Genomic DNA, 72089 nt, shown 5'->3' with positions numbered 1-72089 from the left:
GTAACCTCTGGTGTCTTGTCAACTAGAGCACCTCCACTCGCGGCATCAATCATGCTTCTATCAGTCGGAAAAAGTCCTTCATAAAAGTATTGAATGAGTAATTGATCACTGATTTGATGATGTGGGCAACTTGCACAAAGCTTTTTGAAACGTTCCCAATATTCATACAAGGACTCTCCATTGTTTTGCCTTATACCACAGATTTCCTTTCTAATGTTGGCCGCCCTTGAAGCTAGGAAATATTTTTCAAGGAACACTGTCTTCAAGTTATTCCATGTGGTGATGCTCCCGGAGGGTAAATAGTATAGTCAATCCTTCCCTGAATCTTTCAAAGAAAATGTGAAGGCTCTCAACTTGATTTGTTCCTCAGTAACCCCTGTGGGTTTCATACTTGAACATACCACATGAAACTCCTTTAAATGCTTGTGAGGATCTTCACCTGTAAGTCCATGAAACTAAGGCAAAAGATGAATTAATCCAGATTTTAATTCGAATTGTACATTAGCATCTAGAGTAGGAAAAGTGATGCAGAAAGGTTGTTGATGTAAATTTGGAGCTCCAAGCTCCTTTAAAGTTCGATTTTGAGCCATGGGTTCTTCTTCTAAATCAGAACTAGTGGAATCGGTAGCCAGATCACTAAACTCATATTTCCTCAAAGCTTGTTTCCTCCACCTACGTAGAGTTTTTTTTCAATTTTTCGATTGTATGACAATATTTCTCGATTAGCATATCGAGTTATAGGCGTAAACCAAATGTGGCAATTATGTAACGTAATGAATTTTTATTTTTTATTTTGGACAAATAAATAAATAAACACAAAATAAGCTAGAAAAGCCCTCCGGCAACGGCGCCAAAATTTGGCGAGCTGTCGTAGGCTCCCAAAATTAGAACCTTACAAATATAGTAGCGGGAGTAAGGTTCGATCCCACGAGGAGTAACTAGTTTAATTTTTGTGCTTAAGGAAATTATGGGGATTTGGAATATAACGAGAATAAAGATTTAAATAAAAGAAGAAATTAAATAAACGAGAAATCGATAAAGAACAAGATATTAAAAGTACTTAGAATAGAAAACCTTGGTTAGTCAATATCCACCACCGGAATTTAGCACTGATCATTGATTCAAAAGGTAATTAATATGCAATTGAATATTTGTCGTGAAATTATTTCATTTCCGTTTTCCCTTAGTTGTAGGTAACTAAAGCACACACGGTCTAATTACCCATAACTACTAAATAATCTAAGACAAGCACTATATATTTAATTTAATAGCAGCAATAGGAACTAGGAAAACCGATAAACTAAATAACACAAGCACAAGCGATCGATTGCATTTAATTTAGGAAAATATTCTACCTGAGACCAATTATCACTAAAGCCGTCAATAATTAACCTCAGTTGCTACTGAATATTAGAATAATTGTAGCACAACATTAACTAATATAGCAAATAATTATATCAAATAAATAACTAGTAGGCCTCCTAGCAATTAAATGATACAACTATTCAAATAATTTAGACGAATATTTAATACTCAAATATATAAAAATTATATAATAAAAATAAATAAATAATCTCACAACATAATCAATTATGGGGCTTCAATTTACTAAACCAAGCTAGAAAAATTAGTCACTCAGAAACATTGATAACAACTTAAAAAAAGAAGAATTTAGATGCAGGAAGAAGGATGATTGGCTCTTTACCAGAAGAATTTAGCACTATTGACGAAGTCCTTACAAGAAGAATTTAGCACTATTAACTGGCCTGTACAATAGTCTTCCGTAGTTTCTGTAATAATGTCGTCAGAATAGTGTTGTAATTGACGAAGTCCTTCCAATATTTTCGCTGCTGCGCCACATGGTCTGTAGGAAAGAAATAAGCAAACATTTGCTTTTAAATGTTTCAATTTGTGTTATCTTTTTCGTAGGAACTAGTATTTTCATCTGTGCAATGCACGGAATAGATTTGTTATAATATTTTATGAATATTTAGATCGATATATAATTATATAAATTATAACATCGAATGTTATATAATACAATTGAAGAATTGAGTTGTATCGATTGTATTTTCTGATGTTATCATTGCTTAAATTCGAGCAAATAATTGTCCAATTAATAGCCAATGTGTAGATGTACGCATTCGGTGCTGAAACTTTAGAGATTTTATATATCAGTGTTTATGATTTGTATTAAGTGGCAAATTTGCTCGTTGTCTAGCAACCCAGTTATATAAATCATTTGCTATTCTAATTTATTTGTATGGAAGATATATTTTTGTGTAGATATATACCAATTTTGTCATCTTCGCATAAAAAGAAAACATAATATCACTAGATAGAATTACACATTATTGACAATCTCTTTGTAGACGACATTGGTAGTAGCAACAGAATCTTGTCCACCCTCGTCTAGAGCTAACACCTTCAGGCCACCAACGTAGTAACAATCTTCTCTGTGCAAAGTATTCTCAAAATAGTTTGCTCATTGCATGACAATTTTCTCTGGGAATCAATGAGTTCAGATCCATATGTATCTCATATAATACCTATATTATAGTTAATCCGTTTTCTGTTCGAAATAGTTAATCAGGGATCATTTTTAATTTTCAACCAATTATTAATATTCATTTCTTTTTTCAATTGGCATAATTTTCGTGCCATTTTTCTATCTTAGTCAATTATTATTTTGTTACTACATATCAATTAATTAATTATTATTATTAATTTTTTTTATATTTCCAGTCAATTATTAATAATAAATTCATTTTCCAATTTATCTATACTATTATTTGGGCAGTCTGACCATTTCCTTTTTTCAATTGAATCAATTTGTGATCATTTTTAATTTTAATCAAGTATTAATATTCATTTCCTTTTCCAATTTGCCTAATTTCCATGTCATTTTTATTATCAGTCAATGATTATTGTTTAATACATATTAATTAGTTAATTATTAATAACAGATTTATTTTTAATATTTTCAGTCAATTATTAATAACATATACTTTTTTCAGTTTACCTATACTATAACTAATCCATTTCCTTTTCGAAATAGTTAATATGTGGATCTTTTTTAATTTTCAGATAATGATTAATATTCATTTCCTTTTTCAATTGGCCGAATTTTTGTGTCATTTATATTCTCAGTTAATTATTTTTTTAATACATATCAATTAGTTAATTATTAATAACAGATTTTTTTAATATTTTCAAAGTAAAATATTAATAATAGATTCATTTTCCAATTTATATATACTATTGTTTGGGCGGTCTGACCATTTCCTTTTTTATTTTGGTTAATTTGGAATCATTTTTAATTTTCAATCAATAATTAATATTCACTTCATCTTTCAATTGACCTAATTTCTGTGCAATTTTTATTCTCAGTCAATTATTCTTTTTAAATGCATATCAAGTAGTCAATTCGTTAATTATTAATAACAGATTCTTTTTAAAATATTTCTAGTAAATTATTAATAAAAAATATTTTACCAATTTACATATACTATTGTTTGGGTGTTTTTTTTTTTTTTTTTTTTTTTTTTTTTTTTTTTTTTTTGTGCATTTGAGTAAGTTTTGGCTTCATTATTAATTTTCAGTTAATTATTAATATTCATTTCCTATTCCAATTGACCTAAATTTTGTGTCGTTTTTATTCTCATGTAATAATTATTTTTTGTAATATTATTTTTTAAAACTATAATTTCACATCTGAACATGGTGTGAATAAACAAATAAAACAAATGCATATTCAAAGTAATGTAAAACCATGCAATCTTGCAATTTAAACAAAATACACAAATTTAAAATTATAAATATAAAATATAACAAAAATATTAAAATGACCAGAGACAAATGTCTCTAAAATGTCAACCATCAATCATAAGAACAATGTTTAATGCCCAAACACCAGCGGCAGTGTGGGAGATACCTCTCAAAGTGAGGGGGGTTCCTTGTACGCAGTGAGCAAAGGTCTAGCCTCTGTGGTTCATGCTCAGTTGAGTTACCATGATTTACATCCTCCCAAATGCTCTGTCGGGTCGGAGTGTGGGGGGCCCTTAGGGTTGGGGTTCAACCTTTTGGAAGAATGTTTAATGCCCAAAGGCATAAATGGCCAGGCTCCCAACAGAAAAACATTTTATTAATAATTTCAATCCAACTTCTCAACATTCACAGCTCTTAACAGATCCACCATCCTTTGCATCACATTGCTTGTTTCGCTCCAAAGTTCCAATAGGACTTTCAACCACCTCTCCATCCAGAAAGTCCTAAAAGGTAGGAAAAGTCAAATAACTAATAAAGTTACACAAAAAGGAAAAACTATTAGTGACAAATAAGTAATCACAAATGTAAACAATACTGCACCTCATTGAAGAAATCATCATCTTCTTTGTCACAAATATGCCTAGGAAAAATTGCGTTCTTGAATTCTCTCACAACTTTGTTAAAATAGAACTTCAAAAAATTAGCAATCACTAAAAAAATCTTTATACAAAAAACTCAGCCTTCTTTAAATCTCTTCAAATACTTTTGAACATAATCTTTAGGAATATGTGCATGAAGAAAAGTTCCCTGAAATTAAAGTATTACAAAAAATATAGTAAAAAACCATATGCATAAACAAAATGTTGGTTTTAGGGTTTTTGAGCCTATGGAGGTCCAACACAACCTTGGTTGGTGGATTCACCTTTCAACAAAGCTTTAACGAAATAGAAAGGAATGAATAAAAGTGGAAAAGTGTTTCTCTATTCTCTGGGCCTGGACTCGCCTCCCCTTCACATTCTCGGAGGGGCCTATATATAGGTGCCCCCCTCCCCCTTAATCTGACTTCAAGTACATTTAAGGGGTCTTAAGTGCTATTTACGCTACAGGACCGTTGGGCTGCAGTTACTGGGCTTCCCAACGGCTCCTTTGACCGAGCTCTTCAATGCCATCATAAATGCCGTGCAACGGCTCTTTACCAATCCGGCCTAGTCCCAGTCCTATCCTTAAGCTTGGGCCAACTCCTGGGCTCGGCCTTAGTCTCTTCCGGGCCTTGTTACTTATTCGGGTTCCCCACCTTGGGCCGTATTGTGACACCCCAAAAATCCACATTCAATCCATGGATTAATTGAGTAATTAATCCTATTTTATTTGAAGAATTAATTCCTAAAATCCTGATTTTTAATACTCAAGGGCTAGTATTTGACTAGTCAACCTTAAAGTTGTGTTGTACCTTGAGCTTTGAGGGGAGTTCCCTTGTTCCTTACACTTTCTAAGGGTTAGTAAGGGTATTCTTGACTTTTCACCAAGAGTTAGTATTGTAACCTAACCTAGAAGACTTCTTCATTTCATTCCTTACAATTCTTAGAAATTAGCTCTACCTTCTCTCTAGAAAAGAAGTGTAGCTTATTCTGCAAGCCAAGTTGAGACCCTTGTCAAGATTCCAAGATTTGCTACCAAGATTCAATCTTTCACCTATTTGGGCATCTAGGAGGGTAAGATCTAAGTTCATCTTGTGTTTTTGGATCCATCTTAGTTGTCTTTTTCTTAAAGGTAGGATCTTTATGATCTTTTGGTTTAATCTTGAAGTGGGTTTGGAAAGTAAGCCTTGTGGGGAGCTTGTTGTGGTGTAAAGTGAAGTCTTTTGGTCTACAAGAGGTAGCCCATGCTCTACAAAACCTATTTTGCTTACCTATATGTGATTTCTTGGATTCTACTTGTGTTTTGCTATGAAATGTGAGGGTTTATGCATTTGTCTTGTGATATTGCATATCTAGAGCTTGTGTTTAGGGTTCCTTTGTGCCATTGCTTGGCATTTTCCATGATTCAAGTCATTTTGTTGTGTTGGGTGAGATTTGACATGTTTTGGACTTGAATTTGTGTTTGGAGAAGAAAATCCCCGAAGGGATTTGTTGTGGAACAGGAGTGTTTCCCGGGCGGAACGGGGGGCGGGACACCACCCGCCGGCCTACCCGCAGGTACAAAGCCCTGTGGGAATATGTTCCCGCGGGCGGAACCACGGGTGGGGCACTACCCGTGGGTCCACCCGCGGGGAACATGGTGGAGTTTGTTCGGGATTTGTTCCCCGTGATCCGTTTGACTCGGTATTTGGTCTTTTGACTTCTCGATGTTCTTTTGTGGAACTATTTGAGCGTTTTCTTGATGTTTCGTATGTCTAGAACTATATGGTAGGTATCCATGTAGGACTTTGGTGTCTTGAATCGTGCTAAGTATTCAACATTGTGTTTCGTTGGACCGTGAGGTGTCTTGTGTGTTCCTCGGAACTATCTTGAGTTTCCCCGTTGATAAGCATGCTAGTTTGTTGTCTAAATGCTAGCGTGTGTGTTGTTTGTACCTTCCGTTTGGTTGATGATAACTTGTGTTATTCATCTTTGATGTTGTTGGGCTGTGACCCGTTCCTTGATTGAGTATGTTTCATACCTTCGTTGTGATCCGTTGTTCGAATCTTGTTGAGTTGTGGTGCGTGTGTGGATTTACCTGGATTGCACGATTAGTGGTATGGGACACAAGTCACCAAGGTATTGCAGTGGTCCTCGTGGTGGCCGTGACGTGATTATGGAGTTGTGGCCTTTGTGTAAGGTTCACGTTTTTGGGGGATAACATGTGTTATCTGGGCATGTGTTGCCGTGTACGGTACCTTGTGTACTATGAATTGGTGGTTTCGTTGGTGGGGGACGACGGTCCCGGGGGAATAAGGTTGGACTAAGAAGTACAGGGGTCCTGGAGGTAATGGTTGGAAGAAGATATAAGGTTGGGGGTAGCCATAAGGTTGGAACAGGGCATAAGGAAGGCATAACAACTCGTGATGGGTGATGTTGCGAGGGCTTGTGTAGCCGGTGTTGTGTGTTCTTCTTTCGTGACGTGTGTAGTCACGAAGGCCTGTGTTGCTTTGGCATGTGTTGCCATCGGTCTTGTCTTTATCCTTTGCGTTGTGGTTAACCTTTGTGGTTTGGGTTGTGTTCCCGTGTTATCCTTGTGAGTGATGAGTCTTGTGTTGACTGTTGATCTTGGTTTTTGACTTATATACTTGTGTATTCCGTTTCGAAAATGGCTTTACAACTTATATCTATCTATGTATGATATTTCACATGTATTGGTGGGTTACCAGCAATTATCGCTGACCGGGCGTCGTCCCAATGTTTATCTTTGTATCTTTCAGGTGAAGTTTGGACGAACGCGATGTCTAGTGCCTGGTAGCTTAGTACCTTGATCCTTGTTTTGTGGCCTGTGCGCCAATGTAGTTTTAGACTAATGTCTTTGGGATAGATGTATACACTTGCAGATTGACCGCCGTAGCGTTTACCGTGTTTGGTAGACGTGACGTAACACCCCGTTTGGATTTCTTTTATCCAGTTCTCGTTTTATCTTCCGCTGTGCTAGTTTTGTTGTTTGATCTGCATGTGTTAAGGCCTTTTATATAGGTCGTGTTTGGGGGGTGTTACAGTTGGTATCAGAGCCTTGGTTTTGAGCCTAGGAAGGGTTAAGTCTAGACTTTCTAAGTGGTTAAGTGTGTTTTGAGACCTCTAAGCGACCTTAAGAAGCTAAGTGTTAGGCTTAGGACTCTAGGTTGCGCAGTGAGCTGTGTGTTGCTTTCTGTCTTGCTTGGTTGCTCTCTTTTGGTAACCTCGCTGTTGTTGTAGAAGTTTGCGATGCCTCCTCGTCCCCGCGCTCGCACCCCAGAGACCCCGATGAACGTGCAGCTCGCTCAGAATCTCCATCAGCTGACGTAGACGATGCAGACGCTCAGTGAAGCCTTGCTGAACACCAATCAAGCTGTGCCGCCTTCTTCCCCTAACGAGTGATCGTGTCGGCCGGGTCTTGTCAGTAGCGCCGAGTGAAGTCTTCAAGGGAGAGCCGTAAAAGGAGCATATAAATAAAAGTTGATGTAATAAGTTCCTTTCTGGATGTACCGCCCCTTTGAATAATAATAATCTTCAAAACTTTCGCCTTTTGGAATCTTCCTTTTCACTCGACTGGGTTCACTAGTCGGCCAATTTCCGAGTCGACCTGGCGCCTTATCCTAATGTCTGACAACAGTGATCCCCTAATATCCTAGAAGATCTCACTTTTCCAGATAAAATGCGAATCTTTGTTCTTCCCAAGCGGATTTGACGGAACTATTCTCTGACAGAGATTCCTGAACGTTGTCCAATCTCGGCAGGGGATAGTCAGTTAAGATTCCCTTTCGTGATTTTCGCCTGGATATTCGCTCCCGTTTTAGGCTATATAAAGGGGCTTACTTTCGCTCATGCTCCTTACCCCTTTTGACTCAACAACTCCGATCATGAGTTATCGAACCGGTGATCGTCGTTTCTCCATCCGCCAGAAGGAACATGATCGACTGGAGAAGCTAAGGCAACAGAGGTTGGCTAATGGTGGTCGCTTGGTGGGCGACTCCTCCTCAGATCCCATTGTTGTGCCACCGGACATGTTGGACTTGGTTCCTGTGGACTCGACTGAGCGTCGAGTGGAGCCAGTGGTGGAGGAGCCGGCACCAGACGAGGAAGAGGTGTGGGAGGTTCCTCCTCTCTTCGGGGTGGCCATGTCTCCCAGCGCTCTCGAGAAGCCCCTCCAAATGATCGATGACGGGAAGCCTGCCGTCTACTTGGACGACGCGCCGAAACCAGACCCGTGTCCACTTCCTTTCCGCCCTCAGCTGTTCCTAGAGGGTCCACCTCCAGTCCACCCGGCGGAAGAGAATGATAGTTCTTGACTTATCACTTCCATTTCCTCTTTTATCTTGTAACATGGCCGAGTCGAAGGCTTTTATCTATCCTTAATCAATAAAATTGCCGGGCTTCGCTCCTTGTTTTTCTTAAACTGTTCGCCAAACTAGGCTTTTGTTATAACGTGAAGTTGGCGTCGACTCCTATGTCGACCGATGGACTTGGCCTTCTTATTCACTCGCCCAAAGTCGTTTTATGTCGACTGACGAGCTCAGCCCAACGGTTATTCTTCAGATGACCTGGCCTTTACCCGGGTAGCCCAGGAGCCAGGGCCAAGGATGGGCCTTATGTCAGTAGACCGGGTCATCTCGACCCGTCTTAGGCCTAGGGTTTGCAGATGCGCCGTCTTAGGCTAACCCTAGGTCCAACCGTCGTTCCGCTTCCCCAGGGCATTTATTGCATCCGTCCCATCACATTTCATCGACCCTTTCTATCCTCCAACAGGCGATCGACACGTGGCAACCCCTTGGGATTCCCCCAAGTTTAAATACACCTTCTTCCATCTTTTACCATTCCACCCCAAAATTCTGCAAAAGACCTCTGAATCAAATTCAGCATCCTTCTCCTTCTCCTTTCGCCGGAGCCTTTCCAGGTTGGTGCTCATGTCTTCCCCTTCTTCTTCCTCTTCTTCTCGTCGTTTGGCGGATCCTTGTTGTTGTTCTTCTTCTTCTTCCTCCTCGACTTCGTCTTCTTCCTCTTCACCTCGCCGTATGGAGTTCCCGTCTGGTCCTCCATCGGCGTCTTCGTCTCAGCCGGCTCCCTCTTCTTCGAGGGCGGTTACTCCTCTGAGCCCGGCCCCTCTCACGACGGTGGCGGCTCTTCCCGACAGTTCCCAACGGCCGAGGGGTAAGTTTGACCCCATTTACCGGCCGGCGGGGTCTCCGTCGCTAGTCACTGAGGCGGACCTTGAGATGGCCCGCTTCCTTCTTGGCACTTCGGCCACCGTCTTTCCGCCGGAAGGCCGGTCGATTTTTGACCCGCTGGAAAATTGCGTCGGCATTCACTTACACTCGGTGGCCTTTGGTTTCCGAGTGCCACCTTCTCCCTTTTACTCCCTCTTCTTCCGCCACTACAATTTGGTCCCGGGTCAACTCGTACCCAACTTGCACCGCCTTCTCGTTTACTTCATCACCTTGTGCCACTGGTGGTATTGCGAACCTGACCTAGATCTCTTTAGGTGCCTGTTCACGGTGAACAAGGTCGGGTTGCACTCTCCCGGATTCGTCCAAGTCTCTGCCCGACCCGGGCGTCAACTTTTCGAGGGTCTTCCAGATTCCATAAAAGACTGGAAGCCCTATTTCTTCTTCGTTCGTCCTTCCTTTTCTACCTTCACCTTTCCCACCATGTGGCCGGCTTCTCTCTTCAAACCCTGCTCCTGGCACGCCGTCTTCACTCAGGACGCGATCTAGGGCACCGAGTTCTTGAAGGGCATGGGGCCCTATTCTGTCAAACGTTGGTCCCGGGTACGGGCCATGGCGAAATGGGGTCTTCTACCGACTGGGGCGGCCACCCTAGGTAGCCTTTCATAACTCCTTCTTTTTCTCTGCTTTCATTCTTTGCTTTTTGCTAACCCTTCGAATCTGTGCAGGTCCTTACGATTCCGACTCCACCAGCTCGGACGAAGCCGAAGCTTCAACGCCCGCCATGGCCGTCTGTGCCGAAAAGATGAGACGCCGACTGTCGCAACGGTCGTCTGGTGCACAAGCAGCTTCCTCCTCACTCCCTTCTCCAGCTCCCCGGGCGACTCCAACTCCACCAAGAAATGTGGTGGACCTGACGCCGTCTCCTGTTGCCTCTCCTTCCAGGCTTCCGCCTCCGGCACCAACAGAGAGCTCAAGCTCCAAGCGCCCGCTGGAGCAGTCGGACGCACCTCCTCCTCCCAAGAAAATCCGGCTGGGCTTGGAGCTCGAAGAAGACGCCCAAATCTGGTAGGGCAACTACTCGGTTCAGAAATGGGTCGAACACGTTCTCCTTCACAAGGACCTGGAGGCGGCCATTAAGATGCAGGACGAGTACATCCTAGAGGCTTTTCTGCGCCAATCCTACTGGGTGAGTCCTTGTCGAGTCCTTTTACCTTTTTACTTTCTTCTTGCTATCTCGATTTTCCACTGACATGCCTCTTTTTCAGAACCTCACCTTCCAGTTGGAGCTAAGGAAGCGGATACGGGCCCTCAAGTCAACCATGCAAGCCCTTGGCCACCATCTGCAACAGTCGGAGGAGGCCCGTCGAGAGGAGCAAGCTGTCTTCGCCAAGGCCAGGGAGGTCCATACGACCGAGCTTTTGGGGGTCACTCATCAGTGGGAGACAGAGCGAGACAAGGCCGCCGCCACCGCTGCCACTACCGTTGCCGCCGTTGCTGAGTACAAGATGTCAGCCGCCTTTGAGGCAGACGTGAAGTCAGCAGTTGAGGGTCGTCGAGAGGCGCTGGCAAAGGAGTGGCTGGCGACCCCAGAAGGAGACGACTAGGCGCAGCTGGAGATACATGGCCTTCTTCAGGCCCGGGATCTGACTTTCACTCCTGAAAGTTGGGGCTTGAAGCCCGTGCTGGACCTTCTGCCGGCCCCTGAGGCAGTCGTGGCGATTACTGATCCTTTAGCTGCGGCCCTGCCTGTGGTGGATCCAGTTGTGCCGGCTGAGTCACTACCTTCAACGGAAGACCCTTCGCGTATTCCTCCAGCTAGAACATCGGCAGAGGAGCGGGTCGAGGAAGTCAACGTTGACGTGCCTTCCCCTGTAGCTTAGGTTTCATTTTTTGAATTTTCCCCTTTGTAAGGGTTAGTCCTCCCTTAGGACTTTTAGGAATGAAACATTGGTTTTTTGGAACTTTGCATCTTTTCTTGCTTATGCGATTTTTATTGGCGTACCCAAATTCTCTCGGCCGAGCCCCTTATGTCGAGGCGACTCTTAGTGTGCTATGCTCTTTAAAAGATCGGAGGCTCGACACCCTGACCTTCTTTCTACTGTCTAATCCCGCCGAGTCCCTCAGTCGAGGTGACTCTTCAGGTTTTTTCTATCTCAGAAACGTCTTGGCGTCGAAACCCTAGTTTCTTTCTCTTTTCTTGCCGAATCCCTCAAGAGAGGCGACTCCTGTAGGCTTTTTCTCGGAAATGTCTAAGGATTTGAGCCCTTTATTTCCTTCTCTCTTCTCGCCGAGTCCCTCAGTTGAGGCGACCCTTTTAGGCTTTTTTTATCTCAGAAACGTCTTGGGGTCGGAACCCTAGTTTCTTTCTTTTTTCTTGCCGAGTCTCTCAAGAGAGGCGACTCTTGTAGGCTTTTTCTCGGAAATGTCTAAAGATCTGAGCCCTTTATTTCCTTCTCTCTTCTCGCTGAGTCCCTCAGTCGAGGCGACCCTTTTAGGCTTTTTCTATCTCAGAAACGTCTTGGGGTCAGAACCCTAGTTTCTTTCTCTTTTCTTGCCGAGTCTCTCAAGAGAGGCGACTCCTGTAGGCTTTTTCTCGGAAATGTCTAAGGATCTGAGCCCTTTATTTCTTTCTCTCTTCTCGCCGAGTCCCTCAGTCGAGGCAACCCTTTTAGGCTTTTTCTATCTCAGAAACGTCTTGGGGCCGGAACCCTAGTTTCTTTCTCTTTTCTTGCCGAGTCTCTCAAGAGAGGCGACTCATGTAGGATTTTTCTCTCAAATGTCTAAGGATCTGAGCCCTTTATTTCCTTCTCTCTTCTCACCGAGTCCCTCAGTCGAGGTGACCCTTTTAGGGATTTCCTATCTCATAAATGTCTTGGGGTCGGAACCCTAGTTTCTTTCTCTTTTCTTGCCGAGTCTCTCAAGAGATGCGACTCATGTAGGCTTTTTCTCGGAAATGTCTAAGGATCTGAGCCCTTTATTTCCTTCTCTCTTCTTGCCGAGCCCCTCAGTCGAGGCGACCCTTTTAGGTTTTTTCTATCTCAGAAATGTCTTGGGGTCGGAACCCTAGTTTCTTTCTCTTTTCTTGCCGAGTCTCTCAAGAGATGCGACTCATGTAGGCTTTTTCTCGGAAATGTCTAAGGATCTGAGCCCTTTATTTCCTTCTCTCTTCTTACCGAGTCCCTCAGTCAAGGCGACCCTTTTAGGCTTTTTCTATCTCAGAAACGTCTTGGGGTTGGAACCCTAGTTTCTTTCTCTTTTCTTGCCGAGTCTCTCAAGAGAGGCGACACATGTAGGCTTTTTCTCGAAAATGTCTAAGGATCTGAGCCCTTTATTTCCTTCTCTCTTCTCGCCGAGTCCCTCGGTCGAGGCGACCCTTTTAGGATTTTCCTATCTCAGAAACATCTTGGGGTCAGAACCCTAGTTTCTTTCTCTTTTCTTGCCGAGTCTCTCAAGAGAGGCGACTCCTGTTGGCTTTTTCTCGGAAACGATTGCCATTATACAAAAAGCTATAGGCCTTTTATTTAAAGTCAAACTTTAAATGAATACACGTGACTGACCTCTCACTGATAATACTTCTTCAAGTGGATTACATTCCAAATCCGGTCGATGGGCCTGCCTTCTAGGGTTTATAACTTGTATGTGCCGGCCTGGACCACATCGGCAATGCGGTAGGGCCCTTCCTACTTGACAGCGAACTTCCCCCCCCCCCCCCCCCTCCCCCATCCGTGGGTTGGCTAGCCTGTCGATCTCGCAGCACGAGGTCGCCCACTTGGAAGGTTCGTGGACGAATTCGTCGATCTCGGTACCTCTGCAGGGTCTGCTGATACTCCACTATGCGGGCATGGGCGGCCTCCCTTCGTTCTTCTAAGAAGTTCTTTTCGATCCTAACGTTTTTCTCGTCCGAATAATTGCGGACTCTGTGAGTGGGCTCGACGACTTCTATTGGTACCTTTGCTTCAAAGCCATATGCTAAAGAGAACGGGCTTTCGCCAGTCACCCGTCTTTGAGTGGTCCGATACGCCCATAGGACCCGATCAAGCTCGTCCGCCCAGTTTCCTCCAACGTCTTCCAACTTCTTTTGGATACCGTCCACGATCGTGCTGTTCGCATTCTCAACCTGCCCATTGGCCTAGGGGTAGGCGACCGATACTTTAGTGTGTCGTATGTTGTGCCGCTGGCAAAAGTCGGCAAAGGGACGGCAGTCAAACTGTCGACCATTGTCACTGACTATGTGCTCGGGTAGCCCGAAACGACAAATCACCTTCTTCCACAAAAAGCATCGGCATTGATATTCCGTGATGATGGCCAGCGGCTCTGATTTAATCCACTTAGTGAAGTAATCGATAGCCACCACGCATAACTTTAGACGTCCTGGGGCGACCGGTAGAGGACCTAGCAGGTCAATACCCCATTTGGCGAACAGGATGGCCGTGGTGACTGGTGTGTAAAAGGTAGCAGGTCGAGTATGTGACACCCCGTAATCCATTAAGTAATTAATCCTAAACCAATTGGTAATTTACTTCCTTAATTTCCTGAAAATTCAATAGTCAGGGACTAGTAATTGACTAGTCAACCCCAAAGTCAAAGTTGTACCTTGAGCTTTGAGAGGAGTTCCCTTGTTCCCTTACACCTCTTTATGTTAGTAAGGTTATTCATGACTTGTCACCTTGTGTTAGTAATGCAAGCTAACCTAGTAGACAATCCTCATTTCTCTCCTTACACTTCCCAAACTTTAGCTCTACCTTCTCTTTAAAAAGGTAGATAGCTTTTCTTCCAAGCCAAGTTGAAGCTTTGTCAAATCTTCAAGAGTTGTCTCCAAGATTCTACCTTTCATACATTTGGGCATCTAGGAGGGTAAGATCTATGTTCATCTTGTGTTTTTAGTGTTTTCTTAGGTGTCTTTTCTTAAAGATAGATCTTTGTGATCTTTTGGTGTGTTCTTGAAGTGGGTTTGGAAGGTGAGCCATATTAGAAGCTTAGTGAAGTGTTAAGTGAAGGTTTTTGTCTACAAGAGGTAACCCATGCTCTACAAAATCTATTTTGCTTACCTATATGATGATTTCTTGGATTCTACATGTGTTTTGCTATGAAATGTGAGTGTTTATGCATTGTCTTGTGAAAATGCATATCTAGAGCCTGTGTTTAGGGTTCATGTATGCCATTGCTTGGCTATTCCTTTGATTCAAGTTATTTTGTTGTATTTGGTGAGATTTGGCATGTTTTGGACTTGAATTTGAGCTTCGAGTTGAAAACCCCCGAAGGGATTATTTTGGACACAGGTACGTACCCGCGGGCGGAACGACGGGTAGGTGTCCACCCGCCGCCCACTCGCGGGGAACATATGGCCGGTGGGTATGTACCCGCGGGGAGAACCACGGGTGGGAGCCTACCCGTGGGTCCACCCGCGGGGAACATCATGGTGGATGTTCGGGATTTGTTCCCCGTGATTCTTTTGACTCGGTATTTGGTCTTTTGACTTCCCGTTGTTCTTTTGTGGAACTATTTGAGTGTCTTCTTGATGTTTCGTATGTCTAGAACAATATGGTAGGAATCCATGTAGGTTTTGGTGTCTTGAATCGTGCTAAGTGTTCAACATTGTGTTTCGTTGAACCGTGATGAGTCTTGTGTGTTCTTCGGAACTACGTTTGGTTTATCCGTTTGATAAGCATGCTAGTTTGATGTTTAAATGCTAGCGTGTGTGTTGTTCGTACCTTCTTATTGGTTGATGATAACTTGTGTTATTCATCGTTGTTGTTGTTGGATTGTGATCCATTCCTTGATTGAGTATGGTTTCATATCTTCGTTGTGATCCGTTGATTGATTCCTGTTGAGGTGTGATGTGTGTGTGGTTTTACCTGGATTGCACGATTAGTGGTATGGGACACTAGTCACCAAGGTATTGCAGTGGTCCTCGTGGTGGCCATGACGTGATTATGGAGCTGTGGCCTTTGTGTAAGGTTCATGTATTTCTTGGGACGCATGTGTTGCCGTGTGTGTGATCGGTACCCTCGTGTACTATGAAATCGGTGGTTCTGTTGGAGGGACTATTGGAGGGGGAACGACGGTTCCCGGGGGAATAAGGTTGGACTTGGTGTACAGGGGTCCTGGAGGTAAAGGTTGGAACTAGATATAAGGTTGGGGGTAGCCATAAGGTTGGAACCGGGCATAAGGAAGGCATATCAACTCGTAATGGGTGATGTCACGAGGGCTTGTGTAGCCGTTGTTGTGAGTTCTCTTCTTGTGACGTGTGTAGTCACAAAGGCATGTGTTGCCGTTGGGTGTGTCCTTATTCTCTTGAGTTGTGCATGTCGGGTGTTAATCTATTGTGTGATGATAGATTATACCTCGAGCCGTCCTGGTGAGTTGTTGTTGTCCTTCGTGGTCTTGGGATGTGTTCCCTTATCTTGTTGTGAGTGCTTGAGTCTTATGTTGACCTTTGCTCTTGGTTTTGAACTTATATATATGTATTCCGTTTCACAAATGACTTTACAAACGTATATCTTATCTATGTATGATATTTCACATGTATTGGTGGGTTACCATCATTATTCGCTGATCGGGCATCGTCCCATCTTTTTATGTGTTTCTTTCAGGTGATGTTTAGACGAGAGCGCGGTTTAGTGCCAGCTAGTGTAGCTCCTTCCCTATGTTTTGTGGCCTGTGAGCCAGTTTAGACTTAGAACTTTGAACATGTATGGTTTTAGACTTTGATTTATGCAGATGATAGCCTGTGCGTTCATCCCTAGATGAATGTGGCATATCACCCCTCTTCTTCTAGTTTATATATATTTCTCTTTCAGTCTTCCGCTGTGTTTGATGTTTTGTTAGATATCTGCATATTTGAGGCTTTAAATAGCTTGGTTTATAGGGGGTGTTACAGAGTATCTCTCCGGGCGAATGCCTGGCAGACGACGCATTTGGATATCCATTCTATGCAGTCTCTCATCATAGTAGGCCAGTAATAGCCTTGGAAGACTAGCTTCCGGGCGAGTGTGTGTGCGCCTTGGTGGGCTGCGCATATCCCACGATGAGCTTCTTTCATTATCTTTTCCGCCTCCGTTCTGACCAGGCACTTGAGGAGAGGACCCCCGAATGATCGCTTATACAATTGTCCGTCTATGATCTCGAATGATGGAGCCTTGCGGTGGACTCGGCCAGCGGCCGCGGGATCGTCGGGCAGTTCTCCCTTTTCTTTGTAACGGCGAATGTCGTCCACCCAAAACATTTCCAGATTCTTGTCGCGATCCTACTCCTGGGTCGTCACTTGTTGAATCTCGGCAATTGTCTCTTCTATGCTAGGTCAGAGTAATTCCTCCTTCTGGCAAATTCTCACGTGACGATCTGGCACGCCTTCCAAGGCTATCTTTGACAATATATCAGCTTCCGTATTGTCGGCTCGCGCGATGTGCTCTATCTCATAAGCCACAAATTCTTTCAATATTTCCGTTGTCTTTTCTTTGTATCGTGCCATCCGGGCATTCTTGGTTTCGCAGGTTCCCGACACCTGTCCTACTATTAGACGCGAGTCAGTCTTGACCCGCAGGCGGTCTGCACCTAACGTCTTGGCTAGTCGGAGCCCTCCCAATACTGCCTCATATTCAGCTTCATTGTTGGATGCCTGAAATAAGAAACTCAAAGCGTAGTAGAGTTTAAATCCTTCAGGTGTGATCAACATGACTCCGCCGCCACAGTGTTGGCGACTCGCGGCTTCGTCCGCATACATCTCCCACCATTCGCCGGGGCCTTCCTCTGAGGCTGAGGCTTGGCCATTTTCTCCCGCGGTGCATTCGACCAAGAAGTCGGCCAAGGCCTGCCCTTTAATAGAAAGTCGAGGCTAGTACTCGATCCCATATTGGGTCAGTTCTACTGCCCATTTCACGAGTCGACCAGACGAGGTGGGGTTCCGCAACACACTTCCCAGAGGCTGGTCGGTCAGGACTCGGACGGTGTGAGCCTGGAAATAGGGAGCCAATTTTCGTACTGTGATCACCAGAGCATAAACTATTTTCTCCAGAGGCGTGTACTGGGTCTCAGCCGACTTTAGGGAGTGACTAACGTAATACACCGGATGCTGGATTCGTTCCTCTTCTCGAGCAAGTACCGAGCTCACAGCCTTGGCAGAAGTCGCTAGGTATAAGAACAAAGGTTCGCCAACCTGGGGGGTAGACAGAACTGGAGGTGTGGAAAGATACCTTTTCAGCTCTTCAAAGGATTGTTGACACTTAGCCGTCCATACGAATCCTTCCTTCCTCTTCATGGCTTCGAAAAAGGGCACAGTCTTGTCCGCTAACTTGCTTAGGAAGTGGCTCAGGGCGGCGAGTCGCCCGGTCAACCGTTGCAGATCCTTAACAGTGCCAGGAGGCTGCATGTCCATTATAGCCTACACCTTCTCGGGATTAGGCTCGATGCCCTTTTTGGTTACCATGTATCCCAAGAACTTCCCCCCTTGTACGGCAAAGTCACATTTCTTGGGGTTAAGCCACAGATTATACTTAAGCATTACCCGGAAGCAGTCAGCTAAGTCCCCGGCATGACTGGCTTCTTCCCGACTTTTCACCAGCATATCATCTACGTACGCTGCCATGGATTTTCCCAACAGATCCTGAAACAGCCGAGCGACCATTCGCGTATATGTGGTTCTTGCGTTCTTGAGTCCAAAGGGCATGACTTGATAATAGTATACGCCATCCGGGGTTAGGAAGGCTGTTTTCTCCTCTTCGGCCTTGTGCATGTGGATTTGGTGATACCCTCGGAAGGCATCCATGAAACTCAGCAACGCCAACCCTGCCATTTCATCGACCAACTGGTCAATTCTGGGCAAAGGAAAAGGGTCATTTGGGCAGGCTTTGTTAAGGTCGGTATAATCTACACACATCCTCCAGGCTGGTGGTTTCGGCACGAGCACCACATTGGCTAACCATTCCGGATACTTGACTTCCCGGATATGGCCAGCGGCTAATAGTGTACTTACCTCTCTCTTGACGAATTCTCGGCGATCATTAGCCAGGTATCGCTTCTTCTGTATCACGGGTCGGTGGCCAGGGTCGACAGCGAGCCGGTGAGAGATGACAGACCTGTCCACTCCAGGCATGTCTTCGGGCCCCCATGCGAAAACTAGGCGGTTTTCCCGGAGCACCTTGATAACTTCCTCTCGCACTTCTTCGCGAATGCCGACTCCAATCTTCACTCGCCTTTCTGGTTGAGACGGGTCAGGGCGAGGCGGCATCGTCTTCTTCAGAGGTCGTTCCGTGATCTCATGGACCTGTATCTCTCATTTGCTCATACCCCGGCAGGCTTGTAGGTAGCAGTAGCGGGCGGCTCTTCTGTCGCAACGCACCGTACCTACTCCACTTGGTGCGCGGAACTTTAAGCAAAGATGCTCAACGGAGATCAGAGCTCCTAAATCTTCTAAACCAGGTCGGCCGAGGATTGCATTGTGAAAGCATGCCAAATCGAACACGATGAATTTCATGTCGAGCTTCTGTACATCGGGATATGTACCCACCTCGACGGGCAGAACAATAGATCCCTCAGTTTCCACGGAGTCGCCCGTGAAGCTGGCCAGTGGCGTCTTGACTGAGGCTAGCTGTTCCCGTGATAATCCCATTTTGACGAAGGTTTCGAGATATAAGACATTAACGCTGCTTCCGGTGTCCACCAGGATTCGCCGGACAACTACTCCATTTACATCCATTGCGATGACTAGAGCGTCGCGATGTGGTGTTTCGCCGGTGGGTAGATCTTTGTCTGTGAAGGCAATAGGCTCTCGACATGCTTTCTTCGAGCCACCTTCTCGCCCGTAAACCGTCCGCACGTACAATTGCCGAGCCCAGGCCTTTCTAGTGTTGGCAGAGTCGCCTCCTTCTGGTCCGTCGACTATCATATTGATAACCGGCTTCTGTCTCCACTGGATTTCTTCTTCGTCGGTTGCCGACTGCTTGCAGCGATTGCCTTCGACCGTCTCTGAGGGGTCGCCATCTTCCCTAGCCACAAATCTCCCTCGCCATTGGTTGGGAGGCGGTGTCCCTTGTTGAATAATCCCCTCCATGATTTTCTTCAGATAGTAGCACTCCTCCATGCTGTGGGTGTAGGATTTGTGATATCGACAATACTTACATGACTTACCCGGAGCCTCATTCACCGCGCGCTCTCCAGTAGGAGGCGGCGCGACAGCCTGTACTTCATGTACTGGATGCTGGGAGGTCGGCCGATATGGTTGGATGCTGGGTCTGTCGAATGCACGTCGAGCTTCGGGTCGCCGGGCCGAATCTGGGCGTCTCTCTCGTACCTCTGTCCGGGTTCGTTTTCCCCCAGAGGATCCTCCGACTTCTCGTTGTCGTTTATGTTTTACGGCTTGTTCCGTATCGGCCCGCTTATTGGCCATGTGAATAGCCTCTGCGTATGTGGCGGGCCGGGTTGTCCCGAAGGTCGCGATACAGTTGGCCGGATCGCAGCGATTCGATGAAGAAGGTGAGAGCAGTCTGGTCCTCTACTTCCTCAATGGACTGAATTTCTTTTTGCCACCGGGCCAAGTAAGTTTTGAGAGAGTCGCCCTCCTCTTGATGGATATCCCCGAGATGTGTTAGATCCTTTTGCGGTTTAATGTTAGCCGCATAATGACTCATGAAGCGATTAGTCAACTCTTCGAAGCTATGAATTGAGCCCGGGGGCAGGGCCACGAGCCATCTTTGCGCCGATCCCTTCAGTGTCGGCAGGAAAGCGCAGCACATGACGGGATCTCGAACCCCCAGCACTTGCATTTTAGCTTGGTAACTCAAAAGATGCTCGCGTGGGTCGCCGGATCTGTCAAAGGTGGCCTGTTCAGGGAACTTAAAGTCGCCAGGTATCTTATACGCCATAATCTTGGCCGAGAAGGGCAAGGCAGTGAGTAACGTCTTACATGGGGACTTGGTTCGACCTTCCATTTGCTCCTTCAAATTCCGTAGCTCTTGGGCCAAGTGGGCCACATCCTCGGCGTTTCGGGTGTGATTTCCTGTGGACTCGGTGCTTTCACCGGCCTGTGACTCGACCTGTCGCTCATCATTACGAGTAAGTCGCTCGGTTTGTCGTGCCCGAATTCGAGTCTTCTTGGTGCGGGTTTTCTCTCGAGTGACTTCTCGATTTCGTTGGTTTGCTAGTGCGCGGCTGGGCTCTCTCTCCCCTAGCCGTTTTCTCGCCGATTGTCGCGTCACATTCGGGCCTAATCTCGAATGGACTGACCGTGCCGGTGGATCCTCCACTCGCTGATCCTCTCTTCTATCCCCGTTCGACCTTTGGGGCGGTTGCTGGTTGCGCGGCGATGGTCGCGAAACCGACGGTTCTCCTCTCTCCCGATTCTCGGCAGCAATAGCTCGTACGATGGCCCTAAGCTGCTCCGGGGTGAGAGGTATCATCTGCGGGGGTCGGTTTCGGGGCGCCAAATCATTTTCCTGACTTTGCGCGTTTCGCTGGTTCAGCTGGTCTCTTAAGTCGGCTTCCGGCTCGCGGTTGCCGTCGGGAACGCGACTTCGTTCTTTAGACATTCTCTCGCTCGTTTGTCTCTCTTCCTTTGCGAATTCTGTTGCTCAAGAGCAAACGTGGCTCTTCGTTTCGATCCCCATAGACGGCGCCAGTGTTGGTTTTAGGGTTTTTGAGCCCAGGGAGGTCCAACACAACCTTGGTTGGTGGATTCACCTTTCAACAAAGCTTTAACGAAATGGAAAGGAATGAATAAAAGTGGAAAACTGTTTCTCTATTCTCTGGGCCTGGACTCGCCTCCCCTTCACACTCTCGGAGGGGCCTATATATAGGTGCCCCCCCCCCCCCCCCCCCCTCTAATCTGACTTCAAGTACATTTAAGGGGTCTTAAGTGCTATTTACGCTACAGGGCCATTGGGCTGCCGTTATTGGGCTTCCCAACGGCTCCTTTGACCGAGCTCTTCAATGCCATCATAAATGTCGTGCAACGGCTCTTTACCAATCCGGTCGAGTCCCAGTCCTATCCTTAAGCTCGGGCCGACTCCTGGGCTCGACCTTAGTCTCTTCCAGGCCTTATTACTTATTCGGGTTCCCCACCTTGGGTCGTATGTTATTCTTCTTGGGCTTCTTCGTCCTTCTTGGACTTCCCCTTCCCTCTTGGGCTTCTCCTTTTGTACTTCTTCTTGGGCCGAGGTTCACACCCCATCACAAAACATTTTGAATTAAAAAATATACAAACGATAGTACAAAAATACAATTCCCCATCATCATGGAATACACACTCTATAGACTTCACTGTTTCAGTACCTCTTCTCTCTAAATCTTATAGGCACACACCACTCTAACACACCACTCTAACCTTTATTTGACAGATCCGCCATTTTAACATTTTGACCGGAGACAAAATGCCAAAAAAGTCATTTGGTCCTTCAACAGTTTGAAACAATGTTCCTATTATATAGATGAGCTCTTTTGAGCTCCTATTCATTCAGTAACGATGTGAGAGCAAAGTTGATTCCACATCAGTTACGTTTTGTTTTGGTTTTTTTTTTTTTTTTTTTTTTTTTTTTTTTTTTTGCTTTGTATTATTATTATTATTATTATTATTATTATTATTATTATTATTATTATTATTATTATTATTATTATTATTATTATTATTGTTATTGTTATTGTTATTATTATTATTATTATTATTATTATTCATTTTTTATTGTTATTATTATTAGTATTATTATAAATTATTATAAATTTTATTTTATTATTGCATAATAATAATAATATTATTATTAACATTTTCCCAAAACGCTCTTGTATTATATTTTTTAAATAAAAAAAACTTATAACTGAAGCTATTAAAGACTCCTTAAATGAAGATTGAAAAAATTATTAATTTGTTTCCATTTTTAACCTAGCATAGCAAAAAAAAAAAAAAAAAAAAAAAAAAAAAAAAAAAAAACACTATTTCCCCAAGAAAAAAAAATAGTGAAAATCTGTAAGTTATCTTCATAAAATTCCACCTATTTCATAATTATATTCTTAGTTAAACAAATCATTTTCTAATTTGAATTTAATTTGTGTCTACATAATTTTTCTATGTTTTTTTTTTCTTCTTCTTTTGGCAGTATATATACTGTTAGGAGTATAAACGAATCGAATCGAGTCAAATATCTCACTATTCGATTCGAATTCGACTAAATATTCGAATATTCGTATTCATATTCGTTTAATATTCGAATCTCAAATTTGTTTCGTATTCGATTCGACGAGTTTATTCGAATATATTCGATTCGACTCAAATATTCGAATTCGAAATATCTAAGTTCATTTTTTTACAAAATTCGCCAATAAATTAAGATAAAATATAATAAAAATTTATATTTAAATAGCAGAAAATATTCGAATACTATTCGAATCGAATACACTCTAATTCGTATTCGTATTCGAAATATATTTGAATCGAAAAAAGTATTCAAATTCGGATTCGTATTCGAATCACGAATCGATTTTTTTTTATTTGATTTGTTTACACCCCTATATACTGTGATGCAAATGCCTGCAAGAGAGCAACAATATTACAATCACTTGGAGTTGAGAAGTAACTCAATGCATAAAACTGAAAGAAAAGAGACGTCAAACTCATTGTTATACCCAATCAGCTAATAAGTATTTACCAAACACGCCAAAATAGAATTGAAAATTAGAGAAACAAAATATTAGTAAAATAAAATCAAAATTATCAACGTTTACTACAAATCATAGAACTATAATTAATAACATTCACCTGGGAGTCATGGAGTAAGCACCTCCACTGTCTGTTGGTTGACTGTGGAACGTGGATATTCCCATGACAAATAACAACGCATGAGCTGGAGGCTTATACAACTTTTTCTCGTCTTGGGAGATAGGTCGAAAGCAGAGACGACAAAAATAGACTCCATTAGTTAAAAAAAACAATATTGTTGGAATGCATAGATTATAAAATTTCAAATCGCCAAAACTACAATATTGTTAGATTTTTCGTTTCTTGTATTTGTAGTGCGAGATTTTTTTGTGCGTTCAAAGAGTTACACATGGAGTATTTGTAGTGCCAGATAGAATATATTTACGAATGGAGTATTTGTAGTGCCAGATATAATATATTGTCTTATTGTATTACGAATAGAAATTTTAATGCCCGCATGCGCAGCTCAACTGGTCATAGGGGTGAAGTTTGGGAAGAATAGGAATTTTAATGTAGAATTATAGTACGAATAGGAAAGTAGGAAACAATATATTCTCTTAGGAATTGTATTTCACTATTTATAATATTAGAATACGAATTTTAACCTAGAATTATAGTACGAATAGTAAAGTAGAAAACAATATATTTTAGTAGAAAGTGAGATTTTTTAGGAATTGAGCAGGAAGTTAAAGTTCATGATTTTATTTTTATATATAGTATAAATAGATTGGGACAAACAAAAATAATAGTAAATATTATACCATAGAATTGGACTATAAACTAAATGGAGTCTAAACTTAAATTATTAATTAAACATTATTATAAAACACTTATTTAACTAAATAATTATAATTATTAAACTCTAAAATGAAATAATTATAAATAACTAATGCAAAAATATTATAAAGATGTATATAAAATAAGAGTGTAAAATATGTCTATCAATAATCTTCAAGATTTCAAGGGTTTTCAGGACTATCCACTCAAGTGCACCTGCATCAGTTGCCTCATTTATACCTTAGCTTAAGAAAACCCTGCGGGAAAAATAGTACACCATATGCTTTAGGAGCATAATCTTCATGATTTCAAAAGTCTTCTATATTGTCCATTCTAGTGCAGCTAGGGGTTGTCGCTCACCCTGAATATAACAATCTTTCAAGTCTATTCGTCCCCTGAAGACAACAATCTTCTAAGCCTACGCTTCCCAATTTTATAAACATATTACTCAAAAGTGGATGTAGGCAGAGACTTAGTGAACGTATCTGCCAGATTGTTCACTGGGGCGAACTTTCTCAACAAGAATTTTACCACTCTTCTAGAGTTCATGTGGGTCGAAGGACTTAGGTGCAATATGTTTTGTGAGGTTCCCCTTAACAAACCTATTACTTGCTTGTGCAACACAATCTTTATTTGTCCTCATATGGGACATTGGGAGTAAAAGCATAGCATAACCAGTTTGGGACTTGGCATCATAGGGATCAAATAAAAGAGACAATACCCAAGTAGTCCATCAAAACCACATATTGGTTTCTCACATAAACGTCACAATCTTTGTACCTCGAAAATGTTGGAGGATATGTTAAACACCATTATAATATAATATTTCATTGTAGGGGGAGCAATAAACGTTGCTAGCAATTTCATCGCAAATTCAATATCAGGCCTAATGCGATTATGGAACTTCTAATTCTATAATAGTGCTCCAATAGCAATGAAGTATTGAACTTCCAATCTCAAAATATCCTCATTATCATCTTCGAGTCTAAATGGTCCCTTATCTACTTGAAGCGATTATTGGACAACCGTTTATTGTGATAAGTAAATGATACTTATCCATATAAAACATCTTTAAGACATTTTTCAAGTAGGCTAATTGGTGTATAAAACTCCTTCAAGGAGAAGCTCAATCTTTAGGTCGAGACAATACTTAGGTTTCCCAAGTCTTTTATTTCAAAATTTCGTCTTTTGGCATGAGCTAATATCACCAAGCTCTCTATGTGTTTCAACTTTCAATAACAACCATTAATCTCGACTGAGATAATAAATAAAATAACTCCATTAATAATTCTTTAACGAATACATAATGGTACATATTATTTGCATATTTCTTCTTCGGGGGGAAAAAAACACTCAGTCAATTCAATCATTCAATATGCATTCTTTCTTCAAAAGGAAAAATACTCAGTCAATAATATTGAAGTCATACAAACACTTTTGTAATTTAATGATACACATTGCGATTTTCACTTTTTTTCATTTCAAAAAGTATTGAATCCATCGAAGATTTACAAATAAATATTAGCATCTAATGACCTAGCTATAAGTTTGCGGTCACGACGTTCCTGAACTGCATATCTAAATTTACATTTCACTGCCAATGATGTTAATTAGTGGAACATAATGATGTTAAGTTTGTCAATCTCGCTTTATATCATACCACTAGATTGTTTGTATTTCTCTTTTGTACAAACACTCATTTGTAACCTACAGGGTTAACATTAAATGGTGTACATGTTATAAAGAGAATACAATTTTAGCGAGATGAGCTATATATGCCTTAATTTCTCCTTTTCTACATTTAAAAAAAATAAAAAAAAAATCAGGGCACTACTAGTGCCTAACTTTGGATTCAGATTCTCATATAACGAGAGCAATTTATAACAGCAATTGTGTTGTCGACAACTATAACATTTTTCATAAATTTCTCCCATATATATAAAATTCATGGCAATTTCTAATTCAACCACACTCTAGCCATTTCTCAAAGATATTTTTAACTGGTTGTTCCGCATCCCCAACATTATGATTTTGGGTGCACCTATAAATTTACTGGGGTTTTTCGCCTTCTAGACAAATGTTTTCAGGACATATTTCTTTAAGCGATTTCAAAATTGATGAAATTTTCTACTAGGTTTAGTGATGTTATCACATCTGCGCTTGTTTTTATGGTTATTTTGAATCATCACAGTAATTAAGCTCTTTAATTTTGCTTATTTAATACATGTTTTCCTTGCTATTATCATTTAATTATGAGTCGCACTTGTTTTGAATATTTTACGGTGTTTGTTAGTGTTTTTGAACCATTTTAGGTCAAAGATATGACCAAGGGGAGTTCAAGGATGAGTTTGGAGCAATTTTGGATGAGTTCGGGGCCCAGTGGACTCGACACGTCGAAATTTTCCAGTAGCTAATTAATTCGCGCACAGGAAGTCTCGTCGCGTCGAGAAAATTCTCGACGCGTCGAATATGCGTCTGTTTCTGGGATAAAAACAGACGCTTAAAGTGGCGCAGCTGGGCAAAATTCAATACAAGCGCGAGATCTCTTTTCCTAATATCAATTGCGCGGATTTCAAGGCTCATATCTCCATATTAAAAGTTAGCAATTCAAGGAATCTTCCAAATTCTAAATATCATTAAAGACGACAATTTCTTTGTTTAAATATAGGAATTAGAATTTGAGTCCAATTTGGTACAAGATTCCTATTTCATCTCAACTTTGTACCCACTATAAAATCCCTCCTTCCTCAACCCTAAAGATACCGAGAGATTTTTAGAGTTCTTTGTAGACAAGAAAGAGAGAAATCAAGAGGCTCAAGTCGTCTTTGGAAGCAAGGAGGAAGCCAGGGAGATTTGGGAGAATCGCTTGGTTAATTCTTGTACTCTTCTGATGATTTGTAATCCTTTATTCATATTTGCTATGTATAATTTAGCCATGCTCGGCTAAATTCCTTAGGGATTTTTGGGTGAATTTGTTTATGAACCTATGTGCCTAGTTCGTTAATTTCTTAATATATTTATGTTTGGTTTTATGATTTGTGTTGCAATCTTGTTTTAATCTGTTGTTGTTGGTAGTTAAAGGCCTAAATTACTAGCTTCACAGTCATGTTTGTGTCACCAATGGGAGTTGGGGCATAAATTAGGGCACACACGATTGCACCTAATGGTTGGTCCTTGGGAAAGGGGAACTTATTAGGGGAAGTTTATTCTAGATTATTGCTCATCGGGAGATGGTAGTAATTAGGAATAATTGAATGCTGATCTTTGATCTTATTGGGTGTTTAAGCCATGGGAGTGGAAATTCACTAGGAATAGAGATTACGGGAGTAATTCGATTCCACTTTGCATTCCCATACAAATCTTAATTCCAAACCAAATATTACAAACGTTAATTGGCACTAGGTGATTAAACATTGTGATCCCAAGAATCCTATTTTGCTCTATTGTCTACAAAATCTTGCTACTTATTTTATTCTGCTTGTTATTTTATGCAATCAATCAACCTTCAAGTTTTGTTCGGACTAGTTTCATATGAGTAACCTAGTAGCTAGTGATTAGTACACCACCTCTCTGTGGTTCGACAACCCGAATACTCCGGGTATTATTTGTTTGCCCCAAATTACAGTAATCAAATTGGCGCCGTTGCCGGGGAGGTGTCGTTACGTACTGACATTAGTGAAAGTCTTACTTTAGGAGTCTAGTTCATTTATTTATTTATTTATTTATTTATTTATTTTATTTATTTGCTAATCCATAACAAGTTCCTTGTTCTTGAGTGTGATTTTGCTTTGAATCTAAGAACTTGGCTTTTTATGCGTACACGATCTCGTGGGAAAGAAGGATTATTACCTTTGAATCTTGAGATTGAGAAAAGAGTCAAGTTTCTTAGGAAACAAACTAGGATGGCACAGGTACAAGAAAACCAAGCTGGAGGGAGATCAATGTCTGACTACCTTGCTCCGGATGTTGAGGAGCATGGTAGCATCAATATTCCAAATGTGGAGGCCAATAACTTTGCGATCAATCCGGCCATACTTAGCATGGCTGCGGCAGATCGATTTGGAGGGATGCCCACGGAAGATCCCAATGCTCACGCCACCAAGTTCCTACGACTTTGTGGCACTTTCAAGATAAATGGAGTCACTCAAGATGTCGTCAAACTTAGGCTTTTTCCCTTTACACTGAAGGACAGGGCTGAAGATTGGTTATCCTCACATCCAGATAACCATTTTGACACTTGGGACAAATTACATGGAGAATTTTTGAAGAAGTTCTATCCTATATCCAAAACTCAAAGGATGAGAAGGGCAATTCAAAACTTTAAGCAACTGGCAATTGAGTCCCTCACTGAGTCTTGGGAGAGATTTAAGGAATTGAAGAGGCAATGTCCACACCATGGATTTCAAAGTTGGGATTTGATGATGTCTTTCTATGAAGGATTGCTTGATAATTCTAGGATTTTGGTGGATGCTTCTTCGGTTGGTTCGTTCATGATTCTAGAGCCAACACAAGCCGAGGAACTATTGGAGAAAATTGCTATGAATGGATCTACTTGGTACACGGAGAGGTCTCCACAAAAGCTTGTAGGAGGAATTCATGATGCGGGGCAATTAGCCGATTTGTCAACAAAGTTGGATAATGTGGTCTCCTTGGTTCAAAAACTTGCCCAAATCACCAGCCAAAATCACAATTCAGGAGATTGTATCGACGAGTTAAACTCCCAAACCTCTATGGAGCAAGTTAATATGTTGGGATATAATAGGCCTCATCAACAGTCTTACCAACCTCAAGGGACCTACCATCCTAATAATTCAAGGAACCATCCCGGCTTTTCATGGAGCAACCCAGTGGGAGCTGCCAACCCTCAACACTTTGTTAATAGAGGTCCTCTGGGTTATCAAGGTACTCAAGTTCAATCTAAATTTCCCGTTTCAGAGGCCCCACCACAATCGAATACGGAAGTTTTGTTGGAAAAATTGATTAAAGGTCAGTTAGAGATTACAGAAAGGATGGATAAAATGGAAGCTCGCCAAAATATGGTTGAAAGGCAATTAGCAAATCAACCTTCTATATCAAGTACTAAAGTCACAGGGAAGTTGCCAGCTATGCCTGAAAATCCAAGGGAGCATGTAAATGCAATTGTTACAAGGAGTGGCAAAGTACTTGAAGAGCAACCTCTTCCAATCAAAGCATCAACTCCTAAAAAGACAGTTGAGGAGAAGATTGAAGAGATACTTGATGGTATAGAAGATGAGACAATTGCTGTGCAAAATAATCCACAAGTTCAAAAGGAAGTAGAGAAACCTGTGAGAAGGTATGTACCCCCATTGCCTTTTCCTCAAAATCTTGAAACAACAAAAGAAAGTAGGTGGAAAAAGTTTTTGGAGATTGTTGAGAGTTTGAAAGTTTCAGTTCCTTTACTTGATTTGCTTTCACAAGTTCCCTCTTATGGAAAATTTTTGAAAGAGATTCTAGCTAAGAAAAAGAAATATGGGGAACGAGAGATGGTAGCTGTGGCACAAGAGTATCAAGCGTTGACCCCGGGAATTGGGAGGAATATACCTAAGCATAGAGATCCGGGGAAGTTCACAATTCCTTGTGTGATTGGAGGCCGGCCGTTAAAGGGATCCCTTTGTGATTTAGGAGCCAGTGTGAGTGTTATGCCTCTTACTCTTTGTCAAGGGTTAGGGTTGGGAGAGCCAAAACCAATCCAATTCACCCTAGAAATGGCAGATAGATCCATCGTAAAGCCTATTGGAATCCTTGAAGATGTCCCAGTTCGTGTGGACAAGTATTTTGTGCCTTGTGATTTTATTGTGATAGATGTCCAAAGGAACTTAGACGTTCCACTCATTTTGGGGAGACCCTTCCTAGCCACTATTGGAGCAATGATTGATGCAAGGAAAGGGTCCATGATTTTTGACTTTGGGGAGGAAAAGGTGGAATTTAATGTTCTTGATGAGCCAAAAATCATTGAGTGCAAGTCAATTTTGCACATCGACCCTACTCTCAAGGTGACCCATGATGAGTATTTGCATTTGAAGAGTCTATGGGGTGATGAGATCAAACTCGCGGATCAACCAGGATGAGCACTCCATAACCAGGTTAGGTCGAGCTAGCGACGTTAAACTTAGCGCTTCATGGGAGGCACCCCATGTTATCTTTTATTTCTTTCATATTTATTGCTTTCTAGTTTAATTTTATTGCTTTCTAGATTCGTTTTATTTAGTTTTATTGCTTTCTAGTTCGTGATTATTTTTGTTTTATAGTTTTTCTCTTTTCTCTTGCACCAGGGACGATGCAAAGTTTTAAGTGTGGGGGGAGGAATCATTAATTTGGGGATATTTCTGGGGCTATTTCTAAAATTTAAAAAAATTTTGCTTTTGCTTGGATGACTCATATGCTATTTTTGGTGAATAAGTTACTTGTCTTAGCATGCAGTTACAATTACTCTCTCTTGTTGGTTTGTGGTTTGTTTTAGTGGTGCTTGTTGCATCTCAATTTGTGATGGATGATTTGAGGTGTAACACATATTTGATCTATTCCCTTGCCAATAGCTTTGTTAACCACTTAATAATTGGATTAATCCTTGATCTTGTGTTTTGCATTGCTAGTGAAGGCTTATGTGAGATTCCGGTCATGGGTGTTTTTGCTAGAACTTGCCTCATTACTCCCTAAGTGATGTCTAAGTTTTGCATGTTTTGAAGTGATTTAGGCCATTATTGTTTAGCCATAGCCTTTAAACCTGTCCCTATATATATATTTTTATCCTTCGTTTCCCCATTGTGCCTTTTGTTTGTTCAAATAAGTGCTAAGCACTTATCCCCTCTTTGTGATTGTTTTTCTTTGATTTACCCCATTATTATAACCCTTAGCCCTTGGCCAAATATTTCCCATCCACCCTTGAGAGAATGAAACTTTTATCTTTATCTTTTCTGTAAGAAGAGTTTTTATGGAGTTGTGCTACAAAAAAAGAAGCAGCTAGTGTTACAAATGTTCAAGTGTGGAGGTCATGAAAGTTTGGATTAAAATTATCTTGCTATATCCAAAAGAAGTCCAAAGACAAAGAAAAGAATGAAAAGAAAAAAAAAAAAAAAAAAAAAGAGATTGAAAGTTTTTGAGTTTGGATCCCCACTTTACCAAAGAGTTGCTAAGTTCTTAAAAGAAATTTGTTCCTTGGAATTATGATTATCTCATCTCTTCCAAATTTTGAAAAGTTTAGATAAATTGTGACATTCTCTCTTTTTGATTAATTTTTCCATACCACTTCTTTGTTAGCCATCACCCGTAGCCCCATTACAAGCTAAATAAAGTCCTATTTGATCTTAGCATGCATTCTTAGATTTGATCTAGGGGAGTATGAAAGGCAAGCCTAAGAGATCTCATTCATGAACCGTATCGTGCATAATCTCAACTGAGTATTTGTGCACATTTGATCCTCACATGCTTTAAATTCTTGGTGCTTGGTTATTGGCTTGGAAATGGGTCTCTTATGTGCCAAACTAATTTGATTCTTGAAGCTTGTTGTTTTGTAGCAAGTGGGTTGGTGGTTTGAAAGGTTGTGCAAGAGAGAGCATGAGTAATTTGTACGTTTTGACTTGTGATTTTATTCCTTAGTTTTGCTTGAGGACAAGCAAAAGCTTAAGTGTGAGGGGGTGATGTTATCACATCTGTGCTTGTTTTTATGGTTATTTTGAATCATCACAGTAATTAAGCTCTTTAATTTTGCTTATTTAATACATGTTTTCCTTGCTATTATCATTTAATTATGGTTCGCACTTGTTTTGAATATTTTACGGTGTTTGTTAGTGTTTTTGAACCATTTTAGGTCAAAGATATGACCAAGGGGAGTTCAAGGATGAGTTTGGAGCAATTTTGGATGAGTTCGGGGCCTAGTGGACTCGACGCGTTGAGCCAAGGGCTCGACACGTCGAAATTTTCCAGTAGCTAATTAATTCGCGCACAGGAAGTCTCGACGCGTCGAGAAAATTCTCGACGCGTCGAATATGCGTCTGTTTCTGGGATAAAAACAGACGCTTAAAGTGGCGCAGCTGGGCAAAATTCAATACAAGCGCGAGATCTCTTTTCCTAATATCAATTGCGCGGATTTCAAGGCTCATATCTCCATATTAAAAGTTAGCAATTCAAGGAATCTTCCAAATTCTAAATATCATTAAAGACGACAATTTCTTTGTTTAAATATAGGAATTAGAATTTGAGTCCAATTTGGTACAAGATTCCTATTTCATCTCAACTTTGTACCCACTATAAAATCCCTCCTTCCTCAACCCTAAAGATACCGAGAGATTTTTAGAGTTCTTTGTAGACAAGAAAGAGAGAAATCAAGAGGCTCAAGTCGTCTTTGGAAGCAAGGAGGAAGCCAGGGAGATTTGGGAGAATCGCTTGGTTAATTCTTGTATTCTTCTGATGATTTGTAATCCTTTATTCATATTTGCTATGTATAATTTAGCCATGCTCGGCTAAATTCCTTAGGGATTTTTGGGTGAATTTGTTTATGAACCTATGTGCCTAGTTCGTTAATTTCTTAATATATTTATGTTTGGTTTTATGATTTGTGTTGCAATCTTGTTTTAATCTGTTGTTGTTGGTAGTTAAAGGCCTAAATTACTAGCTTCACAGTCATGTTTGTGTCACCAATGGGAGTTGGGGCATAAATTAGGGCACACACGATTGCACCTAATGGTTGGTCCTTGGGAAAGGGGAACTTATTAGGGGAAGTTTATTCTAGATTATTGCTCATCGGGAGATGGTAGTAATTAGGAATAATTGAATGCTGATCTTTGATCTTATTGGGTGTTTAAGCCATGGGAGTGGAAATTCACTAGGAATAGAGATTACGGGAGTAATTCGATTCCACTTTGCATTCCCATACAAATCTTAATTCCAAACCAAATATTACAAACGTTAATTGGCACTAGGTGATTAAACATTGTGATCCCAAGAATCCTATTTTGCTCTATTGTCTACAAAATCTTGCTACTTATTTTATTCTGCTTGTTATTTTATGCAATCAATCAACCTTCAAGTTTTGTTCGGACTAGTTTCATATGAGTAACCTAGTAGCTAGTGATTAGTACACCACCTCTCTGTGGTTCGACAACCCGAATACTCCGGGTATTATTTGTTTGCCCCAAATTACAGTAATCATTTAGCTTTCCGCGGATTCTAGTCTTTTATACCGACATGTGTTTCCCATGCTTCTGGCATCATCAAAGAGCATCGGTAGATACATACGGTCCAAGTTGGAGAAGATATATAGGACCCTAGTCACTCCTTTTATGATTAGAATATATATTTGCAGATTAATTATTTTCTGAACTTCCAGTTCAGTTCACCTCTTCTAAACTTCTAGTTCAGTCTACCTAGTACGTGGATTTAGATATTGAAAATCTTTTTCATCAATCATCCATAGAATTTCTCGGCATTCTATTAAATTCGAGCTCTTATTTTCCCTTAATGTCGTGAGATGATCTTCATAAAGTGTGCAGTCAACGTACCTAATTATATATTGATCCCTTATCATGGTCTCTAAGAATTTAAATAACAGATGGAGGTTTATAATCAACATATACATCCAGTTTTCCTTGAGAGCCCACAAAGGTACGCTATGTTGGTGATATAGGAAAAAGACTACACATTGTGAATAAAACATAGATGGGAAATGTTTAATTTTATACCATGTACTAGGTGTTAGGGGAATAATTATGATATGCAGTAGGTCAGATTTTGGACAAAAACAAAATTATACAAAATTGATGTCCCTAATGAGAAAACATCTTTCATACATGCCTCACAAAATATGCATTTGAATAAAGGAGGCTACATTGTGATGTATATAAATCTAACTCACTAAAAACAAATTCCCAGGGCGACCCACTAGCTCATGCCATACTATAAGATAATTTAGGTCTTTAAAATTTTTAAAAATGTATCGCAACATATGACGTACCCAAAAAACATATGCATATATAATCATATATGAAAACATATATATCAGACGACATTATAAGGGTACACAACAATCATAATGAAGCTGGGAAGTTGACAAATAATAATAGACCTTCAAGATTTTCCAAAAATCTGTATCCTCATCTTTTCAAAGAGTAACATCATTAGCTTCATACAAATTGATATGATATAATTCACTCCCTCGTTTGCTTTGAGCAAATTGATATGATATAATTCGCTTATATCTTTCAAATAGCATTCAAACCAATTATATCATGTATGACATAAATCAAAGATCATTCTTATAAAGGAGCATACTACTCCTTAAATAACATAGAATTGCATTAAGTCATATTCCGAGAGAGATTCGTCATTTTGACATCTTAAAATTTAGTCAAAAAAGGATTATCATAATTTTTTGATAATAGCAATCCTTTCGGGGTTGATATAGGATTTATGGAACAAATAATAATTTCACTTTGAATTAGCAACCAGTCAATTGCATACGAGGGTCATGATTTCCTGCATGAGAAAAATTTCTGTAAATAAGCATGCCAACTAAGAGAAGTAGTAAACTTCCTCGGAAAATAAAGTCCAGGAAGTAAACATCATCTGAAAAGTAAATTTATGGAAAGTAATGTTGGATATCTCGTTGGTATAACCCAATAATAATCCTAAAATATAAGAATTATTATTTTCTGTAGAAAAAGGGAAGGAAAGATGAAGGGATTGGCTTCGTGTTTGGTGTAGGGTTTTTAGCAAGAGTCAAGCGATCACTCTTTCCTTAAAACCTTATTTGCTACCTCCCACAAGTGCTAGGAGCGTTGTAGCCTAGGCTTCCCAGGATAAAACTTGCTACGATTCAGTGTTTGAGCACCCAAACAAAGAATCCGGCGAACTAGAGCAAGATTAACCAGTATGGTTAAGAAAGGAGTAGAGACAAAGAGTTTTTGAGGCTAGCAAATTATCTTTCTTATGTGTAAATTTTCTGGTGCCTCTACCCAAACTGACATTAAACTAGCCTTGCAACAGCTATAACAGCAGGCCACTACCTTAAAATTAAATTCATAATTCACGCTCCACGCATATCTTATGCCCGCAAGGCCTCACGAGATTAGGCTTAAGCCAAGCCTTTTCAATCTCATTTTGGGATTTGGTTTGCACCCCCCTTGTGCGCGAGAGAGAGCCTCTATGCTATACAATTCAATAAGTTTAAAAGAGCTTTTGTATAAATAGTGGGGCAAATCCTCTTCCCAAACCAATGTGGGACAAAAGCTCACTTTTTTCCTTCATTTTCCAACTCAAATGGGTCTACTTGGTGGGGCTCATCTACTCATAAGTAGTTAACAGACAAGAAGTATTATCACTAATTTCACAGAAACAATAATTGAAGGTTCCAAACCAAACTCATAGTCATATATACACATAATATTTATACATAAACAATGGCATAGATTCCCATAATATAAAATGCACAGGAAAACAACCAATAGTACCGTTCACTGGAGATTACAATGACGAGTCGTGCAGATGACGTGTTGTAATTTGATGTTCGATTAGCCCAAGTCTACCGGTATAGTTGTACGGAAATGCATGTAGTTTGTATTCAAGGGAATATATATACAATCTAATAACCTTTCATATCTTCAACATATAACATTAATAGGGAAGATGAAGGAATTGGAGAAACAATGACCATCAAAATAGAATATTTATAACAAAAATTTATTTTACACTTGTCCTAACATTCTGTTTAGTTAAAAATAACAATTTTGTTTTTGTTTTTTTGTTTTTTGTTTTTTGGTTCTATTTGGTTCATTTTTCAAAAAAATAACATAAATTATTACACAATTATCTCCTATAAAATATTAATTATCCATCTATACAAATGAAAAAAAAAAAAGTAAACAAAATTATTATCCGATTAATTTTTACCTGTGTGAAGGTAGCAACTAAAAAATTGGTTTATGCCTTCTAAAAGGCAAAAACATTTTTAAAAAATTGGACAAAACAAAAAATTGAAGGTAAAAAATCTAACATATAGGTTTTAAAAAATAACTTAAATTTGAAGATAAAAATAAAAAGAAGAAAGAGGATGAATACATGTACATAGACTTGGTTAATTCTCGTAAAAAGTGAGACAAGTGATGGAGCCGATATGAGAGTTCAAAAGAGAGAGCAGAAGGAGATTTGAAAAATGATATTTTAGTAAAAGTTTATGAGGATATTTTTTCATTGAAATGAATTTTTGTTTCTTTAATTAGAATGAATATTTTTTATTGACTTTGGAGGTGTTTGGTAAATAGGCCAGGGCAAATAGTTGTCAGCTGATTGAGTTAATGAGTTTGGCTAGTTGATAGTATATATTAGATGATTGTAGAAAGATGTTTGGTAAATTAACTGTTATTTGATAGTTGATAACATACCAAATGACTTTTTCAAAAAGCTAATCCAAAAAGCTGATTTGAGCATCTTTTTGAATTTTAGTGTTTTGGAGAAATAAGCTATTATAAAAATCTAATTAATCAAACACTCATATTTGTTGTTTAACCAAGTCAAACGGTTAATAGTGGTCAAACAAGCTAGAATTGCATTGGCTGATAGACTAACTATTTTACCGAACATGACCTTTATTTTCTTTGAATAGCCAAATACCAAAAATAAAATCTAGAAAATAACTTTCAAAAGTCACATTCCAAGTTTTCAAATAAACTCTTGCTTTAAAAAAAGAGTAAATACCCAAAATGGTCCCTAGACTATAGCTAAATTCACAAATTGATCCTCGACTTTCAATTTTAACCAATTAAGTCATTAACTTTGCAATTTTAACACGATTTGGTCCTCTGTCTATTTGACCGTTTGTTGACTGTGATTTTTTAGGATATATATGTAATTTCATGGTCTATCGTCAGTTTTTTAAGGTTCCAGTTGCATTTCCATACCGCACTGTTACATTTGAATCCACTGCCGAAAGCAATCTCCCAAATCCTGTCGCCTTTCTTCATTCTCCCTTTGGATTCAATGTAGTTGAGTTCGTACAAGAGCGAAGAAGTAGACGACGTGTTTCCGAATCGGTGCAGCGTCATCCTGGAGGCCTCCACATGCTCCGACGAGAATTGCAGGTTCTTCTAGAGATCGTCGATGACGGCGTAGCCGCCAGCAATGATGCAGAAGTGTTCAAAGGCCTGTTTGAAGTCGGGAATGTAGGGTTTCCATTTGGGATTGAAGATTTTCCGGTTGATTAGGGTGAAGAGGAAGATAAGCTGCTCCGATGGCGGGAGAACGAGCGGGCCGATTGTGGTTATGTTGGATTTGAGGGCTTCACCGATGATCACCATTAGGTCTTTTGAGAGGTTGATTCTGACTTTTCCTTGCGGATCTTCCTGCTCGTAAACGCAACGGTAGGCTTTATGGTCTGCGCCCTTGTGCGTGCGGACCACGTGCATGAGCCGGTACTTGGCCCGACCCGAATCGCGCTTCTTGTTGGACACGAGAATCGCCCAGCGCCGCCCAGTAGACTCAAACACGGTTGTTTGAGGCGTTGGAGCTGATAAAGATTACAAATTGGGTTGTAGCGCCGACAATGATGAATTATGCGAAGGTGTTTGGGCGGTGGATTGTGTCGTGGTAGTAGGTGAAGGCTATGCGGTGGAGTGTATCATGGCAGTAGATGAGGGCGGCTAGACAATGGCTTGTGGTTGGGAGATAGACTGTGTCACGGCAGCGGATGAGGGCGGGCGGTGATGAAATTACATATATATCCTCGAAGATCACGGTCAACAAACGGTCAAATAGATGGAGGACCAAATCGTGTTAAAATTGCAAAGTTAAGGACTTAATTGGTTAAAATTGAAAGTCGATGACCAATTTGTGAATTTAGGTATAGTTGAGGGACCATTTTGGGTATTTACTCTTAAAAAACCTATAATTTTCGTTGATTTGATTTTTAGCTTACATAAAAAAAATTAATAATAAAAAAAAAATAAAAAATAAAAATTTTGTGTGTGTGTGTGTGTGTTTTTTTCTTTGATTACTACTGAGTCTGAGTCTGTTACATTGGAGTATTTGTTCAAGTAAGCACAAAGAGTTAATACCGTTGGGACTTGAATTTCATGCCCCTTGATCAGAAGATCATCATTGGCATAAATTATGTGGTTAGTTTTGAGTGAAGGCATTCTTTTTTTTTTTTTTTAAATCAACATACTTTTTTAATGCATGGACTGCTGCTGCAAGTGAAATTGTTCCCATTCGGTTAGAAGTTTGTGGCAGTTCTCTAAAGGCCTGGGGCGGAAATTTTGTACAGACGACAGAGAGGAAATTGCGTCACATCTTTCACGAATAAACTCCCTAAGTGAGAGGCGTGATGCTATGTCTCTTAATCTGGTTCGTGACCTTGATAGTAGACTACATGCTCTAAATGATCAACTGAACATGTATTGGAAACAAATAGCTAAACAGTTTTGGTTAAGCAAAGGTGATCGAAATACCAGGTTCTTCCATCATTATGCAACGGCGCGAAAGAGGAAAAATATGATTACTAAGCTTAAGGACGAGGATGGAAATTGGGTTGATGGACCTAATTTACTTGCACTAGCCAAGAGATATTATGCTGGGATTTTTACGGCTAAGGGGACATCATGGATGATGCGTTGATTGGTATTACACCAAAGATCACCGCTGCTGATAATTCTGCCCTCCTACGCATGATGACGTTAAACATGCTCTTTTTAGTATGACGCCGGACAAATCCCCAGGTCCTAATGGTTTTAGTCCGGGTTTTTTCCAGCATTTTTGGAAAGAAATCGGTGAGGAGGTATCGAGGTTCATCATTGATTGTTTGAACGGTGGCAACTTCCCGGAAGGTATGAATGATGCGATTATTACTTTAATTCCTAAGAAGTCTGTACCTTCTGTTATGGGTGAGCTGCGCCCAATAGTGTTATGTAATGTAACGTACAAGATCTGTTCCAAAATATTGGCTAACAGGATGAAGGAAGTCATGGAAAGAATATATCACCCTCTCAGTATGCTTTTTTGTCTGGACGTTTTATTACAGACAATGTGTTAGTAGCCTCGGAGATTATACATTTCTTAAATCGTAAGAGGGATGGTCGAGAGGGGTGGTGTGCTCTCAAGCTAGACATTGCTAAAGCATACGATAAGATGGAGTGGACTTTTTTAAAGGGAGTGATTGTTGGATATCCGTTGGTGAAAACAAATAATAATCCAATAAAAACAAGATTATTATTTTCCTAGAAAAGAAGGGAAGGAAAGATGGAGAATTTGGCTAGTGTTTGGTGTTGGGTTTTTTGCAAGAGTCAAGCGATCACTCTTTCCTTAAAACCTTATTTGCCACCTCCCAAAAGTGCTATGAGCGTTGTGGGCTAGGCTTCCCAGGATAAAACTTGCTATGATTCAATGTTTGAGCACTCAAACAAGGAATCCGGCGAACAAAGCAAGATTATGACACAGTAGGCTTAAGAATGGAGTAGAAGCAGAGAGTTTTGAGGCAAAAAGATACTTTCTTTTTGTGTAAAATTCTACTGCCCAACTCTTTCTTATATAGGGATTGAGGAGTTGAATAGCTTTTAATTTAGGCATTAAAGGGTACCCCTACAACTCCTGTAACAGCAACCATTAACATGGATTTTAATTCAAAATTTAAAATTGGAATTAATTCAAAGAATGCTTCAGTTCGGCCATGGCAAGGCCGAACTTTCGGCCACTAGGCCGAAACATCAACTTTCGGCCATGCATTTCTTTCGTCGCCATTTAGGAAAGCGGTTTTAACGTCCATGTGATGAACTTCCAGATTCCGCAACGCGGCTATGGCAAGTATCATCCTAATGGAGTTTATTCTCGTCACATGAGAATACGTGTCGAAGTAATCAAGGCCCTCGCATTGCCTGTAACCCTTGATTACAAGCCTAGCCTTATACTTCTCGATGGAACCATCAGGTTTCATCTTCCTTTTAAAGACCCATTTGGATACTAAAGGTTTACTACCAGGAGGAAGATCAACAAGTTCCCAAGTGTGATTCTGTAGGATAGAATCTACTTCACTTTTTATAGCCTCTTTCCACATTGGTCCTTCCGTAGATGTCACGGCTTCTACATACGTTCGAGGCTCGTTCTCTATCAAACAAGATAGAAAATCGGGTTCATTTTCTAATAAACAAGTTAGAGTACCCGAATCACACTCTAACAAGTAAGTTAGAAAATCAGGACTGAATGATTTTCCAACTCTCGCCCGCTTACTGCGTCTCAGCTCGAGCTCGGGTTCTTTCTCAGATTCCCCACTATCATTATCCATAGTTTCGTCAAACATTCGTTTTGACGTACTTGGTCCCTCGTTGGACCTACAAGGAAATATATTTTAAAAGAAATATGCATTCCTTCATTCTATTATCATGTTCTCATGTACGTCCGGATTATGGGACTCGTGTACTAAGAACCGATAAGCACTACTATTATGTGCATGGCCAATAAAGATACAGTCCACCGTCTTAGGGCCTATCTTTACTTTCTTAGGTGTTGGCACCAAAACTTTGGCAAGACACCCCCACACTTTCAGGTATTGGTAGAAAGGTTTCCTACCGTTCCACAGCTCATAAGGAGTCTTATCGAGCTTCTTGCCGGGTACCTTATTCAAAAGGTAATTACTTGTCAAAATCGCCTCACCCCAAGCATCTTGAGGTAGACCCGAACTTATAAGCATCGCATTCATCATGTCTTTCAATGTACGATTCTTTCGTTCGGCAACACCGTTCGATTGAGGTGCGTAAGGTGTCGTACGCTCGTGTATTATACCTACACTTGCACAGAAGTCACCAATCGGTGCTTCGTACTCACCACCTCTATCGCTTCTAACCTTCTTAATTCTCCGATTAAGTTGGTTTTCCAGTTCATTCTTATAAAGAATGAATTTATCAACGACTTCATCTTTGCTCTTAAGGAAATACACATAGCAGTATCGTGTGCTATCGTCGATAAATGTGATAAAATACTTATTACCACCTCTCGTTTGTATTGATCTAAAATTGCACAAATCACTATGGATTAATTCTAGTGGTTCAGTTTCCCTTTCTACCGATTTGAAAGGTACTTTCGTTAGTTTTGCTTCAACACAAATTTCGCACTTGTTATTTGTGTTAATTTGAAAGTTAGGAATATGGTCCATGCAAATTAATCTACGCATAGAATTAAAATTAACATGACCTAGTCTACCATGCCACAAATTGGAAGACTCAAGCAAGTAAACAGATTAACTTTGCCTTTATTGATAACAGGAATTACACTGAGCTTAAAAAGCCCATCAGTTACATATCCTTTATGTGACACCCCGTAAATCCAAACTCTAATTAAGGATTAATTAGGGAATTAATCCTAGTCTTATTGTTAATTTATTCCTAAAATCCTGAAAATTCAATAGCCGGGGGACTAGAATTTGACTAGTCAATCCAAGTCAAAGAGTTGTACCTTATGCCTAGTGAGTTGTTCCCTTGTCTCCTTATTCTTCCAACTTTAGTAAGGGCAAAGGAGTCTTTCTACCTAAAGTTTGTGCTCCAAGCTAACCTAGCATCATCCCTTCATTTCATCCACCAACACTCTAAACACAAAACCTCTACCTTCTCTCTAAGAATTTGGTAGCTTCTGCTTCAAGCCAAAATTGGGCATCCTAAATCCTACAAGTTGTCTTCCAAGATTCATACTTTCCTAATATTGAGCATAATGGAGGGTAAGATCCTTGATCTCTTGGTGTTTTTAGCATCCTTTTAGTTGTCTTTTTCTAAAAATAGAATCTTTGCTGTCTTTTGGGTTGTTTGTGAAGTTGGTGTTGAATGAGAGCTTTAAGAGAAGCTTTCCAAGGTTGGAAAAGGGAAGTTCTAGGCTACAAAGGTAACCCATGCTTTACAAAACCTATTTTCTTACTTATATGATGATTTCTTGACTTCTACTTGTGATTCTTGTGTTGAAATGTGAGATTTGATGCATTGTCTTGTGGTGATGCATGTTTAGAGCTTGTACTTCGGGTTCTTGAATGCCATTGCTTGGCTATTTCTTGGGTTCAAGTCATATTATTGTATTGTGTGAGATTTTGGGTGTTTTGGACTTGAATTTGGACTTGTTGTTGAAAATCCCCGAAGGGATTATTTTTGGTGTACAGGTGTACCCGCGGGCGGAACGGCGGGCAGAGCTCCACCCGCCGCCCCACCCGCGGGGTACGTGCCTCGTGGGTTGTTATACCCACGGGCGGAGCCGCGGGTGGTTGTCCACCCGTGGCCCCACCCGCGGGGAACACATGTGGATGTTGGCGGGGATTTGTTCCTCGTGATTCTTTTGACTCGGTATTGATGTTTTGACCTCCCGATGTTGTTTTATTGGGCGATTTGAGTGTCTTCTTGATGTTTCGTATGTGTAGAACGGTATGTTAGGAATCCATGTAGGATTTGGTGTCTTGAATCGTGCTTGTGGTCCAACTTTGTGATTCGTTGGATTGATGTTGAGTCTTGTATGTTCTATGGAATTACTTTTGGTTTACCCGTTTGATAAACATGCTAGTTTGATGTTGAAATGCTAGTGTGTGAGGTTTGTTCTTTCCTCTTGAGATTGGCAACTTGTGTTGACCATCGTTTGGTGTTGGATTGTGATCTTTCGTTGTTGAGTATGATTTCATATCTTTGTTGTGATCCATTGATTGATTCCTATGATGTGAACTTGTGTAATTGTTGTACCATTTGACGGAAGCATGACTAAGGTTTATGGGGCCTTAGTTTTCCTGATAATGATACGGTCCTCGTGTGGCCATGATTGAAATTGGTGGTGTGACCTGAGCGTAGGCTCATATGTTGGCGGTTGTGTGATATGAATTGTACCCTCGTGTACTAATATGTTGGCGGAAATGTTGGCAGTTGTTGGTGGGGGAACGACGGTTCCCGGAGGCATAAGGTTGGACCCAGAAGTACAGGGGTTACTCGGAGGTAATGGTTGGAACTGTAATAAGGCCGGGGTAGCCATAAGGTTGGAACAGGGCATAAGATTGGAACTATGATATTTGTGACATGTAGTTGTCATTGTGGCATGTAGTTGCCAATGTGTGGATGTGTTTCTTTGCTATTGAGCATGTCTTGATATATTCTACTTTGTGATCAGTAAAATACATCTCGAGTTGTATTGTTTACTGTTGGTATTCTTGTCTTGTTGTCATGGGATGTTGATTTCCCTCTTTCCTTTGAGAGTGTGAAAAAGTATTTAAAGTTGACTTCTCTCTATGGCTTTTGAAATGATATATACTGTATTCCGTTTCGAAAATGGTTTTAACTTATACTATCTATATATGTTATTTAACGCGTATTGATGGGTTACCAGCAATGTTCGCTGACCGGGTGTCATCCCCTATCTTTATGTTGCTTTACAGGTTATGAGTAGCATGTTGGAGAGCGCGCTAGCAGTTCGTTAGTTAGTGTAGCTCCCTATGACTGTTTTGTTAGACTTTTGGCCTGTGAGCTACGGATTTTTATACGAGTATGACTTATGTGTTTGTTTAGATTTAGCCTGTGCACCTATAGATGTATAGGTGTGGCATAACATCACCCGTACTTGTCTTTTAGCTTCTGCTTTACTTTGATCTCGATGAATAGACTTTATCTCTTTATTAATCTTTAATTGGTTTTTAAAAGTTGTGAAAATCGGGGGTGTTACACTTTACCAACAAACATCCCTAACTTGGACAAAACTACTTTGTCTGACTCGAACACCATGCGAAAGCCATGCTTGTTCAACAGAGAGCCAGACACAAGATTCTTCCTCAGCTCCGGAACATACAGCACGTTGTTCAACGTCAGTTCCTTCCCGGAAGTCATCTTCAGAACCACTTTGCCCATGCCTTCCACAGCAGACCGAGCAGAGTTTCCCATCCACACCTTTTCACCCTCAACGGTCTCAAAGGTGTTGAACATCTCTCGGTTGCAACACAAATGCCTGGTTGCACCGGTGTCGATGAACCGCTCAAGTGGGTTAGAGCCCCCGCCGAAAGGCTAATCTCGACCTCCTTCTGACTGCTATTTCCAACAACATTGGCTTCAGAACTCTTGTTCTTCTTCCTTAGAGCTTTGCATTCAGATGCTCTGTGGCCAGGCTTGCCACAATTGTAGCATTCACCAAGAAACTTGTTCTTGGTAACGCCACCTTTCGGACCCAGCTTTCGCTTGTCCTTCTTGTTCCTCTTGGAGCTTTTACCATGCTCCACAACGTTGGCCTTAGCGACAACAACGATAGGAACTTTCCTATCATTCGTCCTGTTCCCCTCCTCAATCCTGAGTCGCTGGATCAGGTCTTCCAGGTTCATCTCCTTTCGCTTATGCTTAAGGTAGTTCTTGAAGTCCTTCCAACCTGGAGGCAACAAGTGGATCACGGATCCCACTTGGAAGGCTTCACTTGGAACCATGCCCTCGTCACGGATCTCTTCAAAGATTAATTGCAAATCTTCTATTTGACTTAGCACGGTCTTTGAATCAACCATTTTGAAGTCGAGGAATCGGCCAACCACAAATTTCTTTGAGCCGGCATCCTCACTTCGTTATTTATGATCCAAAGCTTCCAACAACGCTTTCGATGTGCTTATCTTTCGATATACATCATATAGCGTGTCACACAATCCGTTCAAGATGTAGTTTCGGCAAAGGAAGTCTGAATCCTTCCAATAGCCAACTGTCATCACGGATTGTGCATCTTGTTCCTTCAACTCAGGAACACTATCGGACAAAAACCTTACCAAGCCGAGAGTTGCTAGGTAAAACAACATCTTTTGTTGCCACCTCTTGAAGTTCGAACCAACACCGGTGAACTTCTCCGGCTTCTCAGCCGATCCACTCGGTACCGAAGGTACCCGAGTCATGGGAATATATCCCTCGGTGCTCCCACCATTTGTGAACCAACGTTCACTGGTGTAGCTTGGGAATAGCAACATTGTTGCAGTTTCCTCCATTGTTGTCCGCAACAACATTATCCTCCCCATCAATTGGCAGTACAGGATGCTCCATTTTCTTCAAAGAAATTCGGAGAAGACCACCAACGGGAAAACGAAGATATAAGGTTTTAAGACTGTTGGATATCCGTTGGTGAAAACAAATAATAATCCAATAAAAACAAGATTATTATTTTCCTGGAAAAGAAGGGAAGGAAAGATGGAGAATTTGGCTAGTGTTTGGTGTTGGGTTTTTTGCATGAGTCAAGCGATCACTCTTTCCTTAAAACCTTATTTGCTACCTCCAAAAAGTGTTAGGAGCGTTGTGGCCTAGGCTTCCCAGGATAAAACTTGCTATGATTCAATGTTTGAGCACTCAAACAAGGAATCCGGCGAACAAAGCAAGATTATGAACACAGTAGGCTTAAGAAAGGAGTAGAAACAGAGAATTTTGAGGCAAAAAGATACTTTCTTGTTGTGTGTAAAATTCTACTGTCCAACTCTTTCTTATATAGGGGTTGAGGAGTTGAATAGTTTTTAATTTAGGCATTTAAGGGCACCCCTACAACTCCTGTAACAGCAACCATTAACATCGATTTTAATTCAAAATTTAAAATTGGAATTAATTCAAAGAATTAATCCCGTAACAGGAGCTTCAGTTCGGCCATGGCAAGGCCGAACTTTGAACTTTCGGCCCAAGGTGAAACTATTTCACCACCAAAGAAACAATATTAATTTGTTTTTAAACAATGTTGGTTCGACCATGATCGGCCCAAGGTGAAACTATTTCACCACCAAAGAAACAATATTAATTTGTTTTTAAACAATGTTGGTTCGGTCATGGTGATTTTAACAATATTGTCACAGCTAATTTTATTTCGTGTGGCTGAATTGGAATCAATCTCATTTTAAGATTTAATTTGCACCCCTCCCTGTGCACGAAAGAGAACCTCTATGCTATACAATTGAATAAATCTAAAAAGAGCTCTTGTATAGATAGTGGGGCAAATCCTCTTCCCAAACCAATGTGGGACAAAAGCTCACTTTTTCCCTTCATTTTCCAACTCAAATGGGTCTACTTTGAGAATCAATATCTCATTCACCCATTATCCGTTTTGAGCGTACAATATATCAATCTCTTCGTCTCACTACGAAGAATCCGAATCCACTTTGACCCGACCCAAGTCGGAAGTCGACCCCACTGATAATTGTACCACAAAATAGTCGCCTAACATGCCATTTTATGCCATTTTAAGTTATTTTTTCCAACAGTGGTGAATCGTTTAGGCTTTGCTCAGGAATGGACAGACATTATTTTAATATGTGTAACCACGGTCCGTTATAGAGTTGGGGTCAATGGTGATCTTTCTGATTTTATTATCCCAACTTGTGGTTTGAGGCAAGGTAATCCCTTGTCACCGTATTTGTTCATACTGTGTGCTGAAGGTCTTTCACATCTTATCTCTAAATCAGTGCAGAATGACTCTATTTCTCCATGTGTTGTAGCAAGAGGGGCCCCTGGCGTGTCACATTTATTTTTCGCCGACAATAGTCCTCTCTTTTTCAAAGCTACCATTTAGGAAGCTAATGAAATAAAGAGTTGCCTATCTTGCTATGAATGTATGTCAGGTCAAGTTGTAAATTATGGGAAGTCTTGCATAATTTATAGCAGGAACACAATTGAGGCTAGGCAAAATGAAGTGGCCCCCATTTTTAATGTGGAGCAAGTGAGTAATATTGACAAGTATCTTGGGCTTCCTTTGGGAATTGGGCACAATAAAAAGGAAGTATTTTCCTTTATTGGAACAAAGTTGATTCAACGTGTTGGAGGGTGGCATAAAAAGATCTTGTCAAGGACAGAAAAAGAGGTACTTCTTAAGAGTATTGCACAAGCACTACCAATGTATACAATGAGCATCTATTTCTTATCGGTTACATTCTGTGATTGTTTAGAGAAAATAATGAATAAGTATTGGTAGGAATCTGGCAATAATCGTGGAGGGGGCATAAGGTGGATGTCATGGAGTCGTATGTGTGAGAGGAAGGTGGATGGCGGGTTGAGATTTAAAAAGTTTAGCAGATTCAATATTGCACTTCTGGCCAAACAAGGCTGGCGTCTTTTGAAAAATCCTAACTCTTTGGTGGCACATTTGTATAAGGCTCGTTACTATCCAAATACTGACTTTATGAATGCTAAACTGGGTGTGAATCCCAGTTATTGCTGGCGATCAATTCTTGCTGGTCAGGACATTCTACGTCGCGGTTGTATTGTAGGATTGGTAATGGAACTTCTACGAAGTTATGGAACCTTGGTTGCCAAATGATGAAAATCCTTATATTAGCACTGATCTGCATTCCCAGATCGGTGATATGTTGGTTAGTGATTTAATTCACAATGATACTCATGAATGGAATGTTGATTTACTGTCCATATTATTTGATAGCCGTGATGTGGAACTCATTCAGAAAATGCATGTTGCTTATCATTATGAGGATGAATGGTGTTGGAGGGGAGACTCACGTGGTGTTTATTATGTGCGACAGGGATATCGCCTCTTATCTGGAGAGTCGCATGGTGTTAATAACTCTAGAGCTTGGCATGCAATCTGGAAAATAAAAATTCCCCCAAACGTGCAGAATTTTCTTTAGCGATGTCTGCAGGGAGCGCTACCCACGTTACTTGCTCTAGCTGGAAGAAGAGTTGAGGTAGATACATCTTGCCCTCTTTGTCAGCAACACCCTGAGTCCATTAAGCATATTTTTTTGCGATTGTTTGCATGTATCCCACCTCTGGCAGAACGTACCAAATTGCTCTTTGCCTTATGCGACTGAAGATTCCGGTGCTTGGTTGTCTAACCATCTGTTGGCAGATGATGGTTTGTCTGTTATTTCTTGTGTGGCAAGGCTGTGGTGCATACGGTGTGCTCGTAATTCTCTGATATGGAAGCAAAAGACTTGGCAACCACAGGCTATCTCTCTGGAAGTGGCAAGGACTATTCATGAATGACGAGAATTCCGAGAGGCTACTGCTTCAAGCATTGTTCCTTTGCCTGGTAACGTAGAGTCTCCTATCTCTATTCCATGTGATTGTGTTGCGGTGTTTGTGGACGCCGTTGTCTTTCCTGATACTCAACAAGCGAGCTTTGGTGTTGTTATCCAGGATAGTACGGGAAGCTACATGGCAGCGAAGAATGGTCCTCTACGATGTCTCAATGACGCACATTTGGCGGAGGCTCTTGCTTTTAAGGAAGCACTGTCGTGGGTTATGGATCTGAGGCTTTCATAAAGTGAATATTTATACAGACTCTCAGCTGGTCTGTAATTTGCTCAACCATTCTTCAACGGATTTATCTTATGCGAGTTGTGTTATTAAGGATTATCGTAATCTCAAACGACACTTTGATTCAGTGTCTATTCTCTATATCCAGAGATCAGAGAACAAGCTAGCTCATGCTATGGCTAGGGCAGCCCGTTCTAATAGTGGCTCTATTTGTTGGTTGGATTCTATTTCTTCTTGTATTGCTTCAATGATTTAATAAAATTGCCGAGTTTTTCCTTTAAAAAAAAAAATCAACATACATAACAAATTTAATATAATTTACATGTAATTTTTTAACAATATTTTTAAACTAAGAAAGATTACCAATCATTCTTTATTATTTACGACAAACATGTAACATAATTCAAGCCAAATCGATGTTTTTGAATTGAGTTAAACAATTGACGAGAAGTACATTAATGTTTCGAAATTTGATACTAAATTATCAATTTTATTGTTTATTTTTACTGAACTTATCTTTAAAAAAAAAAAAAAATTTAAAGCCGTTTTTGATAAATAGTTAGCCTATCAAATTTTGACTTATTTTATCATTATTAATTGTTTGGTTAATTAGTTTTTTGTAACTCCAAAATGTTAAAATTCAAAAAACTGTTCAAAGTAACTTTTTCAATTAATTTTTTGAGAAAAAAAAAATATCAAACATCTATTAGCTAACAGCTAATTTACCAAACACTTTTATACAATTCGCTAATGTTATCAACTAGTTATACCTTCTGATTAATCCAATTAACTAACAGTCATTTACCAAACAAGGCATAAAATTTCTTTTTGCACCCATAAATCTTAAATCGTATGAAAAGGGGAAGTTGGTGATTAGCAGGTCGTTCGTTATCACCCCAAAACACTTTCAACAATTTTGAAACCAATTTTCAACCCTTCATACCCTGAACTGGAATTTTCCAAACTTTTTGAAAGGCATATTTTTTTTTTTTTTTTATGTATTTTGACCATTTCACCATCTGTTGTAAAGTTGACATGATACTTGGAAATTTTATCAAGTAATAATCCTTCTTAATTGGCAGGTATTGGGAGGAGGAATTATTGAATAAGTGGTATCAGAACGGTGCAATTAAGACCGACATGTGTAGCAATCGGTCGTTAAATGCTAAGAGGGAAAATTATTGAGCTGAGGCCGGTGAAAGACCAAGTACAACAATATACCAGTCTTAAAATAAGAAGAAAAAAAAGGGGAATGGAAAGAATGAAGTAGAGAAGATTCAAAGTGTAAGAGACACAGAGCCAGATGGATGGAAGGAAAGGCAAGAGGTGACGGTGATGGCGATGGCGTTAAAAAGAGATTTTTGAAACGGGGAAAAAGTCGAATTTATAGGAGACAGCATGAATCAACAAAGTAAAAAAGTTGTGGCCTGTGATTAATGATTTGTTTAATTATCACACCGTTAAACTTCCCTCTTAATCATTTTCCTATCCATATAGTGTCAAACCACTCAGGAAATTAAAATAAAGGCAATAAAGCAATCAGTCAAATTAATATACGTAGTTTTACTGCTGCTTATGTGCAGTAGGATGCTTTTTGTTTCTAAAGAAAGACATAACTTTGAATTAAGTTTTAAGAGTTAATACCATTAGCGGTCTTCCATGACAATGCAACGTTTAGTCTTAAACTTTTAAATAAATTTAATCATCAATGGTCTTTCCATTAGTTTAAGTAAGGGCAAAGTTAAATAATTAATGATGATTAAAAATTTAAAAGTTTGAAGAACTATGAGTGGTCGATTTGAAAGTTGAAAGACCATGAGTAGTTAAATTTAAAAGTTGAAGAACTACGGATAATTTAATTGAAAGTTTAAAACTAAACGTGGAAGCGTCACTATATATACTCGGAGAACCCCAACTAATATTAATTCTAAGTTTTAATGTGAAATAGTTAAAATATATATATATATATATATATATATATATATATATATATATATATATATATATATACTTTCTTTATTTGTATCTATATAAGGTGAAAAGGCATTTTAAAATTTTACTCTTTGTTTGGTTTTTGGATCTTTGGTAGAAATGATGCCCTAAAATAAATGAATTGTTATACATATATTAATGGTGGCCATTATTTTGTAACGTTTGTAACAGACATATTAATGTCTCATTATGTATGCCATTATTACTCTATATTATATACGTGTTAAAAGAATATACAGAATAGACCAGGAAGAAAGGAGGATATATATCTCTATATTTCTCATTCATCATAGTACAATGATATATATACAAGATACCATAAAGACATACAATAATGAATGATAATTACATCCGTTACATCCGTTACAAACGTTACAAAACTATTATTAATGTCCACCATAAATCTATTTATAACACTCCCCCTTAGACATTATTTGTCCATGACCTTGCCTCATTAAAAACTTGCTAGGAAAACCCTGTGGAAAAAACCTAAACAAGAAAAGAGTACAAGGTATATCGATAGTATATTTAAATACATTCATGCCTCATTAAAAACTTCACTAGGAAAACCACGTGGGGAAAACCTAGTTGAAGAAAAGAGTACATAATATATGTAAAACATATATTCTATTGGTCGCCTCATTAAAAACCTTAACTTAAGAAAACCCTGTGGGAAAAACTTAGTTAAGGGAAAAAGAGTACACCATAAGCCTTCAGGGCATAATCTGCATAATCTTCAGGATTTTGGAGTTTGTTCATTTATTAACCAATTACTTTGCAACTTTTTCCCATTGTCATTACTATATCATACCCATGCCTCGTTAAAAACCACACTAGAAAACTCATTGGGAAAAACGTAACCTAGTGAGGAAAAGAGTACATGGTATGTCTATGCTGCAAAAAGTATAACTATTAGTCCTTTTAAGACCCAATCTACATGATTGACCAATCTACAGGATTGACTCGAGTGAATGTACTTCCTGTCTCCCCCTGAAGATAACAATCTTCAAATTCTAAATTGCCTGTAAATCATTGTTTCTAAAGGCTGTAGAGAATGTGATATGGTACAATCTTCAGGATTGTCATTAGAATTTATCATATTTTCTCATGATCATCTGGACCAATAAAATTATTTATAGTTTATATTTTGTTGCTCCCCCTAAATATAATAATTTTTCTTTACCTACACATATCAATCTTATGGATATTTTGTAGGTATACATTTACTAACTTGTCACTGGAGCAAACCTTCTGAACAAATATTTTATCACTCTTCTGGAGTTCATGTGGATCAAGGTATTTTATATCATGAAAAACTATATACATTTTTATCTGTAACAAGTATGATGACTTCATGCCAAAAAGCATCAATACGAGTATTTTTACCTTGATTTGCTATTCGTTACGTTATCTTATCTCATAACTTAACATCATCAAATTCTTTCTATATTTCATTGATATTTACACCATAAATATTGACTGAGATAATAAATAAGTCCATTATCAACTCTTTATTGAGCACATAATGGTACATATTATTCCTTCTATATGAGGATAATAACCCCATTCGCAACTCTCTAAAAAGTAAATAATGGCACTTAAATAAATCATCATTTCGGGAATTATAAATCCATTAGGGATTTTTCAAGATATTGTTTCCTCTTGAAAATATCCTAAAGATATCCTAAATATATCTTTATATTTAGGATATTTTCAAGAGGAAACAATATCTTGAAAAATCCCTAATGGATTTATAATTCCCGAAATGATGATTTATTTAAGTGCCATTATTTACTTTTTAGAGAGTTGCGAATGGGGTTATTATCCTCATATAGAAGGAATAATATGTACCATTATGTGCTCAATAAAGAGTTGATAATGGACTTATTTATTATCTCAATCAATATTTATGGTGTAAATATCAATGAAATATAGAAAGAATTTGATGATGTTAAGTTATGAGATAAGATAACGTAACGAATAGCAAATCAAGGTAAAAATACTCGTATTGATGCTTTTTGGCATGAAGTCATCATACTTGTTACAGATAAAAATGTATATAGTTTTTCATGATATAAAATACCTTGATCCACATGAACTCCAGAAGAGTGATAAAATATTTGTTCAGAAGGTTTGCTCCAGTGACAAGTTAGCAAATGTATACCTATAAAATATCCATAAGATTGATATGTGTAGGTAAAGAAAAATTATTATATTTAGGGGGAGCAACAAAATATAAACTATAAATAATTTTATTGGTCCAGATGATCATGAAAAAATATGATAAATTCTAATGACAATCTTGAAGATTGTACCATATCCCTTCTCTACACCCTTTAAAAACAATGATTTTACAGGCAATATAGAATTTGAAGATTGTTATCTTCAGGGGGAGACAGGAAGTACATTCACTCGAGTCAATCTTGTAGATTGGGTCTTAAAAAGACTAATAGTTATACTCTTTGCAGCATATACATACTATGTGGTTTTTAACGAGGTATGAGTATGATATATTAATGGGAGAGTTGTATATAAATACTTAAATAAACAAACCCCAAATATCCTGAAGATTATGCCTTGAAGGCTTATGGTTGTGCTCTTTTTCCCCTTAACTAAGTTTTTCCCACGAGGTTTTCTTAAGTTAAGGTTTTTAACGAGGCAATCAGAACAATATATGAGTTTACAAATATCATGTACTCTTTTCTTCAACTAGGTTTTTCCCACGTGATTTCCTAGTGAAGTTTTTAACGAGGCATGAAGCTAAGGTATTCAAATGTATAATATCCATATACCTTGTACTCTTTTCTTGTCTAGGTTTTTCCCACTGGGTTTTTCTAGCAAGTTTGTAATGAGGCAAGGTCATTGATAAATAATGTCCAAGGGGGAGTGTTATAAATATATTATTATGGTGGACATTATGGGCATTCAATACATAACTGTTATAACGGTCATCATTAGTATCGTCATTATTATTTGTAGATTATATATGCTTGTTGTAACATTGTATTGAATCGGCTTGTGCAATGGAATGACTCTCCTTGTCTCTTGTTCTACTCCTCTTTGTCTTGTACATTTGCGTTTATCTATATTGATCCAATCCTATAATTCACCGATTAGGAGCTAATAGCCAACGGGCACAAACAACACAACAACATTACAACATGAATCAACAAGATGAAGCTATGAGAATTTTCCACGTTAGGAGGATACCAATTGCAATACATTGATTGCTTATCTGAATTTTTACGACCTTGAGGTATGTAAACCCTCGTTTCAATATTATAAAAAAAAAAAAAAAAAAAAAATTGAATCACCAACCATTAAGTAGAGATAAATAAAATTTAATTTCAAAATAATCCCTTACCCATTTTGTATCTCTATTCAAGTTCAATTTATCTAGATATGAGATAGAGTGGTTGGTTGCCTTCGTCACCAAAGTTCAAATATGAACCCGGCCTTTTCTCAAGAAACCATTGTTCTCTTGTTTGTTTTTATAGACAATCATAACCATTTCTAATCGGAGACAATAGCAATTTAAAAAAAAATAATAATAAATAATAAATGGTACGCTTGAGATATACATAATATCAACATGCCACGTATTTGTCACATTAATGATAACATGTTGAATATGTAGATCAGAATTTGAATTCAGTTGCACTATTTATTCTACTTACAATGATACTTAGCTTTGATTAAAAAGTATTTATTAAAGAACATTACTTCTACTATGAATAAATTATTATTTTAGAATTTGAAAAGAGAGGTGAGGAAAACATTTGAATTATTACCCATCACTCAATCATGTTTCCATTGATTTATTAATTCACTAAGGTTTTGGCAGATTTGATTGGTTGAAATAATAATTTGTTGTATTAATAGTTTAGCAGTGTGTAGAAGACAGCATTGAATGCAAAGAAACAGTAGAGTGAAGAAGCCACGTCCACATCTGTTGTACACATCGCATATTTTGCACACACAGACAACACACTCCTGCCAAGCTTTGGCTGGAAATGGTTTGTGGTGACCAGCACTATACTGTACTGCCCAACTCCCCATGTGAACAACATCCTTCCTTTCTCTATTCTTATCACCCATCCTTATCCCTTACCATTTACATATTTTTACCATGCTATAATCTTCCTATACATACAATTACGTCATTTTTCTAGCGTCTCAATCTCACTCACACTCATACTTTTTTGCATCATGCATGTATAATCATGCATGCTATGTTTGGTTGTACCGAATATGTATTACCCAATATAACTTATATAGCATATATGCTCCTATCTGGTATAAAAATATACTTGTTTCCATGGGTACAATAGAAATTCTCAGAATTAAGTTTTATATTTTATACATAGTTAAGAGTATATATTATATAAAATTTTGAAAAAAGGTTCAAATTATTCACTGAACTACACACAAAAGTGTAATTAGACTATCCAACTCAAAAAAAAAAAAAAAAAAAGTTCAATTAGATCCTTGAACTGTCGAAAATTATGCAATTTGACTAAATTTGACATGTTCCTCACGTCATCGCTAACATGACAGTCATTCTAGAAAATCCCATAAAAATAATAATTTTTTTAAAAGTTATAAATAATAATTTTTTAAATTTATACTTGAGGAACATGTCAAATTTGTTCAAATTGTTTGAGTTAATTCCAGCATTAGTCCTCCGACTATCATGATTTTTCACAATTGATCCTCGACTTTCAAATTGGACCAATTTAGACACTTGACTATCAAAATGTTTTAACCCTCATTTTAACATCTACTTAACCAGCCTTGAACGGAAGGACCAATATTGGAAATATTTTGATAGTCCGGAAGAGATGCTGCAAAAGATGCAAACCAACCCCTTCGTTTGTCGTGGGTCGCGCCTCACCGCAGACAAAGTGTCTAAGTTGTCCAAATTGAAAGTCGAGAACTAATTGTGAAAAATCACGATAGTTGGAGTACTAATGTTAGAATTTACTCAATTATATAATTTTAAACAGTTCAAAGATCTAATTACACTTTTTTTTTAAGTAGATGACTCAATTACACTTTTACTGTAGTTTGGTGGCCTAAATTTTAATTTTTTTTTTCCTAATTTGTGTAACAAAGTATGGAGCATGTGATAGAACTTTATTACTCAAATTAACATCTTATAAATCTCCAACATGTTGTATTGTAAGACATTGATATTATGTTTGGTTTTACATCTCCCCAAAATCTTACATTATCATGGATGGGCTATATATTAGACATGTGACGAAAATAATCAAAAATAAATCATAAGCTATTAAATAAAATGTATCAGACATAGTGTGAATACATGAACTTGAAATGGTGTCATAATAAATTATAAAAGCATCATGAAAGTTTGTAGATAAATTAAGGCATATACAAAATGTCAAAAAAGTTACCAACTGCAATAACTTTGTTGTTTCCAAGATTGAATCTCTAATTACAATGGCTCTCACGTTCTGGCCCGATAAAACATATGAAAAGATGTAAATATGATAACTTAGTGACCATTGCCTATTGTTACTTTAAAGGCTCTAATAATTATTCTCAAATTTCACATAGTAATTAACTGAGTTGCTTATGCCGACAAAACTACAGTATAACTTTAAAATATATAACTGAATGCTGCTGAGCCCCACTTTGTCTCTGTGCTCTACTCCTCCTTTACTTCACTTGTGAGCAGAGCAGTGTTCATCCACATTCCAACTGGCATTCATTCTCACTCCACCGCGCGCCACCCTGGTCACCACCGCCGCCGCTTACTAAATTAGATGGAACCGCAAGCTTTCTTCTTCAATTCTCAACTCCGTTTTTCAGTTCCACTGTTTTTCTCAGGTTTAATTTGCTCCACCGTACCCATTCCCTTACTTTTTTGTCTTTTTTTTTTTTTTTTTTTTTTTTTTTCTGTTTGAATTAATTGTTTCTTCTGTTTTAATTTGGATGTGTTATGATGATTATAGTACGAATTGAAAAGTAAAATTGGGTGAAATTATTGTGGTAGTGATGTTTTGGCCGGTGGTGGTGACTAGCATTGGCATCAATTACGGGCAGATTGCGAACAACCTGCCGTCGCCGGAAAATGTGGTTCCGCTGGTGAAGTCCATGGGCGTAACGAGGCTGAAGCTTTACGACGCGGATTCAAAGGTGCTGAAAGCCTTCGCCAACACGAACGTGGAGTTCATTGTGAGTGTTACCAACAACGAGCTGTGTAAAGTGAAGGATCCTGAGAAAGCGGAGGCGTGGGTGAGGCAGAACGTGGCGGCGTATTTACCGGCGACCAAAATCACCTGCATCGCCGTCGGGAACGAGGTCCTGAGCTCCAAGGACGCCTCTCTCGCCAACTACCTCCTCCCGGCTATGTACAGCGTTCACGCCGCTCTGGTGAAGCTAAACCTGGAGGGGGAGATCGACGTGACGACGGCGCACTCCCTGGCGGTGCTGGAGTCGTCGTATCCGCCGTCCTCCGGGGCTTTCAAGCGAGATCTGGTGGCCTGCGTTTGCGAGATCCTCAAGTTCCATGTCAAAACCGGATCCCCTTTTCTCATCAATGCGTATCCGTATTTCGCCTACAAGGCGCATCCCAACCATGTGGAGCTGGATTTCGTGCTGTTCCAGCAGAATCCGGGGATAAATGACCCTGTCTCCGGCCTTCACTACGACAACATGCTGTTCGCTCAAATCGACGCCGTTCATTGGGCGTTGTCTTCGCTAGGGTATAAGAACGTGTGCGTGCAGATCTCGGAGTCGGGTTGGCCGTCCAAGGGGGACGCCGACGAGCCGGGAGCCACGTTGGAGAACGCTAGGAAGTACAACTGCAACCTCCTGAAGCTCATTGCCCAGAAGAAAGGAACTCCATTGAAGCCCACCAACAATTTGAACATTTTCGTCTTTGCGCTGTTCAATGAGAACATGAAGCCCGGGCCCACCTCGGAGCGCAACTACGGCCTCTTCAACCCCGACGGAACGCCGGCATATCCACTTGGCTTTTCCGTCACCACCAACACTAACTCCAATTCAACCATTTCTGGACCCCCCTCCGGCTTTCCGCCGTCGATATCATCTCCCCCGGGGACTCCCTCCGACGGTTATCTGTCCATTACGTCCGATGCGGTGAGTATCCTTTTCAGTTGTAATTCTGACTGTTATTTTTTTTATTATTATTATTTTTTTTTCTATTCCCCTTAGGCCCTTACTATTAATATTATGGGAAAATTACACTTTTGTTCTAGGGTAATTATAAAAAAATTTCATAAGTGTTAATCGTGCTATTTTTTACTTTTAAACTATCACTAGTGTTGCACTTTTCGTCCTTAAACTATACTAAGGTTGCAAATTTCGTCCCTAATGTTTTGTTAGTAAAAGGACAAAAAATACAACGTTAATGATAGCTTAAAAATAAAAAGTGAATGCAATCAATAATTATAAACGAATTTTACAAATACCCTATAATTTAATAACCAAAATTGCAATAATAATGATTATTATAAATACTCCGTATATGGTTGTAGATAGATCTTGCAGTTTTGCCTCTGACAATTGTAGGCTAGTCTAGCTGTATAAATATTTGACAATCCAATTTTGATTTTATATTATGTATAACACGTTGATATTTCAATGTTGTCAGGTGAGAGCTCCTCATTTATGCAGCAAATGGCTGGGTTTCATAATGTTGGGCTTCCTACTACTACTCAACAAATTTAAGTAGAAATTGTTGTGTTGGAGAAATGTTGTGATAGAACCTAGCTACAATAATTCTGTTACTCTGGCTTGTACTGTGCTCTGTGCATCCTCGACTCATACATCCTTGGAATCAGTCAGATCCTGGGGTTTTATGAACATATTCTTTTGTTATTGCTTCTGTTTTGGATTGATTCAGGGAGTAAGTACTGTACCTACCATTTATAAGCTTATTGATTGTAGGCTATTCTTTATGAAAAATATTATGTAGGTGTTTGGTAAATAACTGTTAGCTGATTGGATTAGTGAATTTGACTAGTTGATAGCATTAGCTTATTGTAGAAAAGTGTTTGGTAAATTAGTTGTTAGTTGATTACATGCAAAATGATTCTCTCAAAAAGTTACTTTGAATTTTGAAGCAATAAGCCTTAACAAAAAGTTAATTAATTAAATATTAATTGATTGTTTCATAACTATGTTACCAAACATGACATGTGTGTACGATATTCTAACATTAACTTTTACTCTTATACACAAAATTGTGTTCACTATATTACGAGTAAAATTTAAAAGTCCATATAATAGAACTCATTATTTATGAGTACAGATATTTATGCTGGCAGCAACTATTATTAGTCAATTCCACGTAATCACACATGAGAACGCAAGTCGCGACATTCAAAAGACGCCACACAAATTTCCTCATTTTTAGCTGGCACAGGCTCCCACTCTTGAAAACTGGTGTCCTTCTCAGTTCTCACCTGTTTTCAACTGGACCTTCTACATGAATTATATGTATCCAGTCGATAACACCTACCTCGATTAACGATACTATACTATATGAAGTGATACTTAGAGCATCCTTATCAATGGGGGAGATTAGTGGGAAGAATGTAAGAGTAATTAGGAAAGAGAATATATGGTAGGAAAAAAAAAATCAAAACTGATTTTTTTAAAATATATATATATATAAAATAAACATGTCAGAGTAATTCATTTTCTCTATTGATTCTTCCTCTTCTATCATTAATTTTTTTTCTTGGACAAAGTAATATCTCAACCTTTGCAGATGCTCCCCACCCCTTCCCTCTCTTGATTCTCTCTCTGCCATCATGACATTTTAGCCTCAAAAGTAGTGAATTCTCCCTCATTTCTCTTCTGAGGTAAATGCTCTTAGAGCATCCTTATCAGTTGGGGTTATTAGGGGGAGAATGTAAGAGTGAGTAGGAAAGAGAATAATGTGGGAGTGGAGGGAAAAAAAAATCAAAACTGATTTTATAAAAAAAAATATAAAAAAAATAAGCATGTCATTTCTCTATTGGTTCTTTATCCTTCATCATTAATTATTTTTCTTGGGCAGAATAATATCCCAACATTTGCAGATGCTCCCCACCCCTTCTCTCTCTTGATTCTCTCTCTGCCAGCATGGCATTTTGGCCTCAAAAGTAGTGAATTCTTCCCTATTTCTCCTCTGATGTAGATGCTCTTAGATTGTATTTTCTTCTCTTAAATACTACCTATTAAACTAGTAAACTAAACTCGTACAGCAATTAGATGCATCTTCTGTTAACACAAGTAATGCAATACTAGCTTATTATGAACATATGTTCCATCTTGCAAACAGAATCTACATTTAACAGGAATGCATTCTTCTATTCCCATGTATGAAAATAATGATGGCTATCTCATGATTATACCCCACAGATCCTACAAAGGAGATGAAGTTGATGGCCACTTCTCAAAAGCATACAACAATAATTGGAAAAAGAACATATTATGCTGTAACAAAATGCCGATTAACCTTCTCTCAAGAACAAATGCTTGTCATGTGAGAATATGTATTCTAAACATAGGAAAGACAAGGCTACTCTACATGAAATGGCCTTCAAAAAACAGTACCCATTGGAAATCCTTAGCTTCCAATGAAAGTAACACTTGGGATTCTATATCTCTTTGGTGCCCTGCTGATATTCGTCACCTGAAAACTGTTCATGGTGCAATCTTCCATCTGCCGCCACCATGTCAACTATGACTTGTAAATGTAACCCCCTCTTCTACAGGAATTGGCCATTCTGGAGCTCAATTGAAGCATAAGAATTTTATGACAAACAAAGTAAATTCCTCTTCAAGCTATATGACTTTGGGAAGGCCCTTCGGACATTCCTTGAGCTTTAACTCTCCGGTAGAACAGCACATAGGCAGCAGAAGTCCTTACCTCAGATTCACCAACAGGTGATACGTGGGAATCATCAAAATGATACCATTTGTTTTCATCAACTAACTGCAACAACATTTAAATAGAATGCTCTGAGTTTTATACATGAAAACCTAGGAATAACCAAAGTAATCCCTGCTGCCTAGGCACTAAATGAATGATGACTTTTTTGAGTCAAGCATATTACTTGTAAATAAATACCTTGCAATAGGCAGTGTAATGCCCACCACCTAGTCCACCATAATGGTTGCTGATGGCATACAGCTCGTAAATATGTGAACTTGAAGATGCATCCTTACTTTTCACATATTTGCTTAAATCAAGATTGTGAATGGGAAAATTAACAAAAGTATCAAGCTTGTTTTTCATCCATCGACTATATGAGAAACGTTTCAAGTGAAAAACAAGTATATCTGGCAACCTCCACAAATCCAACTTCTTGGTTGCTTGTCTGTGTTCTTTGCAGTGAGGACAATACCTGCATTGAAATTGTAAGTACTTAAAACGATATTCTAGCAAAACTTACATGCATAAGACCTTTTGATATATGAATTTCTTCTAGCTTACCACATATCATCAGGTCCCAAGGGTTCCTCCTTCAAGAAGGCATCCAAACATGAAAATAATGAAATAGCTTCTGACTTAGTTTTCTTTACAGTCAGTCCACTTTTGTGAACTTCAGGAAGATCCTTCAAATAGCTAGAATCAAATGATTCGTGTTCTTTGTCAGTCCAATCCAGCAGCACCTTCACAATTCCACCAGGTCTAGGTTTTATTTGTGTATCTATCATAATTGGCTGGCAGCTCATACCCCGGTCATCAGTAATGCAAATATGAAATGACAACTCACAGCTGGATGCTTCTTTTGATCCAGTATTGTGTGCAGATCCACCCACAAGTTCCAATTGGGTACCACAAATGTTCATTGGATTTTCTATCATTTCTGAGGCAGTCTCATTTTCCTTACCCCTTGGAGCAGTTTTAGAACTGAAATATTTTCGTCTTAGAGGAGAAAGCATTCTATCAACAGCAAAATTGATATCACTTGGAGCCACTGGGCCTTCCAAGAAAGTAACAAGCGGTGTCAAGAAGAGCTTCCTCTCACCAACCTTTGAATTGTCCATACATCTGGAGGAAGTATAAAGTAAGGCCTTGTCAAACAAGAGAGTAAAAAATAGAAAAGGAATATTATATCGATGCACTGCAAATTCAGAGGATTTTTAATCAGGGAAAAGTACTTTACAAATTGACAATGAACAGTCACATAGAAGTAACTTGATAATTAGTAAAAATTATGAGTTTTAAATGAATACAGCGGAAACACCACATGAAGAAATTAATAGATGAATCAAATAAGATGTTTCCATCACATTCATCTGCACTTCCAGGAGGCTACTTGTAACTAACCCAATGCAAATGAATCCAAAGATGAATAAACTTTTGTGTTTGTGATCCAATGCCAAATGATAGGTTGAGAAAGAAAGTGAAAGGTGCTAAACCAAACATGTAGTTGTTAACCAAACTATAAAGTTTTGAATGAAGGCAATGAAAATTATGTGACTTTTGAATGTAACAGCAGAAGCAATTAGTAGATATTAAATTTGAAGTGCTTACCTTTCAAGGTATCGATGACAAATCTCCAGTTTTGTTAACTTTGCTGCCCTCTTTGGGAGTCTATACGCAACAATATGTTCATCATCTTTCATTGAAGACAAGGATTCTGAAGGGTTGTCAAAGTACCGAAAAATCCGATGATCATAGGCCTTCAAGAAAAAGAGATGTGAGAAATATAGGCAGCATTCAATTATAGAAATAGATAAAACATATACAAATGTTGCAGAATGTGTTGTAAAAACAATTGAGGTGTACAAATGTTACCTCTGCAAGCAATAAGTATTCATCGCTCCTTAAGCAGCATTCCGTTGCTAAAGCTTGCAATAAGTCTTTACAGTAACCATGTTTTAAAACAGTAACTGTAAATGGCATTGGAAGGCTAGTTCCATCACCATAAAACACAGTCACTGTCATTGACCTGGTGGCAGTTGATGGAAGAGGCAAGGACAAGTACATGAAGGGATCAAATGTTATAGAAATTTTGTTGCAAACCGGGCAAACCAATGTTGACTTATATTGACCCTGAAATATACAAGTTTATATTACAAACAAATATGCCAATAAAATTCTAAAATAATTGATGTGTAGCATACACATGGAAATGCACAAAAACCCACAACCATGCAATGTAATTGCCAAGATATAGTACATATGCATGAGTAGAGCATCCACTCAATGGTTATTCTAGAAATTAGGATTCCGAAAACAATAAATTGCCTCCAACAGCAGGTGTAAAATCATGTACAGTATCTGGTAAAAGCTCAATGTGAACAGGTGTAAAATCAATGTACAGTATATCTGGTAAAAGCTCAATGTGAACAGGTACAGTGAAATTTGTTCCCAGTGAAGTCTGCAAATATAAAAAAACTAGGAAATAAAAACACAGGGAGAAGCTAGTCACCTGGCTAACATCCACTATTACAGAGTTATTTCTAGCTTTATGGTATCTCCAAAACTCATTTGCTACTTCCTCATCAGGGCGACCTTCAGAATCCTTAGTTTCAATATATGGCTTTTGCTTAACCCGATTCAAATCTTCATGCAATCCATCTAGAAGAAAGGCAAGAAGTTCCTAGAGAAGAAAGCAGATTATTTTTTCAATTATCTTATTACTACTTGAATAGAAGAAGTATATTTATCACATGCAACTCTTAGGGCAAATGTAGTTCATTTTTTAGTTTTCTTTCTCCATGGTTTCAGATTTTTATTTATTTTATTTTATTTTATTTTTAAATTAGAAAAGCAAAAAACATGTTTATCTGCATCTATTTTTCATGCCATCTTCCAAATCAGAAATTACAAAGGTATCTTAAATCTAATTGTTTTCTTCATACTGACATACAATATGTTGAAAAATAAAGAGTTAAGTTTATCTATAGGGTTGTGTCTATTTATGAATAGGTGTTAGTTATGGGTAGTTACTTACAGTTATGTGTTTGAATATATATATGTACCATGTTTCTTTGTTAGAAACACAAAATAATACTAATATATTTCACTCTTATATACATTTTCTATTCCTTGATTCTTCATCATTGCTTCCACCTAACTGGCGGGTGGTGATATTCTCCACCCGCCAGGCCATTCCATCTTCCAAATTCAACACAATACTAGTGATAATAATATTGAGTTGTGGGAGCATGTGTGGATATGTTTAATTTGGGTGAAAAAAACATTTCAATTAATTGTTCATAATGCGTGTGAATCCTTGACAAACAACAAAGAATCAACTCTGACCTGTGAATCATGCTGGTTATATCCACTAAACTGGGGAGCAAAGCGACCGAGTTTTCCTTTGAATACACGAGGTGCAACAGGTGTCCGGCCAGAGGACCAAAGTTTCCTCAATAAATCACCAAATGCAAGTGCAAGCTCACCCTTAATAATTACACAAGAAATTATTAATGCACTGGAAATTTTTTAAATTTGTCTTGGTGAAATTTCATTTTAGACAAAAGTAATTCACATACATGCATTCCTAATGGATTATGTCTGTTGATCTCATCAGTGTAGTCTTGCAAGAAGTACTCAACAAGGGGAGGTGTATGAACTAAACACTGAAGAGCACTATTCATAAAGCAAGTATTACCCAAGTTTTGCAACCCTGCTAAACCCCTATCAGCTTTTGTCAGTGGTCTCGGGGTTTTGTCCCCACCATCTGTATCTCCAAATGTGGAGTTTAAAGAGCTAAGCTGATATGCATTGGAGGTATTGCCAGTTGAAGAATCATTAGACACAGTGGAACCAATAGACAAGGTGGGGCCACCAGCAATGGAGACAGATGACTTCAAGGGTTCGAGTGGAACTAATGCCATGCTATTTCCAGTTGAATCAATGCCAACACTGGCAGGTTGATGTTCTTCCCCTTGAACCTCAAGAAGAATCTGGGAAAACATTAATTAATCAGCTACAGATTAGTACTAATACACATTCATACAAACTTAAATGAAGAGGGCAAAAATCAGTCATAAAAACATACACAGCAAAAAACATCTGAAGAATCTAAAATACTTCTCTGAAATAGCCATAACCAGGCTTTATCTAATATTCATGGCATGTATAACCCATACTTCTGAAGTCCTCTATTATTATACAAGTATAAGATCATTTCACTAGGTAATCTATGACCAAACAATTTCCTATAAATGTTCGAGAAAATTTTCTCACAAAAGCATAAAAAGCGCACACAAACATGAAAATAACAATAATACAGACATCTACTTAAATGGTACATGGAGAGTTAGAAACAAAATACTATGGAACATGCTAACAAGATGAGCAGATGCATCCCAATATGTACAAGAAAATAAACACCTATAATATCGTCTGCACTATTCTTCCTATTTTTCAATCTGTTCAAACAGAAACACAGTCTCATGCATGCCCATCACTAATCTGCTGTCATTGGTTAGTCACACCCAGAGTGCATGTGCAATATAGAGAACTAACATGTTGATCCATCTGCAAGTTGGATTCGTCGAGTGTCTGGTCAGAAGCAGCAAGCAAATTTTGCTTCTGTTTATTAAAATAATCCCAGATGCAAACCTGCACAATTTAGTGAAAAGCATAAAGAACATAACATATAATGAACATTTTGTTTTCATATAATGCAAGAGAAGTAGTAGATATTGCTTACACAAACGGACCTTTTCTAGCACAACTCCTTTAAGACCACGAACTCTTTCATGAAGTTCATACAAAGAGGCCTGGTAGACATTATGTTAAAAAAAAAAAAAAAAAAAAAAAACAAAACAAAAAAAAAGCTGCTCCATTATACAACTATCAATAATAGATTACTACTACAAACAACATCACCACAAATATGTGCAATTAACTGAATGAGAAATTCAAAACTTAAACCTCAGGAAAACTAGAAAAACATGAAATTACATGCCATAAACTCCTATTGAGAATGTTTGAGCACACACCCCATTAATGGATAATGACTAAACAAATTATACATTCCTAAGAGAAGGCAAAACACAAAGAGTTCTGAAAGAGCACATGTTCCAGTTCTTTGGCTAAACAGCCTAATAGTAGTATTAAAATCCCGGAATAGACTTGATGCCAGCATGCAAGCAAGAACTAAAGAATTCCAATTCTAAGTTTAAAATAAAAAATAAAAAAATTCTTTTGTACTTTATCACTGTTGACACACTAACACCATAGGGTTGAAAGTTTTTTTTGGGTGGGGGGATCTGGGGTTAGACAGTAAAGACAAATCATACCATTGAAATGCTGATTTTCTAACTAATAAGATACATATATATCAAGGGCCAAAATCACAATAACTTACCTTCTTGCTGAACCTCAATACATTCTGGCTATTATCTCTGGAATCAATTAAATTGAGACATAGTGGGAAGACCTCTATACTAAGCTGCTTGTTATCTCCCAAAGAAATCATCTTCCTAGGAAATGCTGGTCCACCTTTGTACCTAAGGAAGCAGGATTTCAATGTGAAATGGAAAAACCTAACTCATGGAAATTTAGCAATGCCTAAATAAATTACTAGCTATCCACTAGACTAGATGGGCAAAGATTGTTGTCGGATGAATCTAGTTAGAACCAAAAAAATGGAGCTAGTCAAAGAGCTTCAGCAAGAAAAGTTGCTCAGATGAATTCTAAAACTTGTTTCCATGACAGCTACTAAATAAGCTAACTAAAGATATCACCTAGTTAAGAGAAGAAGCACATCAAATATAGAGCTAAAATCACCCTAGATAATCATTACCATTCATAAAGCCTCTCCCACACATCTTTTGGAACTAATACATAATCGCGCCCTTCTTGCAACGTTCTCAGAAGATGTGGATCATCATCCTCACTGTCACTCCCTCTTTCAATAATATCACTATTATCAATTGGGCCAGGTCTATCAACTGTATTTGGCACCAATGAACGCTGTAAATCATTAGAATCGAATGGATAACCACTAAGAGGCTCCCCTATGTATCTTTGCCAAGCCATGAACCACCTGAAAAAACATAGAAAGTTGCATTCATATTTGAATGTTTCTCTGTTTTGATGATATCAAAATTCAAACAAGAGAATGGAGGGAGAATATTCTCAGTTTTATTCCATAGGGGATAGGGGATAGGGGATAGAGGCTGTTCCATTTTTGTTTTAAATAAAAAACCAGAACTCTGCTCTAAAAGCACTGCGGTGAGTTAATAGTGCGAAGACGTTTATCAGTGCCAACACCAAAAAATCTGGCATGAGCTGTACAATATCATTTCAATACAAGTCGAACCAATCCATAGTTCCATACAATGTCCAAAATACAGTTGAAAAACGTAATTAATTTAGACATATTACCGAAGAAATGAAATTAATCTAGAGATTAATGATAATTACCTGCTAGAAATAACATAAAACAAATTTCCTTCTCGCAAACTAGACTCAGCCTTATTCGTGAGCTCCTGTATAATCCGCCCCTCTTCCTCCGAAGAGAAAGGCAATTCAATGGGTCCGTTCTCCATCATCATATACCTCGAATCTGGTATCGTCATGATCGATTATTCAAATTCTACAATAACACCAGCAATATCGCACATCAACAGCTCCAAAATCGCCCGACTAATTCGAATTTCAACAAAATTTTAAACTAAAAGCACAGAATAGTTGCATGTACATGAACGAACCGTAGATCAAGAAACCGGCGATACACGAAAGGAATACAGCGTTGATGTATATGCGTATGTCAAGTTAAATATATGTATGAATTACGGTCAAGATGAGATAATAATGAGGGGGGATTTGGTACAACCCTAGATTACAGTAAAAACAGTTTTCAATTTGATTAGATTTTGAATCTGAAGGAGAAAATGCTAGAAAAGTCTTTGAAACTTGAAACTGTTTTGGGGGATCTGTCCTTTTTCAGCTTCCACTAACCACCATTCACCAACCCTTTTTATACCACTAGTAGCGTCACATGGTAATGCATAGTGAGCTATTGCGTGAGTGGCAAACCGTAAATGCACGGCATATATGCGTCATAATCAGGGGTGGAGCCACCCCACACTCATTTTTAGTAAATATATAGGTATATATTATTATAACTAGTATTTGCCCCGTGCGATGCACGGAATAGATTTGTTGTAATATATTAAGAATATTTGAATCGATATATAATTATTTAAATTAGAACATCAAATATTATATAGTGCAATTGAAGATACGGTTTGGATCATTTATGTGTTTTGATGTTATCATTGTTTGAATTTAAACAAATAATTGCTCAAATTAATAGCTAATGAATAGATGTACGCATGCGGTGCTGTAATTTTGGAGATTTTATTTATCATTGTTTAGTATTTTTTTAATAAATTAGGCAAATGTGTTTGTTCTCTAGCAACTCAGTTATATGAATGAATTGTTATCTTAATTCATTTGTATGGAAGATATATTTTGTTTGTCTAAATATATAGCAATTTTTTCATTTAAAAAAACATAATATCAACGATTTTATTTACACATTATTGAAACCTTTTTTGTACACGACATTGGTAGTTTCCCTTTCAATTTTAATTAAAATGCAATGATCTAACATTTTTTTTTCATATTAGTCAATTATGGATAATATTTTATTTGCAGTCAACTATTAATATTCATTTCCTTTTATATTTTCAGTCAATTAGTAATATCATTATTTATTTTCAGTTAATTATTTCCTTTTTATTTTCAGTCAATTAGTCATTAGTCAATTAAAATATCAGATGCGGTGATATTTTTACCCAATTTTTATTTCATTTTTAATTGATCATTTAAAATATTATTATTGAAATATATCTGTTTCATTTTTAATTTTCATTGCATTTTTTATTTACCTTTACCATTGTTTAAAATATGCATTTACTATTGATGATGTAGAATATTATTATTGAAATATTTCCTTTTCAATTTTAATTTACCTTTACTTGATGATGTAGAATATTATTATTTATTGAAATATTTCCATTCTATTGTTTAAAGTTGTGAAAGATTTATGACATAATTGTGATTTGATGTATTATACTTTAATTTGTAATATTATTGTGAAAAATTAAAATGTAATTATCTGACCATTTTCTTTTATATTTTAGTCAAGTATCGATCATTTTTCAGACAATTATTAATACTTACTTCATTTTTCAATTAACCATATTATTGTGAAATATTTTTGTTCCTTTTTTTCATCTTACCTTTACTGTTGTTTGTGCAGAAAATTAAGTACATAAGATTTTGTTTAGGAGGATTTTATTTTTAATAATAGTATAGATTTAGAATCATTTTATATTTTCCTATTTAACTGGTTATTTCTTTTTTATTTTTGTATTTTAATGCTAACTTTTAGGGGGTGTTTGGTTCAGGTTATATAACATAACCAAGGGAATGTGACATTCCAAAGCTCACATTCCTGTGTTTGGTTCATATTATCTCAGGGAATCTAACATTCCCCAGGAATGTCACATTCCCTCCACATAGGATTTTGAAGGGAATGTGATTCCCTTCAATTTCTAAGGTTATGTAAGATAACCTTGGTTATGTTAGTTTATTACACACACACACACACGCACACACACAAACACACACACACACACACACACACACACACACACACATATATATATATATATATATATATATATATATATATATATATATATATAATTATTTTTGTAATTATATACTTTTATTTTTATTATGTTAGGTTAGCATATAAAATAATTTTGTTTCTCAAGTTCAATATTTTAGTTAATATTTTAAAATCGTGTAATTATATATGATAACGTTATCTTATTTATTTATTTTAATTTTTAAATTTATTAAAATATATGAAAATATGTTAAGGATATTATAGTGTGTGAATAAAAGATAACCCTAAACCAAACATGATTATATTACATACCCCAATTTTAACCAAACACAAGAATCTAACATTCCCAGTAATCTAACATTCCCAGCAATCTAACATTCCCTAAGGTAATCTGACATTCCGTGAACCAAACGACCCCTTAATTTTATTGATTATTATTAGTCTCCACTGAAGCTTGAACTCACAACTTCCCATATGGGAGTCCAACCCAGGTATCATCTGAGCACAAGGTGCTTGACTTATATTGATAAATTTATACTTTAAAATTTATATTTTGAAATTTAAAAAGTAGCATTTAAATTTTGTATGATTAGTAGAGTGAAAAGTGTATGTATCTATGTATTTAAAATGTTTTATAAATGTTTATATTTTGTTAATTTTATAATTTCATTTCTTCAATTATATTTCATATTTTATTAATTATAATTTAATGAAATCACCACAAATATTTTCACGGAAGAAATCTTATATTTCTCAATTTCTTTAACTATATCAATTATAATTACCAAATATTGTGACAATTATCATTATAATTTCATTAATTATATTAATTATAATATTTATTCTCTTTCAATATTTAAATACATTACCATAGTAATGACACGAAAGAAGGAAAGAAAAATTATTAGAATAATTTCCATTAACAAAAATTAGGAAATTATATTAAAAATTAATTCTATATTAAGGTAAGTATAATTATTAGGCAATAATATTAATAATTAATTAATAAGGTAAGTATAATTTATTTTGTACTAATTTTAATTCTATATTGATAAGCATAGTTTGTGTATATACTTTAAGAAAATATTCAATATTCAAAAGTTTATATAATTTAAATAGTAAATTATTAATTACATTACTTAATATAATTGTCCTACCAATTGATTCTATGTTATTACGTATAATGTATACATTTGAAGACTTTTTAAAGCTATTAATTGCCTTAATAATTAAGATAATTTTACTTACATCAATAGTACGTACTAAAAGTATTAGTTTGAATTTTTATAAATAAGATATAATATTATTAAATCAAAATAATTAAAAATAATGTGTCCATAGTATAAAATATTTTATAATAGTAATTTAGGGGCAATTTTGTTTTTCAGTTTCAAGTTAAATTAAAGTTTGATTTTTTTTTCAGGGGCTTTTTTTTTTTTTTTTCAGAAATCGATATGTTTACATTTTTTTTTAAAAAAATTGAAATAATGTTTGTGACTTTAGCTGATTCGATTTGAAATTCGATTTTGCTCTAATTCGATTTGAAAAAAAAAAAACTAAATAATATTTGTTAGTTCAAATCCGTGACTTAGTCCTGGATCTCTATCCTTAACTTCTGTGTTTTTTGTGTTGAAATCAAGGTTTTGTTTCGTTTTTCATATACATCTTGTAATTATCTCAGAGGAATAAAGAGAGAGAGAGAAAAAAAAAAAAAAAGAATCACTTTCCGGTTCAGCAAAGCGCTTCGTTTCCTGTGAGGAGGAGAAGAGTTTGATTTCTGATAAGAAAAACGCTGGCCCTTCGTTGCGGCCGAAAAATTATGAAATCAGCTTTGTAGCCAATGTTTCCAAGGTCTCCATCAATGCCCAATCCGTTGGATCCAGCGGCACTAAAAACACTTCAGCGACAATTGTAAAATAATAATAATAATAATAATAATAATAATAATAATAATAATAATAATAATAATAATAATAATAATAATAATAATAATAATAATAATAATAATAATAATAATAATAATAATAATAATAATAATAATAATAATAATAATAATCTTGAAAATTGTAAAAAAAAAAAATACTTACGTATTCATGAGTGCAACACCAAGATATGATTCCACAGAGAGAACAGAAAGAAGAGAGAAATAGTGCAAAATGAAAAATTATAATTTCCAAACTCACCAATCCATTGTATTTATAAATAGAAAATATGAGAATTATAAACTTGTATAATTTTTCAAAAGGAAAGTGTAATTATGTAATATTACCAATTAATAAATTTTAATTAATTTCTATTTTACATTTATTTACCAAATAAGTTTTACTACAAAATTTGAGCGGGAAAATAAAATAGGAGGATTTTGTTTATATATATATATATATATATATATATATATATATATATATATATATATATATATATATATATATAGGGTCAGGTTCCTGTGAGGTCATGTCTTCCCGTGCGGTCAGTGTGGCATACACCATTAGGTATGTAAAAATGCACCACACAGTGTTCGTAAATACACCATTATGTGTGGTGTATTTTTTGACATTTCATTCTGGTGTATTTTCGAACACTGTATGGTGCATTTAAACATACCTAATGGTGTATGCCGCACTGACCGCACGGGAAGACATGACCTCATAGGAACCAAAATTTATATATATATATATATATATATATATATATATATATATATATATATATATATATATATATATATATATATATATATATATGGATAAGTTACACTTTTGGCCCCCTTCTACTTTTTTAAAAAAAATAATCTATTATGTATATATTAAATGAACTCGAAAGTTATATTTTTCGTCCTTAAGTTATGAGATAATTGTAAAATTCGTCCATAATTGTTGATCGTGTTCACTTTTCGTCCCTAAGCTATAATTGACATTGCAAATTTCGTCCTTTTAATAACAGGTTGTGGTCACTCTTCCTTTCTAAGCTATACTTTGTTCATAATGTTTTGTTAGTAAAAGGACGAAATTTGCAACATCAATTACGGAGTATATTTTATGGACGAAAAGTAAGCACGACTAATATAATAATTATGAATTCTTCAATTATCCTATAACTTAGTGATTAAAAGTGTAATTTGCAACATCAATTACGGAGTAATGTTTGACAATGTTGACGATCGTACTCATATAATTATATACTAGTATGATACTCGTGCGATGCACGGGATGAATATTGTTCATCTT

At 38.0% G+C, this 72089-nt stretch overlaps 5 protein-coding genes across 7 annotated transcripts; 2 read left to right on the top strand and 3 right to left on the bottom strand.

Moving 5' to 3' along the window:
• Window positions 1–18866: 18866 nt before the first annotated feature.
• Window positions 18867–19673, bottom strand: LOC109179971. The gene has a single exon (XM_019329447.1). The coding sequence runs from the start codon at window positions 19671–19673 to the stop codon at window positions 18867–18869; it is 807 nt and encodes a 268-aa protein (XP_019184992.1).
• A 17477-nt stretch (window positions 19674–37150) lies between these two features.
• LOC109179970 (3-ketoacyl-CoA synthase 5-like) lies at window positions 37151–37468 on the bottom strand. Its single transcript, XM_019329446.1, has one exon. The coding sequence runs from the start codon at window positions 37466–37468 to the stop codon at window positions 37151–37153; it is 318 nt and encodes a 105-aa protein (XP_019184991.1).
• Window positions 37469–38754: 1286 nt separating this feature from the next.
• On the top strand, window positions 38755–48274 carry LOC109179969. Its single transcript, XM_019329445.1, has 6 exons — window positions 38755–38884; window positions 46618–46856; window positions 46968–47267; window positions 47350–47489; window positions 47957–48041; window positions 48149–48274. Exons 1-6 carry the CDS (start codon window positions 38755–38757, stop codon window positions 48272–48274), a joined length of 1020 nt encoding a protein of 339 aa, XP_019184990.1.
• Window positions 48275–55899: 7625 nt separating this feature from the next.
• Window positions 55900–58186, top strand: LOC109179951 (glucan endo-1,3-beta-glucosidase 11-like). The gene is made up of 3 exons (XM_019329427.1): window positions 55900–56113; window positions 56280–57388; window positions 57903–58186. The coding sequence occupies exons 1-3, from the start codon at window positions 56050–56052 to the stop codon at window positions 57981–57983; spliced, it is 1254 nt and encodes a 417-aa protein (XP_019184972.1). The 5' UTR covers window positions 55900–56049; the 3' UTR covers window positions 57984–58186.
• Window positions 58187–59521: 1335 nt separating this feature from the next.
• LOC109179991 (ubiquitin carboxyl-terminal hydrolase 9-like) lies at window positions 59522–67218 on the bottom strand. 3 transcript variants are annotated; one of them, XM_019329470.1, is made up of 14 exons: window positions 66929–67218; window positions 66642–66813; window positions 66019–66261; window positions 65581–65722; window positions 64931–64990; window positions 64734–64829; window positions 63755–64168; window positions 63522–63662; window positions 62686–62856; window positions 62049–62306; window positions 61785–61933; window positions 60738–61298; window positions 60372–60648; window positions 59522–60236 (listed from the first exon to the last, which is right to left on the bottom strand). In XM_019329470.1, exons 2-14 carry the CDS (start codon window positions 66794–66796, stop codon window positions 60081–60083), a joined length of 2823 nt encoding a protein of 940 aa, XP_019185015.1. In that variant the 5' UTR covers window positions 66797–66813; window positions 66929–67218; the 3' UTR covers window positions 59522–60080. The 3 variants fall into 3 exon arrangements, with proteins under 3 accessions (XP_019185015.1, XP_019185014.1, XP_019185013.1); XM_019329469.1 differs by having other exon boundaries at window positions 66919–67217; XM_019329468.1 differs by having other exon boundaries at window positions 66642–67217.
• Between the last annotated feature and the right edge of the window lie 4871 nt (window positions 67219–72089).

Source organism: Ipomoea nil, unplaced genomic scaffold, assembly GCF_001879475.1.
Source record: "Ipomoea nil cultivar Tokyo-kokei standard unplaced genomic scaffold, Asagao_1.1 scaffold0982, whole genome shotgun sequence".
Lineage (NCBI taxonomy): Eukaryota > Viridiplantae > Streptophyta > Magnoliopsida > Solanales > Convolvulaceae > Ipomoea > Ipomoea nil.
This window is presented reverse-complemented; position numbering and strand designations above follow the sequence as displayed.

Bases quoted from the DNA above. Each gene is read 5' to 3' on its own strand.
- LOC109179971 (XM_019329447.1), bottom strand. From the start codon at position 19,673: ATGGAGGAGTGCTACTATCTGAAGAAAATCATGGAGGGGATTATTCAA.
- LOC109179970 (XM_019329446.1), bottom strand. From the start codon at position 37,468: ATGCACGTGGTCCGCACGCACAAGGGCGCAGACCATAAAGCCTACCGT.
- LOC109179969 (XM_019329445.1), top strand. From the start codon at position 38,755: ATGACGCCGGACAAATCCCCAGGTCCTAATGGTTTTAGTCCGGGTTTT. The intron at 38,885-46,617 runs GTATGAATGATG...AATGTATGTCAG, and splicing joins CGGTGGCAACTTCCCGGAAG to GTCAAGTTGTAAATTATGGG. The intron at 48,042-48,148 runs GTAACGTAGAGT...GTTGTTATCCAG, and splicing joins AAGCATTGTTCCTTTGCCTG to GATAGTACGGGAAGCTACAT.
- LOC109179951 (XM_019329427.1), top strand. From the start codon at position 56,050: ATGGAACCGCAAGCTTTCTTCTTCAATTCTCAACTCCGTTTTTCAGTT. The intron at 56,114-56,279 runs GTTTAATTTGCT...TTATTGTGGTAG, and splicing joins AGTTCCACTGTTTTTCTCAG to TGATGTTTTGGCCGGTGGTG. The intron at 57,389-57,902 runs GTGAGTATCCTT...CAATGTTGTCAG, and splicing joins TGTCCATTACGTCCGATGCG to GTGAGAGCTCCTCATTTATG.
- LOC109179991 (XM_019329470.1), bottom strand. From the start codon at position 66,796: ATGACGATACCAGATTCGAGGTATATGATGATGGAGAACGGACCCATT. The intron at 62,307-62,685 runs GTGACTAGCTTC...TGTATATTTCAG, and splicing joins TAATAGTGGATGTTAGCCAG to GGTCAATATAAGTCAACATT. The intron at 60,649-60,737 runs GTAAGCTAGAAG...ATTTCAATGCAG, and splicing joins TTGGGACCTGATGATATGTG to GTATTGTCCTCACTGCAAAG.